This window comes from Lolium perenne, chromosome 3 (genome assembly GCF_019359855.2).
Source record: "Lolium perenne isolate Kyuss_39 chromosome 3, Kyuss_2.0, whole genome shotgun sequence".
Lineage (NCBI taxonomy): Eukaryota > Viridiplantae > Streptophyta > Magnoliopsida > Poales > Poaceae > Lolium > Lolium perenne.
The window spans coordinates 248,786,517-248,856,951 of NC_067246.2; the positions used below are offsets into that span (position 1 = coordinate 248,786,517).

At 46.6% G+C, this 70,435-nt stretch overlaps 5 protein-coding genes and 1 long non-coding RNA gene across 7 annotated transcripts; 2 read left to right on the forward strand and 4 right to left on the reverse strand.

Moving 5' to 3' along the window:
* Positions 1-13,481: 13,481 nt before the first annotated feature.
* LOC127344650 (uncharacterized) lies at positions 13,482-19,025 on the reverse strand. Its single transcript, XM_051370964.1, has 4 exons — positions 18,803-19,025; positions 18,597-18,702; positions 18,190-18,350; positions 13,482-13,613 (listed from the first exon to the last, which is right to left on the reverse strand). Exons 1-3 carry the CDS (start codon positions 18,842-18,844, stop codon positions 18,220-18,222), a joined length of 279 nt encoding a protein of 92 aa, XP_051226924.1. The 5' UTR covers positions 18,845-19,025; the 3' UTR covers positions 13,482-13,613; positions 18,190-18,219.
* Positions 19,026-26,106: 7,081 nt separating this feature from the next.
* Positions 26,107-31,911, reverse strand: LOC127344651 (ruvB-like protein 1). The gene is made up of 12 exons (XM_051370965.2): positions 31,752-31,911; positions 31,435-31,623; positions 30,801-30,932; positions 30,504-30,653; positions 29,971-30,126; positions 29,084-29,218; positions 28,928-28,993; positions 28,581-28,687; positions 28,353-28,452; positions 28,182-28,273; positions 26,668-26,737; positions 26,107-26,568 (listed from the first exon to the last, which is right to left on the reverse strand). Exons 1-12 carry the CDS (start codon positions 31,830-31,832, stop codon positions 26,479-26,481), a joined length of 1,368 nt encoding a protein of 455 aa, XP_051226925.1. The 5' UTR covers positions 31,833-31,911; the 3' UTR covers positions 26,107-26,478.
* Positions 31,912-32,306: 395 nt separating this feature from the next.
* On the forward strand, positions 32,307-32,855 carry LOC127340082 (dirigent protein 16-like). The gene has a single exon (XM_051365861.1). It carries the CDS (start codon positions 32,307-32,309, stop codon positions 32,853-32,855), a length of 549 nt encoding a protein of 182 aa, XP_051221821.1.
* Positions 32,856-32,979: 124 nt separating this feature from the next.
* Positions 32,980-36,183, reverse strand: LOC127344652 (UDP-glucuronic acid decarboxylase 1). The gene is made up of 7 exons (XM_051370966.2): positions 35,568-36,183; positions 34,831-34,977; positions 34,666-34,745; positions 34,158-34,241; positions 33,992-34,066; positions 33,529-33,621; positions 32,980-33,451 (listed from the first exon to the last, which is right to left on the reverse strand). Exons 1-7 carry the CDS (start codon positions 36,121-36,123, stop codon positions 33,263-33,265), a joined length of 1,224 nt encoding a protein of 407 aa, XP_051226926.1. The 5' UTR covers positions 36,124-36,183; the 3' UTR covers positions 32,980-33,262.
* A 17,378-nt stretch (positions 36,184-53,561) lies between these two features.
* LOC127344653 (caffeoylshikimate esterase) lies at positions 53,562-56,244 on the reverse strand. 2 transcript variants are annotated; one of them, XM_051370970.2, is made up of 9 exons: positions 56,116-56,244; positions 55,928-56,013; positions 55,803-55,835; positions 55,615-55,708; positions 55,486-55,518; positions 55,226-55,372; positions 54,979-55,109; positions 54,657-54,794; positions 53,566-54,506 (listed from the first exon to the last, which is right to left on the reverse strand). In XM_051370970.2, exons 2-9 carry the CDS (start codon positions 55,928-55,930, stop codon positions 54,174-54,176), a joined length of 912 nt encoding a protein of 303 aa, XP_051226930.1. In that variant the 5' UTR covers positions 55,931-56,013; positions 56,116-56,244; the 3' UTR covers positions 53,566-54,173. The 2 variants fall into 2 exon arrangements, with proteins under 2 accessions (XP_051226929.1, XP_051226930.1); XM_051370969.2 differs by lacking the exon at positions 56,116-56,244 and having other exon boundaries at positions 53,562-54,506; positions 55,928-56,103.
* A 9,916-nt stretch (positions 56,245-66,160) lies between these two features.
* Positions 66,161-67,958, forward strand: LOC127344654 (uncharacterized). Its single transcript, XR_011755911.1, has 2 exons — positions 66,161-66,642; positions 66,762-67,958. It is a non-coding gene; the product is annotated as an uncharacterized lncRNA (long non-coding RNA).
* The last annotated feature ends 2,477 nt before the right edge of the window (positions 67,959-70,435 follow it).

Here is a 70,435-nt window from a genome sequence, read left to right on the forward strand (position 1 = left end):
CATTATGCTTACATGACTTGTTTATTTACAAGATTCCTTTTCATAGGAAGCGGGTTAGGCTTAAATTTGTTTTGAATTTGCTTTTTGATGCGCTTTTTTGCTTCAACTCTTATTTCTTGCGAGTGCATCATAAAATTGCTGAGCCCATCTTAATGGCTATAAAGAAAGCACTTCTTGGAAGATAACCCATGTTTTTATTTTGCTACTATTTTTTTGTGTCTTGGAAGTTGTTACTACTGTAGCAACCTCTCCTTATCTTTACTTTATTGCATTGTTGTGCCAAGTAAAGTCTTTGATAGTAAGGTTGATACTAGATTTGGATTTTTGCGCAGAAATAGATTTCTTGCTGTCACAAATTTGAGTAGATCTCTCTGTAGCAAACTCAGAAAAATCTGCGAAAAATCATGAGTAATCCTCAGATATGTACGCAACTTTCATTCAATTTGAGATTCTTCATCTGATCATGTTAAGTGCCTCTAAAAAATTCGTCTTTACGGACTGTTCTGTTTTGACAGATTCTGCCTTTTATTTCACATTGCCTCTTTTACTGTGTTGAGTGGATTTCTTTGCTCCATTAACTTTCAGTAGCTTTGGGTAATGTCCAGAAGTGTTAGGAATGATTGTGTCCTCTCTGAACATGTGAATTTTTGATTATGCACTAACCCTCTAATGAGATTGTTTTGAGTTTGGTGTGGAGGAAGTTTTCAAGGGTCAAGAGAGGAGGATGATACAATATGATCAAGAAGAGTGAAAAGTCTAAGTTTGGGGATGCCCCCGTGGTTCATCCCTGCATATTTCAAGAAGACTCAAGCATCTAAGCTTGGGGATGCCCAAGGCATCCCCTTCTTCATCAACAACTTATCAGGTCACCTCTAGTGAAACTATATTTTTATTCCGTCACATCTTATGTGCTTTACTTGGAGCGTCTGTGTGCTTTTTATTTTTGTTTGTGTTTGAATAAATTTGGATCCTAGCATTGCTTGTGCGGGAGAGAGACACACTCCGCTTTTTCATATGAACACTGGTGTTCTTCGTTTTACTTTTAATGTTCATGGCGAAAGTTGGAAGCTACTGCATTTATTGTTATTTGGTTGGAAACAGAAAATGCTTCATGTGGTAATTGGTATATTATCTTGAATAATTTGATACTTGGCAATTGTTTTGAGCTCTCAAATAGATCATGTTTAAGCTCTTGCATCATGTAGTTTGAACCTATTAGTGGATAATTACTGTAGAGCTTGTTGAAATTTGGTTTGCATGATTGGTCTCTTTAAAGTCTAGATATTTTCTGGTAAAAGAGTTTGAACAACAAGGAAGAAAGTGTAGAGTCTTATAATGCTTGCAATATGTTCTTATGTAAGTTTTGCTGTACCGGTTCATACTTGTGTTTTCTTCAAACAACCTTGCTAGCCAAAGCCTTGTACTGAGAGGGAATGCTTCTCGTGCATCCAAAACCTTGAGCCAAAACTTATGCCATTTGTGTCCACCATAACTACCTACTATGTGGTATTTCTCTGCCATTCCAAAGTAAATTGCTTGCGTGCTACCTTTAAAATTTCATTCCTTGTCTTTGCAATATATAGCTCATGGGAAAGTAGCTTAAAAACTATTGTGGTAAAGAATATGTCGCTTATGTATCTTATTTCTTATAAGTTGCTTGTTGAGCGGTAACCATGTTTCTGGGGACGCCATAAACTATTACACTTTTGTTGAATATCATGTGAGTTGCTATGCATGTTCGTCTTGTCTGAAGTAAGGGAGATTTGCCATGAGTTAAATGGTTTGAGTGTGCATATTGTTAGAGAAGAACATTGGGCCGCCAACCAAAGCCATGTATCATGGTGGAAGTTTCAGTTTGGACATTAATCCTCAAATCTTTTATGAGAATATTATCTGTTGTTGAATGCTTAAGCATTAAAGAGGAGTCCATTATCTGTTTTCTATGTTGTCCCAGTATGGATGTCCTCAAGTTGAGATTTATCAAAAACGAGAAATCAAATGCGATCTATCTCCTTGGATCTTTGTACAGGTAGTATAGAGGTACCCCTTTGTGACACTTGGTTGAAACATATGTAATGCAATGATAATCCATGGAAATCCAAGCTAATTAGGACAAGGTGCGAGCACTATTGGTATTCGATGCATGATCCAACAAGAGAGTGTTTAAGAGTAGCTTTATTTAATTATGTGATCGTTATTGAGGGTGTCCACTAGTGAAAGTATGATCCCTAGGCCTTATTTCTAAGCATTGAAACACCGTTTCCAACAAGTTCTGCTACATGTTCGATTGCTGCCATCTTTATTTCAGATTGCAATTACTACTTATAATCATCCATATTACTTGTATTTCACTATCTCTTCGCCGAACTAGTGCACCTATACATCTGACAAGTGTATTAGGTGTGTTGGGGACACAAGAGACTTCTTGTATCTTAATTGCAGGGTTGCTTGAGAGGGATATCTTTGACCTCTACCTCCCTGAGTTCGATAAACCTTGGGTGATTCACTTAAGGGAAAATTGCTGTTGTTCTACAAACCTCTGCTCTTGGAGGCCCAACACTGTCTACAGGAATAGAAGCGTGCGTAGACATCAGAGGCCGCGGGGGCAAACGGTTCACAACCAGCCCCCACGCGCCTCTCTCTCCTCTCTCTCCCCTCAAGGTCGCCGGAGCTCCTCCTCCTCGCCAGAGCCGCCCTGTCCGCTCCCTCTCGGAGTTTTTGGGTGGATCGGGTGCCTCTCCTCCCTAGCTATCATCTCCTCCAAGCGGCTTTCCCAATGGATGCGGGTATGACTCATAATCCCTAACCCTAGGTGTTGTGATTTATATGTGTTTTTCTTGGTGGAGATGGTGTCTAGTTGTTCCAAATCGTGTGTAGTATACTCCTCTTGCATGCTATAAGGCCGATTTGGTCGTAGACAAGTTTTTGATTGCGATTTCTATAGATCCGCAGGGCCGGATTATCCGGTCCCCGCGCTAGCCGGATTATCCGGCCGGGCCGGATTATCCGCCCCTCGGGGACACCGGATTATCCGGCCTGGAGCTTCATCGCTGATGTAGTGCTGATTCAATCTATCATGTCTAGACTTCTACCGACTTATAGTATGTTTCTAGAGTACATTACTTTATCATACATGACTTATGAGCATTATCTTCTCTTTGCTATCCGTCTTTGCTTCTCACGGGTAGTGTTTCTCGGGGTTCTCGGAGACGCCCAAGGCATGACCAGTCAAGTGATGAATTTGCACCGGATGCTCCTCGCAAGTCCACCGCTACAAGGCGGAAGAACAAGGAAACTAGGCAGAACTACAAGACAATGGACATTGTCTCTTATGCAGCAATCCAGATGAAGAACTGGTATGAAGATCTTGAGAGGGATGATGAGATAGAGGGCAAGCGCTTCTGGTGCTTGGAGCAGGAGTTCATCTACAAGGATATATATGAGCCCATGAGGAAAGTGTGACCCATGCAAGCAATCAATGTGGATGATCTGGCTGTCAATAATCATTTTGAGGATGCCATCTGGGTGACTGGTAGGATGGGTTTGCAGGATCTGATGAAGATTCAGTGTGACTATAGTTCGGAGTTGATTAAGCAATTCTTTGCCACTCTGGCCTTCAAGAAAGATGAGGCGCGCACTATGGAATGGATGTCTGGCTCCACTCATTGTGAGGCAACCTTGCGCCGGTTTGCTTCTATTCTTGGTCTTCCTGCAAAAGGAGGCCTTCGCCTCCATGGTCCTCAGAAGACGGATACAAATGTGCTTTATGATCTCTATAACTCTTCTGGAGCGGTTGGTACCACCAAGGGGCTGCTTCCCATCTACGGTCAGTTGTTTTGTTTCTTTCGAGCCACCATTGCTCCAAGTGGTGGAAACAATGATGCACTCTGTGGAGCTCTTGTGGATCTTATGCACCTCATCCTTATGTGTGCTCGTGATGGTAATGAGGATCATGACTTCTCTCTTGATGTCATGGACTTCATCTTTAATGAGATTCATGATGCCGTGGTCTCCCGGACCACCATGCCATATGCACCATATATCCAGCTCCTCATCAACAACTATGTGGCTATGGATGAAGACTTGAGCCGGTTCCCAAAGGCGAAGCACACTGTCAAGAAGGCGTACAAGAAGAAGCCGGTTCCCCATTATACACCTGCTCATGACTCCTTTATGGGAGATGCTCACACTAGTGGTTTTGCCCCTGCTTGACATGCTGATCTTCCTGCCATGAAGAAGCAAGTGAGGAAGCTTAGTTGGTTTCAGCGCCACATTCTGTGCATGAATATTGAGATTCATAAGGAGAACTTTGCGGCCAGCCGTGAGCGTTCTGAGATTCAGCATACTCAGGCGGTCATTCTTCATAAGCTCAGTGGTGAGCAAGGTCCTCCACCTCAGCCTCCAGTTCACCCAGGTTACAGTGGGTGGCACTCTTCACATGTTCCGTGGAATGATCTTGAGGACTGCATTCAGAGGGCCAACTACACTCGCAGCTCTCCTCCTGCCCCTGACACTGAAGATGAATAAGAGGAGTTCCAGTCCGAGGGCGAAGAGGGCTCCGAGTAATCTCCATGGGGGCGAGTAGCATCGTGCTTCTTCCTTTTTGGCGTCTCGATGCCAAAGGGGGAGAAGTGTTCTATTAGGTTCTCTCTACGGGATTTGCATGGTGGTTAGGGCACAAGCATATGCGTTTATCTTTCTTCTATTGCTTGTGTCCTCCTTTATGTCGTTTATTTGAATTATGTGGCTTGTTGGTTTGTCCGTTCAAAACTACGTGTTATATGTGGTTGTGAGACATTGTTAAGGTTTTCAGATTTCTATATGTTGAGATCAAGGTTATTATATTGTGTGTGATGCTATATCTCCGTATTATATATCTCCATATGGTATGATTTCTATCACCTTATCTCAACTTCATATATGTCTATGTCTCTTGTTAGAGCTCATGTTGGATACCTCTTATGTTGAGGCACCTCGCACCTATGTGTTGTGTAGTTGTATTCAAATGCAAATTACTTGTATGCACACATGTAGGGGGAGTGCCTCTATGTTTTGCCAACATGCTTGCTCTCTATAGTGATTCTCTTGCAAATCCGTATATTGTCATCAAACACCAAAAAGGGGGAGATTGAAAGAACATCTCTCATAATATGTTTTGCGTGTTTGATGTCAATGTATGTGATACTCTAATGTTTGATGAAATGGTGCAGGGATTATATAGATACATGTATATGTGTGACGGATGTGATAAGACGTGTCAAACAGAAGCTGTAACAGGATCACCAGGCCGGATATTTGCAAAATATCCGGCCCCCATTTTTTGGCTAAGGACTCGATGCAATGAGGCTCAGTACTTCCCTGGACTGGGGCCGGATTATTGGCCGGACTTTTGCCCGGATTTTCCCCAATGCCGGATAATCCGGGCCGGATATTTCCAAAATATCCCCCCCCCCCACCCAATCGGCTAAGGACCAGAGGCGACGCGGCTCAGTAAGGCTCTGGACATGGGCCGGACATTTGGCCGGACATTTGGCCGGATTTTTCCTAGGGCCGGATTTTTGGTGGGGGGCGGATTATCCGGCCCCAACTTAGGCCGGATTATCCGGCCCCCGAAGACTCCAACGGCTGGATTTTTGGAGAGGGTATTTATACCCTCCTTCTTCTACCTTGCTCCTTGCTCAATCATTGACTAAAATTCTGCCAAGCCTCACCTCCATTAGAGCCACCTCAAGAACTCAAGATTTGCAAGATCTCCTTCCTCCCCCAACCAAAGCTCTTGATCTTTGGAGATTCGAAGGAGAAGACACCGATCTACATCCTCACCGAAGCGATTTACATTTCCCCCTCATTTGTTTGAGGGCCCTCTTGCTAGTGTTCCTCTTTGGTTCCCTAGTTTATTGTTGTTGATGTATTATTGTTGATTGTTGTATTATTACAGATTTGGGAGCCTCCAATTCGGTTGTGGATGTGTGCCCCAAGAACCTTGTAAAGGCCCGGTTTCCGCCTCGAGGAAATCCCTTAGTGGAAGTGGGCTAGGCCTTCGTGGCGTTGCTCATAGGAGATCTGAGTGAAGCCTTCGTGGCTGTTGGTTTGGCTTTCGTAGCAACCACACTCCTCCAAACGTAGACGTACCTTCTTGCAAAGGAAGGGAACTACGGGAATCATCTCTGTGTCATCGCGTGCTCCACTCTCGGTTACCTCTATCCTATTCTATCTCCTATATATTGCGTAGCTATATCGTGCTTAGTTGTTAGTCTTGTCATATAGGTAAATTCACTTAGTTGCATATCTAGAGAATTTACCTTTGTGTCAAGCCTAAATTGAAAAAGAACTAAAAATTGGTTAGCACCTATTCACCCCCCCCCCCCCCCCTCTAGGTGCGGCATACGATCCTTTCAACAGGTGGAGGGGACCGCGCCCCGTCCCGAGGCGGGGACAGCGATCGCTGTCGCGGCGACGTGGCAGGCATGGAGTGGGGAGCAGCGGCAGTCGGCGGGGCCCAGGCGGGGGACACGCGGTCGGACGCGCTGTCGCCCAGCAACGTGGTGGGCGATGATTGGCGCGGACGAGGTGAGCCGCGCGGCGACGCGGGAGACGTGGCCGGACTATCCTCCCCTAACAGCGCGTGATCCAAGGAAGATGCGGATGCCAAATCTGCCTCGGGATCGCCATGATCAGCATTTGTCTCTTCAGCATGCAATATGGCATCATTTGATGAGCTGTTTTCAGCATTTTCTTCAGAATTTGACGCTGATTGTGAATCTGAACTTGTTGGTGTCTCCGCGGCAACAACCTGTGGAGAAGAAACAGGAGGAACAATATGCAAATAGTGGTCATTAGTATGCACGCCCCTATCAGTGGATGCCAATAGAGTGTTGTCATGTGGAAGGAGAAGAATTTCTTCGCAAAGACGCCGACCAGCATTAGGATGAAGCTCAGCAAAGGGAAAAACATTCTCATCAAAGACAACATCACGAGAAACATAGACACGCCCGGTGAACACATCAAGACATTTAACTCCTTTATGACGAGAACTATAACCAAGAAAGACACAACGTTTAGAGCGGAAAGAAAGTTTGTGTTTGTTATAGGGACGAAGGTTGGGCCAACACGTACAACCAAAAACACGAAGAGTCTCATAGTTGGGTTTAACTTGGAGAAGTTTTTCGATAGGGGTCTCATAATTAAGAACTTTGGTGGGAAGCATATTGATGAGAAAAACGGCTGTGATGAAAGCATCATCCCAAAACTTGAGAGGCATAGAAGCATTGGCAAGAATAGCAAGGCCAACTTCAACAATGTGACGGTGCTTGCGTTCAGCAGAACCGTTTTGTTGATGAGCATGAGGACATGCGACATGATGAACAATGCCAACACGTTGAAAGAAACTATTCAATTTCTCATATTCACCACCCCAATCAGTTTGCATGGTGAGAATTTTGCGACCAAATTTGCGCTCAACATAGTGTTGAAAATCAAGAAAAACTTGATATACTTCAGAGCGTTTCTTGAGCAAAAAGATCCAAGTAAACTTGCTAAAATCATCAATGAAACTTACATAATATGAATGTTTGCCTACAGATAGAGGAGCAGGACCCCATACATCAGAAAAGATTTGCTCCAAGGGAACAATAGACACACTAGTGGATACAGGGTATGGTAACTGATGACTCTTAGCCTGTTCGTATGGATCACATATGTAAGGACTTATTTATGGGGAATGTAGAATTTTATGCTTCCCAAGAATTTGCTGAACAATAAACGAAGATGGATGGCCTGGTCGACGATGCTACGTGGAGGATGAAGGCTTGACAGTGGCAAGAGCATGCTTGGAGAGGTCTGAAGAAACTGGAACTAGAGGGTATAAGCCACCATGACAAGGACCTCTAAACACGGTGCACTTTGTTGCCTGGTCCTTAATCAAGAAAAAGAAAGGGTGAATTTCCATATAACAATTATTATCGAGACTAAGTTTATGGGCAGAAAGAAGACTCATGGATGCAGCAGGAACATGTAAGATGTTACGAAGTTGTATGGAGCTATCAGGGGTGTACAAAACAGAATGACCAATATGTGCAATGTCCATACATTGTCCACTAGCATTGTTTACTTGATCTCGGCCCTGATATGGTTCGTGAACATTGAGCTTGTTGAGTTGACCAGTGACATGATTTGTGGCACATGTGTCTATGTACCAATTTGTATCAACCCCATCAGCACCTTTAGGTTCTTTCGGTGGCTTGTCATCATCATCATCACCATATCGCCACCAACACTGGATGCCCTTCCTTCTTGCAGATTTGACAGAAAACACCATCCTGCCATGGTGTAGCGCGGCGATCCTTCTTGCCTCCTTTCTTGGGACGGTCCTGGCGAGGGCGCTGCTGCTGCTGCTGGGGAGGACGTGGCGGACGAGGCTGCTGCTGTGGGGGAGGCATGTATGAATGCATGTATGGAGTAGGAGCAAACGGCTGCTGATATGGCGGCATATGGGGACCTGGTTCATATGATGCATACTGGGGAGTCATAGGTATGTAAGGGGATGACTGAAACTGATGCGCCGGAGGCATGTAAGGGGCCGGCTGGTACTGATGTGCACGAGGCATGTAAGGGGCGGGCTGCTGCTGATGCACCGGAGGCATAAAAGTGGCCGGCTGTTGTGACAGGTGTGGAGGCAGGTACGGTGCAGGACCTGAAGGCCGCGGAGGACCGCCTCCATATCCAGGGTTTGGAACACGAGGTGTAGCATTGACGGATGACATAAACCCCGAAGTAGTCTGACCCGTGGTAGAGAGTATAGCATCACGATTTTCATAAGACATCAGTTGAGAGCACATGTCATTGAGAGATGTCGAAGGAACAACTTTAAGAGCAGCAACAAAACCATTGTAAGAGCCATCAAGTCTATTCATAATATAATCCTTGAGTTCATCATCATCAACAGTCTTTCCTGTAGTTGCCAGCTCAGAAGCAAAGCCTTTCATCTTGGTGATATACTGTTGGGCTGTCATGTCCAATTTCTTGGTATTAATGAGTGCACCGCGGTTGTTAGAAACCCTAGATTTGAACTGGGAGGAGAACAGGTCATGGATAGCACTCCAGATTTCAGCAGCATGGACCATACCATAGACATGAGAGAGGATATCCTCAGATAGAGAATTGACGATGTAGCTCACAACTTGCTGATCCCGTGTGATCCAGGCATCATAGGCAGGATTGGGCAGTTGAATCTTTTTCTTGTCAGCATCCTCAGAATCAACAAACTCAGGCGGCGGCAAGTCAGTACCTTCAAGCAAGCGCATAACTCGAGCCCCACGGAGGGTAGGCAAAACCTGAGCTTGCCAGGAGAGAAATTTTTCACGTGTCAGCTTGGTGGCAGGGGGAGCACCAATAGTCGGCACCCCAACAGACGAAGAAGAAGACGCCATCTGAACGGACTGTGGCGCGGCAGAGATTCAGCGGATTTCGTTGTCGCGGCAGGCTGGCGCGGCAGAACTTCAGCGGAAATCGCTGCCGTGGCAGGCTGGCGCGGCAGAACTTCGGTGAATTCTGCTGTCGCGACAGAGGGTTTGGGTAGGGTTTGGAGAAGAAATCTGATTGTTGTCTATCTGTATAGGCTAGGGTTTGTGGTTGTAAGGTTGTTTGGGATGCTCAAGCCGATCTGAGGGAGGGAATTGGCCGGCGGTTGTAGAGATCGAGGGAGGAGCCCGTCGATGATGTCCTGTGGAGCTTGGCGTCGGCGATGGGAAGAGGAGTCCCGAGGGCGGCGGCGCTATACGTCGTAGGAAAAGGAGAGGCCTGATACCATGTCGATTTTGGAAGGAACGGTCGTACCCTCTTTCGAGGGACCGGTTGCATGTTATATAGGTAGGAAAAGCCTCCACAAGACAATTACAGAGTTCGGTACGTATACAATTGGTGTACTACACCATATTATATACGTACCCATATTACATATCTAATACGCCAGACATCGTATGGGGGGTGGCACGAGTGGAGATGCTCTAATGTTTATTTTTTCCAATAATATGCCATATGGATGTAAGAAATTTTAAATGTTGTTTCACATACGCTACCTATATAATACTTCTTCTATTACAAAATATCAATGTACAAAAAAAGAGCAAAGCTCTACAATACTCCTGTGTCGTTGCTTTGCATTCTGTGTTCTTGTTTAAGATTGTTGCATTTTTAGATATGAATTATGATCTCAACATAAGTTTTCTTAATATTGACGTGCTTACACATGTCATGCAAGGGGTGGCTAACTTGGCATGATTTTCTTTTGCAAGGATCACATGGCGTGAAATCAGCATATTGTATGCCAAAGAAGGAGACACAAGAGTGGGTGAAAAGGTAAAGAGGGTCCTTGAGGGTTAAGGGCATCCAGCGGGCGCGACACAAACGGACGCTGAGCGACCGTTTTCGTCCGCCGTGACCGGAAATGCGTCTGGGGCCTGTTCCAGCGGGGCGACGCAAAGTGACCGAGCCGTCCGCGGAGACGCAAACCTGGCCCAAATATGCGCCAGGTTTGCGTCTCGGCGGACTCTCGGCGGACGCGCAAAGTGTCCGCTCGCTTCTCCACCGGGTCCGCCTGGCAGCGAGCCTGCATCGAGGGCATCGCTTCGGCGGTCAGCGCTTCCATGTCTGCGCCGCAGCCTTCGCCATCAATGGCGCGGCTGCCTGTTCTGCACGCGCACTGGCGGGCGTCGGCTGGGCTTCTGTGACGCCTTCAATGGCATCGTATCCCGCGCGCGGCCGCCCTTAAAAGTCCACCGGCCGCGTCGCTCCTTCACCCACACCACGCCTCCACTCGCACCACCACCGCCGCAGCGCCATGGGGAAGAAAAACGACTTCGAGGCCTCCGGCAGCGGCTGCAAGAGGGTGCCGCTCCCCGTCACTGTGGGGAGGCTCATGCATGGCAAATGGATGTCGTGCGACGACGCCTGGTCTGGCGTGCAGCTGCCTGGCGGCTGGCGGCTCAGCTGCCGCCGGGTGCCCATCCCTCCAGTACCTGCGCGTGAGCCTGATCGGACGGCGGAGATCCGGCGCAGGAGGCGGTATCTGCCGGCGGACCTCCGCGGCATTGCGGCGTACGCCATCGACTCGGAGTTTTGGCATACGTACCTCTCCACGGAGACGGACAGGAGACGAAGGGCAGGCTTCATGGGCGACAGGGATTACCCCTTCGGTCCTGCACCGCCGGCTCGTCGTCAGCAGGCGCCGTCCCGTCGTCAGCAGGCGCCGACACGTCGTCAAGAGGCGCGGACGCAACGTCAGCAGATGCAGCACAACAACGCCGACGACCGCGAGGACGACGACGATGAAGCCTACGCCGTGTACGACGACGACGACTACGTCGAGGCGCTCACGTACCATAGCGAGGAGGTGAAGCACGACAGCGACGACTACGTCGCTGTCGTCTTCCACGAATGGCAGCAGGCCTTCGCGGAGGGCCGGAACTTCGAGTTCCCGGAGAACATGACGGACGACGAGATGGCGAAGGTCGCCGTCCTCGTCTCCGAGTACGACGCGCTTGTGCAGCCGCCGCTGCCCCGCTACGCCACCGCCGTCATGCCGCCGGGCCTGTCGGCGGATGAAGCACTTCGAATGGCGCTCCTGGAGTCGGCGGTGCCTCCGCCACCGCCGGCACAGCCGCAGCTGTGGGCGCCTCCACCGCCGCCACAGCCGCAGCACTGGGCGCCTCAACCGCCGCCACGGCCGCGGGCTGGGCGCCTCCACCGCCGCCACAGCCACAGCACTGGGCGCCTCCACCGCCGCCACAGCCACAGCACTGGGCGCCTCCACCGCCGCCACAGTCGCAGCCTCCTCAACCTCGAGCACCGGCGGCGGCGCGCCCGGCGTACGCTCCCCCGGATGGCAACTGGCCTTGGGTCATACCGGAGCTCATCGTGTTCGACAGCGACGAGGAGCAGCACAGCGACGAGGAGCAACACAGCGACGAGGAGCAGTAGGCGTTTAGGTTTATTTTTATGTTTTAAATATGTAAACTATGTTTCATGTTTAAAAAAAAATGATTCGTCCTATAAAAATGCGTCGTGCCGCTGGAGCCACCCCCGACGCAAACGGACGCGCGATCGATTTCAACCAAAAGGATCGACGCAAACGGACGCGCGCGGACGCTAAAATCCGTCGCGCCGCTGGAGATGCCCTAAGAACTTCTGCCGCGTATCAACATGACAATTGTATAAGAAGAGGGGAATAAATGGAGGTGTATAATGTGGACTCTTGTGTATATGGCAGGTGTATAATGTGGGCTATTACGTATAGTGTGCATTATTATTCGAAAATTATAGATGAAACTACAAGTCCAAAAGCAGGAAAAAAAGATTTAGCAGTTCTGAACAGGCCGCCCCACATAGAATGTGCTTGGTCTAATCAACAGCTGCCCGCGCATTAACAGCACAATCTAGCTCCACAGGATCAGACCGGTTCTGAGACAAGATGCCCCACACAGAGTGTGCTTGGGTTGATTAGCTGCCGGGCGGCGGCACTTGGCCTCTTCCACTGCTTGCTCCCACCATTCGAGCTCGGTGATAGCCAGGCATCGGCGTACGTATTTAAGCAGAAAATTGTCTCGTTAATGTACCGAGGTGGGACTAATTAACAGTGTCCGGATCCCCTCGTACTCACACGGGCCGGCGCGGCGCTGTGTTTTGGGCCTTTACGTCCGGCCCACCCATCTGCTCGCTAGCGGCCGGCCGGCTCCACTCAGCCCGAAAAGGGCAACTGCCCGCCGCCGCCATGATCGAGGCGCATGTTGCCCGCCGTGGTCCGGTCGCAAAGTAAAGAGGTCGGCGGCGACGGCGAAGGATCTGAAGAGGCCACACCGTCCTAGGCACGTGAAGCATCACAAAACACGCGGCGCGAACGCCGATAGAAGGAACCACGGCCACACCCCGGGTACGTGGCGAGCAGCGGCCAACGGCACGGGCACGCAAAGAACCGCCATGCGAAAGTTCACCTCACGTGCGTGCGTACCACGTACACGCGCCGGTCGTAATCGTATACGTGTTCGCCGCTCTTACATACGCGTATGTATGTCCCGCTAGCTGTTCCTGTCGCGGCGGCGTCGTATGTACGGAAGGCGACATGCATGTACATCATTGAGCAGGCTACGTTTCGCGCGCGCGAAACGAATAGGTCGTCGCTCGATCGGGCGCGCGGCGTCGTCCATTGCAGGCGGGCTGGGGAAGCCTCGCGCGCGCGTAGCAAGTACCAAGTAGGCTACGTAGAAAAGCCATAGATCGGAACGAGACAAGGGCGGCTTTTCTTCTGACAGCAACCAGCTAGCTAGCTGAGATGTGTACAGATTACAAACTACGGCGAGCACGCACTACTCTAGGTCGTCTCTGGAGTCTGGATGTCCACCCATTCTCCACATGTACAACACCCGAACGACAAGTTCAAAAAAAAAAAAACACCCGAACGACCTTCTCTGGACACTCCGACCGATCGGTGATTCTGAATCTATTCGAATTTCGACCAACCGTCCACCATACGGATCGATCGTCCAGCCGGCGGTACCTGGGCCAGCCGCCATGGGGTACGTGGCTAGCTGCCATTTATTTACAATCGTGCCCCATTGTTCAATATTGTAGGACGGCAAAAGAAGTTTGGGGAAGCCTCTCACGTATAAGCGTGGGGTTCCGGTTGTATTTATATTAGGCCAAGAGACCAATTAGGGTTACAATACAGTTAGGATTACAATACAGCTATGTACACCTAATATACGCTAACACCCCCGCAATGTTAGCGGGAGGCTCTCGGACGCATAGATCGGACCGACAGTCGAGAACGAGCGAAGATGGTAGCCCCGTGGCCATACTATCAGCAACCTGACGTGCGTAAGGACGTGCAACACTCGAACTTCGCCAAGAGAAACTTTCTCCCGGACAAAGTGTATGTCGATCTCAATATGCTTCGTGCGGCGATGCCGCACCGGATTGGTCGACATGTAAATGGCGTAAACGTTGTCACAGAAGACAACGGTGGCAGATCGAAGTGGTCGATGGAGTTCCCGTAGCGGTGACGGATCCAACAACATTCTGCAACCACATGAGCAACAGCGCGATACTCAGCCTCCGCGCTGGAACGAGAGACTGTTGTTTGTCGCTTGGAAGACCAAGAGATCAAACTGTCGCCATAGTAGACACAATATCCCGACGTAGATCGACGTGTATCTGGACAGCCAGCCCAGTCAGCGTCGGAATAAGCCGTCAGGTCGGAAGAAGTAGAGGCACGCAGATGGAGGCCGAAATCCATAGTACCACGAAGATAGCGGAGAACACGCTTGATGAGAGCTAGATGAGGCTGTCTCGGAGCGTGCATGTGAAGGCAGATTTGCTGGACTGCATAGGAAATATCCGGGCGAGTCAAAGTGAGATACTGCAAGGCACCTGCCAAACTCCTATATTCCGTAGCATCAGGAAGGAGAGCACCATCATGGTCAGATAGCTTAGCCTGAGTGTCAACTGGTGTCGGGGAAGAGTGACAGTCAGACATGCCAGCGCGAAGAAGATCGGCAGCATATCGGCGTTGTGAGAGAAACAGTCCGAGAGGATCGACTCACAAAGCAATACCCAAGAAGAAATGGAGGTCCCCAAGATCAGTCATAGCAAACTCGTGTGCAATCGCTCCAATAAGCGCCGAAGGAAGACAAGAGAGGATGCAAGAACTATGATGTCGTCGACATAGAGGAGCAAGTAGGCCGTGTCACCGCGGACCGGAGAACAAACAATGAGGTGTCCGTCTTCGAGGCGGTAAAACCCATGGTAGCAAGGTAGGTGGCAAACCGCCGGTACTGTGCGCGAGGTGCTTGCTTCATCCATATAAAGACTTGTGGAGACGAGACATGATCAGGCCGAGAGGGGTCCACAAATCCAGGTGGCTGCGACGGTAAACCACCTCATCAAGATTGCCATGTAGGAAAGCATTCTTGACGTCGAGCTGACGGATGGGCCAAGAACCGGAGACGGCGATGTGCAGCACCACCGTATAGTAGCAGGTTTGACAACAGGATCGAAGGTTTCGTCGTAGTCAATACCGGGACGCCGAGAAAATCCACGAACAACCCGGCGGGCCTTGTAGCGAGCGAGAGACCCATCGGAGTGGAATTTCTGCCGGAATATCCACTTGCCGATCACGATGTTGGCACGAGGTGGGCGTGGCACAAGGGACCATGTGCCGTTGTCAATGAGTGCTCGATGCTCTTCCGCCATGGCGGTACGCCACCGAGGGTCTTGCATAGCTTGACGGAAGGTGGTTGGTACAGGATCGGCAGGAGCATCGACGGTAGAAAGGTTGAGCCGATCAACGGGACGGACAACACGTCCAGACCGTGACGTGCGCGGAGCCGGAGCAGCGGGCGACGTAGAGGTAGTGGAGCGCTCGCGAGCACCGGGTGCTGTCCCGGTAGGAGAGCGAGCGTCGGCAGGGTGCCGAGGCGCCACGGCAGGCTGCGGAGGTGCCGCGGCAGATCGGCCTGGAGAGGTCGTGGCAGGCTGCCGTGGTGGTGCTGCAGAGGACCCGGTGTTGCTGGCGCGTGAGGTAGCAGCAGGAACAACCGGGGATCATCGAAGAGGAAGTCCGTACGCCGCGACGATGATGGAGACGGCGACGTAGGCCGTGGTGTTGCAAGCTGAAACGGAAAAATAGTCTCGTCGAATACCACATGACGGGAGACAATTAGTTTGCCGTTTGTTGGATTATAGCAGCGATACCCTCGGTGGTTGGAAGGATATCCAAGAAAGATACAAGCAACAGAACGAGCGCTGAGCTTATGTTTCGCCGTTGATGACAAGTTAGGGTAGCAAAGGCAGCCGAAGACCCTAAGGTTGTCATAGCGAGGAGGACGACCATGGAGGCGAGTATAGGGAACCCGAGACGCAATTGCTTTGCAAGGACGCTGTTGAGAAGGTAGGTAGACGTGGCGAGAGCTTCAGCCCAGAACTCCGAGGGAAGATGGGCATGAAACATAATGGTGCGGATAGTGTCGTTGATGGTGCGTATAGCTCTTTCGGCCTTGCCGTTTTGCTGAGACGCATATGGACACGATAAGCGGAGGTGAGTGCCATGCGTGGAGAGTAGAGTATCAACATGAGAGTTGAGGAACTCGGTGCCATTGTCTGTTTGAAGGGAGCGGATGGTGGCGCCAAAGCGTGTGCGTGCATATGCAAAGAAATTCTGGAGTGTGCGGGCAACATCGGATTTTTGTGTGAGCGGAAAAGTCCAATAGAAGTGTGAGTAGTCATCGACAATTACAAGATAATAGCGACAACCAGAAATACTTAATATGGGTGATGTCCACAAATCACAATGTATCAAATCGAAAGCAGCACTAGACACAGAAGTAGATGAACTAAACGGCAACCTAACATGTTTGCCGAGTTGACACGCATTGCACACACTAGAATGGCGACGTTTATTACACTTTATCAAATCTAGACGCTGAAGGGAGGATATGGCGTCGTGACCCGGGTGACCCAAGCGTTGGTGCCATAGCTCTTTATTGGATGACGCAAGTAAGGCGGTGGACTTGGTGGTAGGCCAACGGGTTGAAGTGCCGGGAAAGGTGTAAAGATCTCCGTCACTATTGCATCGAAGAATCACGCGACGGGTCTTCGTGTCCTTCACAGAGAAACCAAAGGCGTCAAACTCGATGGAACAAATATTATCACGTGTGAACTTGCGGATGGAAAGCAAATTACGAATAATATGTGGAACAAGAAGAACATGATTGAGTTTAAACGTGTGGCCCGATGGTGTTTGAAACGAAGTATGACCCGAGGAGGTGATCGGAACAGTGTGACCATTACCGACGGTGACAAAGTGCGGAGACGAGAGGGGTGTAGGAACGGAGATGTTACCATCATCATAGGTCATGTGGGACGAGGCGCCGGAGTCCATGACCCACCCGCCCTGCTGCAGGGCGAGGTTGTTGAGGGCGGCGATCAAGGCAGAGTTGTCCCAGTGGCCGGGGCGTTGGACGACGGTGCAGACGAGAAGAGCGGCGCCGAGGTGGTGTGGTAGGCCTGCGGACGCGGGCCGAGGATGCCAGGGGCGTTGGGGGCACGCCACTGTCCCGTGCCTGGAGAAAAGCAAACCCAAGGTCCCGCGGGTGCAGGGTTCACCGAGCGGGAGGCGGGCTGGCCACCCCCGTTCTTCGGCTTGTTCTTCGGCTTCTTGGTCTTGCCGCTGGTGGAGGACTCGCCGCGGCAAGCGGTACCGGTGCACGTGGCGACGGTGCGAGGAAGCGGGCGCCCGGGCCACGAGAGCCGTCGACGCGGCGTTGGCGGCCGCGTTGGACTGCTGCATCTCTTCCATGAGGAGCATGCTCCGGGCACGGAGGAAGGAAGGCAGCGGGTCCGTCATGGAGATGATGGTGGCGGCGGACGCGAACCGCGGACCCAGACCGCGAAGCGTGTTGAGGACGAGGGCGCGGTCGGAGACGGGCGAGTCGTTGTCGGCGAGGGCGTCGGAGAGCTGCTTCTGACGGCGGCAGTACTCGGTGATGGAGGAGGCGCCTTGAGCTAGCTGACGAAAATCGTTGTCGAGGTAGATCGCTTTGCTAGTTTTGTTGGCGGAGAAGAGCTCGTGGATAGCGAGCCAGAGCTGGCGCGCCGTTTGGTCACGGGCGAGCACCATGTCCGCGACGTCCTCGTCGATGCCAGAGTGGAGGTGATGGAGGACGGTGTAGTCGTTGGACGACCAGGACGCGTCGGTGCGGTTGGCGGCGGTGGTGCCGTCGATGTGGCCGATGAGGCCGGCGCGGCCAAGAGACGCCTTCATGTAGATACTCCACTTGGTGTAGTTGGAGGCATCGAGGGAGAGAACCACGGGCGCATGGCTGCGAGAGGCACCGCCAGGCAGCACAGCGCCGGAGGAGGAGGAGACCAATGCGCCGGAGGTGGCGTCGAGGGCGGCTGGAGAGGACATTGGGGCAGCGGAAGGGTGAGACGGCGGCGGCCTAGGTTAGGGTTTAGGCTGCGGCGGCGGCTAGGGTAGGATCAATCTGATACCATGTAGGACGGCAAAAGAAGTTTGGGGAAGCCTCTCACGTATAAGCGTGGGGTTCCGGTTGTATTTATATTAGGCCAAGAGACCAATTAGGGTTACAATACAGTTAGGATTACAATACAGCTATGTACACCTAATATACGCTAACAAATATACTCCGTATATGCATGGTTCTCGTCCTAGTTATCGTTGTCATCTGAGCTCCTTGAAGCAGACGACTGCTCCGGCGAAGGACCGGTCCTCTGCCCGCCTTGGTCCTTCTTGTACGTCTCGAAGAACTCCTTGTTTTCTTTCTCCAGCTCCTTCCACACTGTCCCACCAAGGCAGCAAATTAAATCAATGCAAAGTTCAGAGCTAGCAAGCAAGAGCTAGCTAGCTTCTCAAGGTGCAAAATCGCAATACTGTATTTCTAGCTAACAATCGCAAGATCCAGAACGTCTCTCTTCCCTTGCATGCAGACAGTAAGCAACGAAAAATGCATGCACAGACTAGCATGAAGATACCCGATGGAAGCAATGCGAAGCTGTAAATGGACGGACGCAGCTATGTATATTACCGGTGGAGGTGACGGCGGGCATGATGTTGGCGTGCTTCTCCAGCGCCTTCACGCATTCCTCCTTGTCCATGTCGTAGCAGATGCACTTCTCGATCAGGTGCTGCACCTGCGCAAATGGATGAACAATGTGAATTCTCACGCCAGAGCTGCGCATGAAGCCAGCCTCCCAATTCGATCACGCTAGCTGTACCACCAACGTTACGTACCAATCGGATGTAAGAAGCTGGGGAGGACGACTCGCCGGCCATGGCAGCGCGCCCAGCAAACACCTACAGCTAGCTACCTAGTTCGCTCGGCAGATTGAGAAATCCAAATCTTAGCTTCCTCCCAGAGAGAGAATCCAAGCGTCGACAACAGAGGTAGAGAGCTGCAGTGCTTGCTAATGGTGGCCGGGATCGCGAGGAGTGAAGTGACGAGAGCTTGCCAGGTAACACCGGCGGGGAGGTAGAAATAGGCCGACGGAGGAGAGGGACATGTCAGTTTGTGGGGGCTGGGCGATCACGTGGGTGCCGCATCCCCATTCGCCGAGAAGCGATCGAGAGGATTTTTTCGGGTCCACCGCGCCATTCACCTTACCCTGTTCTGTCCGGCTCACGCTTTTGTGTGGCTTGATCTGAACCGCGTCCTCTGCCGTCCATCGTGAGAAAATTGGGGCCGTCCGATCGTTGTTCCTTCAACCTATTCCTTTTTTTTTTTTGAACTGGAACACCTCGGGGCGGTGCCTGCCTAGCCCAGATCTGGGCCCTTCGGGCCCCATCTAGGTCCAGACGGGCCGGCTCCCTGCCCGGCGGTGTTCCTCTTGGCGGACGGAGGGGCGGTCGGAGTTGGGGTGGCGATATCCGTGGCGCGTATGATGCAGCACGGAGACCGAAACTTCACGTACCCGCTCGGGCTCGGCCGGGCCAGGTGGGCCTGGTGTGTTCCAGTCGACGCGTCCGGTCGGTGTCCGCATGTGGTGGTTCCCTCCGACATGGCTGCTGACGTACTGCCTCTCACTCCCGGTTGGCCGTCCTATTCGTGTTGACCTCGGTTCGTTGGTCACGGTGAGATGGCGGTGGTGCCTGCAAGACCGTGGTGGCGCGAGGTGGTGGGCGGAGTGTGGTGGAGCACGATGGAGCGTCCGTGGCGGGGTTGCCAGGGTCGGGAGAAATCCTTGTCGGTTTCACCGACACTTGCGCGGTGACGTCCGCAGGCGCCACCCTTCCTTCTTGAAGGTCATTGAGTGAAGCCTTGTTTCCCTATCCTTGCGCCTACCAGGGGAAACCCTAGGATCACTCCGGGCAGCAGCGGCGTCGTCGTCGCATCCCTTCTTGAATGTGTTGCTTCGTACGTGGGGCTTCAGAGTGCTAGGAGTGTGGTGGAAATTCTCCGGCGGTGCAGCGGTTGCGAGGCATTCCCGTTTTCATCGATCCGACCTTTTCGGTAATAGTTTATCTTTTTTTTTCTTTTGTATTTTCTTTTGGGTATGCTTGTGTTGTTTGCGCCAATCATGAACTCTTTGTTGTTTCGATTATGTGATATATTAATATAGCGGGGTAAAAGCCTGTTTCGACGAGGAAAGGAGTAAAGGTAAAAACAAAATTGAAAGAACAAATCGCGTGGGAGTGAACGTTTGTCCAGCCATGGGTTGGGCTGGGCTGTCTCGTGATTCAGTGTCACGTTAAGAGCATCTCCAACAGGCGCGCTATATAGGCCGCGCGGCATAAAAACGTCCGATATAGCGCGCGCGGGACAGAATGTCGCGCTCCAGCAGGAGCGGTAAACGGCGCGGCGCTGTAAATTTTTTAGGGCGCGCGGCGTTTTGCACAATCCGGAGCGGCATATCTGGCGCGTCGGCTACAGCGCGCGGCATCGCTCGTCCAAGCGCGAAAAATCCCCCGCGCTGAAATTTCCTCTTCCGCCTCGCCGCCCGAGCGCCCAATCCGTCGTCTCCGCGCGCCGCCGGTGAAATCCCGACGATGGAGGACCCCTCCGGCACCCCTCCCTACTCCGTCCCACCCTCCGCCGCCGCCACTTCCGCCGCACCCCCGCCAAACCCTAGCGGCGGCGCCGACGGCGGCAACGCAACGGTTGCTGCGCGCACGCTCTTCATCCCGCCGCGCGGGGCACTGCACGCAGGCGCTGCCGCGCGCAGATGGTCGCGCGAGGCGCCGCGCGCGCGGCCCGCGCCGAGGAGGGGAAAGGCGCCGTCGAACAAACGGCCGCACATCGGTCCCGCCACCGTCGCGCCGCCGAAGAAAGCGAAGGCGCCCGTCCCCCGCCGGCCGCAGCCTCCCCCGACGATGACGAACCAGGCGCCTCCTCCGACGACGACGACGACGACGTACCAGGCGCCTCCTCCTCCTCCTCCGCCGGGCGCACATACGGTGCATGATGAAATGCCCGAGGGGTAAAAAAACACTACTTTTTGTCCAAATTCTAGTTTAGATGCATACCTAGCCGGGAAGTGATGAATTTCATTGCATTGTAGAGTCGATGATGCGGCATTCATGGAGACATTGAATGTTGGATCCTCATTCATGCATCATGAAGCCGCCGATGGAGAGGAGGAATATGAGGATGTAGATGAGGAAGGAGAAGGGTTGATTGAAACTCGCCCTCCCGGTCGGTCCGCCAACTACACCATGGCGGAGGACAAGTTGCTTTGCAAGATGTGGTTGACAATTGGAATGGATCCAACAACCGGTACCGATCAAAGAAGAGAAACATATTGGATGAGGATGACGGACTACTTCAACACACACACAAGTGGGAACGAGCGAACCATGCGCTCACTTCGGTCCCGTTGGTCCGGCATCAACACCGATTGCCAAAAATGGGCGGGCGTGCAAGCCAACATCGATGTTCTCAATCCAAGTGGCACTAATGAGAATGATAGGGTAAGTCATTCTACTATGTTCACCATATGGCTCATATGAGAAGAATACGGTTCTACTTCATATAGCTCATCTATTTTCTTTTCCGCATATGTGTAGAACTCCATGGCTCAAGGATTGTTTAGGGATGTGGGAAAGAAGAACAAGAAAGGCAACAAGATTCTTGGCAAGCCATTCACCTTGCATCATTGATATGAAGTGCTAGGGAATGAAGAGAAGTGGAAGACGCGCGGCAAGTTGGACGCGGCAACTATGGCGGCCCATGCTACCGGTGATGCAACAATCATCGATGATGATGATTCAAGTGATGAAGGGAAGAAGAGAAGCTCCACTCCTCACTCCGTCAACAATGGGCGGAGGAATGTGCATGGTAGGAAGACCGCCAAGGAAATGAAGGGAAAGAAGGCCGGAGATGATGACATTGCCATGGCTATGGAAAGCATTGCAAATGCAAGGTTGCAAGCAAATGAAGATAGAAAGATGCAACGAAACTTGGAGAAAGAGTCTATGGATGCTATTGAAGCTAGGAGAGCCGCTTTGGAGGAGAGGATTGCCGCCAATGAGGAGAAGAAGTTGGCTTTGGAGGAGAAGAGGCAAGCCTCCGAGGAGCATGCACGCCTAGCGGAGGAGGAGAGGAAGCTTTTCTTGATGGATACTTCCCATATGGATGAGAGGCAAAAGGAGTACATCAACCTTCTTCGCGATGAAGTGTTGGCCAAAAAGAGATTGTTGGTAGCCAACATGAACACTTCCACTACCGGCATGTTTGGAGGAGGCATGTTTGGAGGAGCCATGCCGACGTTTGGAGGAGGCATGGGAGGCATGGCCGGCATGGGAAGCATGCCCATGCCCACCATGGGAGGCATGGCCGGCATGGGAAGCATGCCCATGGCCGGCATGGGAGGCATGGCCGGCATGGGAGGCTATGGAGGCATGGCCGGCATGGGAGGACCAAGCTATGGAGGAGTCTTTGGAGGAACCATGGGAGGCTCGGTGAGTGGTGTGTATGGGAGTATGGGAGCACCACCGGGAGGCTTCGTGTCTTCCATGAATGCTACTATTCCTCCTTCAACCCAAGATGACGAGGAAGAAGAAGAAGGTGTTGACTTGGAAAATGCGGAAGTGTGATATGCATTTGTGATATGTGTTCCACTTTGTCCATTTGAACCATATGTCGTGTGTCATTGTTGAACTACGTCATTTTGTGTGTCGTTCTTGAACTATGTGATGTATGTTGCACTTTGTGTCCACTTAAATTATGGTACGTTATTTGTTTCATGAATTATGTGTGATTATTTGATCTTTGTGATTGCAAAATAGTATAGAAAACTGTTTTCCGCGCCCGCGCGCGCTGTATTTTGCCGCGCCCGGCGGAGGACGATTTTTTCCGCCCGCGCACGCGCTGCATTTTGCCGCGTCCGGCGGGGGAAAATACGGCCCAGCGCGCGCTAGCTGTTTACAGCGCGCGCTAGCAGAGGTTTAGCGCGATATAGCGGGCCTGTTGGAGATGCTCTTAACACTAGGCTTCGCATCGGGTGTAGTGTTGTAGTCTACACAGTCCAGAGTCCACCACCACAATCCCGGACGAGATGAGGACGGCAAGCCTCGGCCGCCGCCGCCCCCATTCGCCGGCGGCAGGGCCTCTGGAGGACGACGACCTCCTCTGCGAAATCCTCATCCGCCTTCCCCCGCAGCCGTCGTCCCTCCCCCGCGCCTCAGCCGTCTGCAAGCGCTGGCGACGCATTCCACTACTCAGATGGCTCAGCACCTATTCCTTCAACCTATTCCTGCCGCACTTCTCATAAGGTAAATGAGAGCGAGAGAACTTACTTTGGAAAATGCACCTGTGGCCCCTACAATACTCCAAAGGAAAATGTATCATCCAGTGGATCATAGGTAAGGCTAAATCCGTGATGAGTGTTAGAAAAATACAAAGGCAACAAACAAAATTTACCATCAGAAAAGTTATGGTGTAACTTAAAAAAAGGTGATTGTAATTAGGCAAGCGGTGTATAATTACATTGCTACAAAGTACTCCCTCTGTTTGGATTTAATCAATGCGTATGCTGCAAGGAAATAGATTACATACGGGCGTAGCTGGTGTCGATTAAACATGGTCAGCTGACCGTACCTCAGTTGGTTAGACTACTTGTGATGGAACCGGCCTACGCAGATTTGCTAAATTTGGCATGGGTGCTCACATTAATTTAGATTTATTTTCAGATTTCACGAGCCACATGCGATAACTTCGTCAACCTCCATATTTTTCATTTCAATCTCTTGAAGGTGTTTATAGGTTAGTGAGTTGTGTGCATGTGTTTATAGGGAGGGGGTGAGCATCTATATTTGTAAAAAAAAAGTATTATGTAATAAAAAGACGAAGGCCTAGCAGGAACTAGGTACCAATGTACATAGTTAAGCTATATAGCTCGTACCACCAAGCCCACCATGAAGTTCTGGCCATAAATTTGACGGTATGGCATGATCAATAATGTGGGGTGCTCCGCGATTTTGGAGAAATGTGGTGTGAAAACAACAAGCGTAAAAATGGCCTCCTCCAGCGCTAGGGGAGGTGTTGGTGAATGTGGATGCAGCGTTGTTTGCTGATCAAGGCCGGGTGGCGGTGGGGGCGGTGTTTCATGATCATGTCGGTCACTATCTTGCTGCAGCCAGCGAACCTTTTGATGGGTTTCACTTCTCCTGAGCTAGCGGAGGCGCTAGCGCTGCGTCGTGCTTTGTCCATTGCAAGTGACATGGGCTACTGCAAGGAGGTGGTCTTTGCTTATTGATTCGGCGAGTCAAATCTTCGATCCTGGACATCAAACTTTTGGTACTGATGTTTAGCTCGGCTATCTTTCCGCATGTTAATCGCTCTCTTGATAGGGTGGCACACACTCTAGCTAGAAACTGTGATGTAACTCGCATATGTTTTATTTTAGATTTTGCTCTGGATTGCATCTGAAAAATTCTTTATATTGATGTCATGTGATCAATAATGTGTTGTATTCTCTCAAAAAGAAAATGCGGAGTGAAATATGGAGAAATATGGCGGGGCAGGTTAGCTGTGGCTACTCCGGGAATATGGGAGCGCCCCCACCTCACGCTGCCTGCTCGTTTTGATCGCATCGCATCAATCGTCTCCACGCCACGCGGTGGGCGTTCATTGGCCCGCCAAATTGCACCCGTACAAATAATTGATCAGTGCCGGCCGTGCATGCAGGCCCAGTGTACTGTCTACCGGCAACACTGCAAGCGCCCGATTCCTTTCAGACAGCGATCCCCCTTGCTTGATCAGAAGTTCAGAGTGGAAGATGTGGATGGAGCTAGGTTACATGACAAACGGAGTAGTACTACATCCAATGATCGAATCCACCGATGCTCAGCTCCGCATGCAGGAGCCACAAAAAAACGGAGCGAGATGATGAGAGCATGCAAGCAGAAATGGATTTCTAAAGATAAAGAGCAAAAGAACCTGTCAGCTACTGTGCGCTGGCCGCTGGGGAGATATGATATTTGCAGCTCGCTCCCCATCCACAGGAAGGAAGCGATCGATCACGCGTACGTCGATCGACGCTCAAATCTGGAACACAGGTTCTCCCGATCGAGCGGGAAGATGCAGTGTATCGGGGCACCTACCTAGTACGCCGGGCCGGGAATTTCGGCGCGGAGAGGAGAGATGTGTCGTCGTCTACCAACCAGAACTGGAGCTCATGGGAGCGATGAATCTGCTGCTGGGTTGTCGTTTTGGCGGAAGCGGACGACCGCGACGGGGACTGCCGGGCGTCGCGACGAGGGGGAATTGGTGTCAGCGCGTGCGTCATTTGCATGCATGTTGTTGTTGTCGTCGTGATCATACACTACTCCATCGATCGGAGCAACGACGGACGGACGAAGAGGAGGAGACGCGTATGCGTATGTGAGGTGGAGTGCGGTGCCATACATCATACTCCGTACATGGCGGTCTTTTGGCATACACTGCTGGTGCCTGTCGTACCGGGCAGTGCCGAAGCTGCCTATCCTCCAGCTGCAAATGAAAAGACCCAGGCTGCAACCCCTGATGGACACAGGACACGCACGCAATGTACGCACGGTGCCCCATCGATGCCCATTGCATTATCAAGGTGAACTATACTGATTCATTACACGGGTGTAGATACATATGAATTTGACAAATCCGCGACAAGTAATTTGAAAATTGTTTTAGAAGGAAGATTTACTCGTACCATTAATTTGGCACGTCTTCCCATGGACATGGAATTTCGCAGTGCTGAGATAACGGAACGAAAAAATCGCTCTCTGAAAAGATCAAGAAACCGACATTAGAATGTCATTATGAGAAGTAAGGAAAAGACCTCCCACTGTGAGCGCAGATCAGAACCACATAGACGGGAGGCTGCAAATCAAGGTTGATCCGATCCTGTCGCCGCAGGAAATGATTAGACAAATACATGAACGGCAACATTGGAACTATATATCCTCTAGACAACTAATAAGCCCCTACAGTATTTGGTGAAGAAGTTCAGCGAAAGCAAATTTTACAGCAAATCCCCAATACGTTCTGGAGCTCACGCGACAAACAGTACGCCAATGAGGGTGTTTCGCACGTTGAGTTGAATAATCTACCCGAGACGCGGTACAAGAAATTCCAGTTCTTCCAGAAACGAATGACGACATGATACATCTGATGTGACAGGTCGTCAAAGAGGAAAGAGGAAACGGGATCTGGCCGTTAATTGCACGGGCAACTAGGGTACACGATAATTCTGGCACAATCTAATCAACAAACAGTAATGTGAACAAGCAATATGCCGGGATCCAAGTTCTCTAGCGACCAACTGAAGTACAGCGTGCAGCTGCTAGGAAACTAATAACGCCCCCCAAGTGTGCTCACGAAGAAGTCTGTGCGTCTGCCTCCCTACCAAGTCGAGCAGGGGGAGAACAGTCCAATGTCGACCTGAGCGGACAGCTGAGAATTCTTGCAGACATTGTGCTGTGCAGCAGTAGTTTTAGGTGATGTATCTTTCTTGGTGCTCCTGAAGCAAACGGGCGGAAGATTTCGCGTCCAAATACAGAGCACCAACTTCTTCGAGATCAGCCTGCCAGAGGCCATGGATGGATTCAGAATATAGACTTGTATGGATATGATCAAGCTAGAAAGATCTAAATATATAACTTTATTGAAATTCAGCACATACCTTGGAAATCTTATCTCTCCCATTGGCCTTTGCAACTATGCTAGCAGGTGAAAGCAGCTGAATAGCATGTCTGCGAAGAAAATCAAGATTTATTAAGACCATTACTACCAACAATAAAATGGCCAGGTGGTAGCAGACGCTTCGCTCGCTCGCCCCCCCGCGGGCGACGGGCGAATCCCTAGCCCCTCCCTCTCGCAGCTCCCTCCCCCTGCTCTCTCCGCCGCCGCCGTCGGCGTGGGCCGCCGGGCGTTGTCCGCGCGGTGCCGGCGGCGGCGGGGCTGCCATTACCCGTCGCACGGAGGGGGGCGTGGGCGGCTCCTTGATGGCGGCGGTGCGATTCGGCCGGCGGCGGTCGACCTGGCGGCGTGATTTCCGCAGGTTGGCTGGGAGACGACGCGGCGGCGCTGCCGTTGGCAGCGGGGCGGCGGGGTTGGCCGGGCGGCTGGTGGCGCGCGCCCTGCCCAGATCTGGGCCCATCTGGGCCCGATCTGGGTTGGGGCGGGCCTCTGGCCCCTAGCTCGACGCCGGTTCCCCTAGTAGCAGAGAAGGGGTGGTGGCACTGGTTGGCGACGGCGGCGCACAACCGGCCAGTTGCAGCGTGGCGGCGAGAACTTTGTCGGGCCAGTTTGGGCCTGGCTTGGTATTGCTGCTACGTCCGGTCGACTACCGCCAGTTTGGGCGGTGGAGGTTGTTCCCTCCCGCGTGGTTGTGCTGCTGCTATCCCCGACCTTGCGCCCGCCTTGTCTGCTTCTAGGCCTCGTGTTGGCGACTTTTGAGCGACGGCGAGGATGACTTCAAGACCGTGGTGGCGTACGTTGGTTGACGGCAGGTGGGGTGGAGCAGTTCGGATTGTTCGGGGTGGTGGCGGTATGGGTCGGGAGAAATCCCTGTCGGCTTGTCCGACAGCGACGCGGCGACGCCTGTGGGTGCCGCCATTCCTTCCTGAAGGGTGTCGCGTGTATCTTTGCCCCATCACCCCCGCGTACCAGGGGAAATCCTAGGACTTGTCCGGGCAGCAGCGGCGTAGTCGTCGTTTTCCTTGTTGAAGGTGTTGCTTTGTATGCGGCGATTCGGATTGCGAGGAGCGTGGTGGTACTTTTCCGGAGGGCGCAGCGGTTGCGAGTTGTCTTCGTGTTCGTCGTTCAGCCGTAGTCGGCTTTTATTTCTCTTATCTTTCTTTGTGTTTTTTTGTTTGGGCTTGGTTGTGCTGCGGTCCGAGCAAACTTGTTGTATCTTGGTTGCTATATTAATATAGCGGGGCGAAAGCCTATTTCGAGGAGCAGACGCTTTAGTGATATTCGACATCTTAAAATCCACATATTAGGCACCAAAAAGTGGGGTGCCAGACAAGATGTAAGACAGCAGGGACACTGTCCTAACTTCAAACGCTCAACTTCCTCAAAAAAATCCTCTCAAGCCATAGTACAGCCAAATTTTATTTAATTCTGCATACGAAATCTTTGCATAGCACAAGAAGATGTGGAAATAATCCAGAACAAAAACAGGAACCATACCTCAAAGATGTCTGCTGCCCAACCTCTCCTAGAAATGCAAGACTTTCTTCATCAATGTCAATATCCTCCACTTGTGCTCTAATAGCCAATATCTGCAAAGCACAGTGGACAAACATCAAATGCATTTCTAGACAGACAATCCTGGCACATACAAAGGGATGAAATAGGTACCTGAATCATCTCGGTAGGACCATAAGTCTCTGTCCGAACAATCACCAGCCTATCTAGAAGGTCGACTGGGATACCATGTGGACTTGTCATATCAGTTCCCCTGGATACAAGCACAATAGGAGTTATAAATCATGACATGTATAAGGGCGTAGCAGATAAAAGGCAGTATTTGTTTCTGGTATTGAAGTTAAGCGTGGAGCAATTCAACTGGTAGATCGAATTTCTTACCTTACAGTACATATTCCTCTGTTCGTAGCAAGTATTACAATTGGCGACAATGGACTCTCCAGAGCACGATTAAGATAAGAGAAGCATTCAATGTCCAGCATATGGACCTACAATAAAGTTCTTCATTAGTAGATAATTCTACCACTAGTAGAATGAAAGTCATTAAGTTCATCAGAGCACCCGCAGAAAAGAAGTTCATCAGAGCAATGCTTCTCCACAGGGTGAGCACTTCTATGTTTCAACAGAAAAGGTTGAAAAGGAAGACTGCTCATTGAAGTTTTTCGATATTCAAAATAAGCCACTTAAGGACAGTAGAGTTTCAATCATGAGACAAAATAAGATAATACCTCATCAATGAACAACACACCAGGTACAAGCTCTGCGATACCTTCATCAATATATTTGTTAACCACCTATCACCATACAATAGAAATTCCATTAAACCTATCAAAATTGGACCAAATTTTAAAAGAGTAAGCATTTAAGGGAAAGGATTTTAAAACCTTATTAATCTCTTGGCGCAGCTTCTCAGTGATTTCAGTTTTCCGCGGCTTCATCATCTGGCCCATAAGGGACAAAATATCTTGGCCTCCTTGCGGCTGGGCATTTGCGGCATCAAGGTCATGAAGTGTAACGTCCTATGCAGAACGAAAACATATTATTTCCTCTCTTTGGTTGACATATACTGAACTTGGAAACAAGAAGAATATGTATGTAGTATGTTACGAAGGAAATAGGAACTTTCATTCTATTCTAAGATAATCAGCCTCTGAGAGAAAACAGAGAACAATTCAGGCTAATTCAACTGCCTTTTTTTTCTACAAGAATGATTCTAAATTAGGTAGTAACAAGTACTCCCTCCGTCCCATACTATACGATGTTATTACAGCACCACAAGGGAGTATTGGTGTTGTAATAACATCTTATATTAAGGGGCAGAGGGAGTAGATAACTGTTAATAGGGTTTAAGGTCAAGAATTTTGAGCAATCTTGATTGTTGGCCTCTGAATTTTACATTGTTTTCTTTATTGAGGAAGGTGCACTAAGAATGTGGCTTAAGTCTTTGTTATAACCTTGATCCTTGGGTTATAGCTATACTGTTTCTGTTTTCTGGCATTTCACAAGGCCAAGCAACTTGGCAGGGAAACCAAATATTTAAGCATGCTTCAGCAACACTGCAGTATAATAAAATGCTTCATATTATCAAATTTCCTGATGCTTCCACCTTTAATCATTGAGATTAGATAGCTTATATTTACACCATAGCCAAACATACTATGTTATCTCAGTTCTGTTTATCAAGACGTTAATTTATTTGTAGTGTTATAGTGCTTGCGGAATTGGCTGCAGAAGCAAAAAACTTAAGGCTGAACTAGTATCAAATTTGTACCTGCACTATTTCTTTTTTCTTGTGGACTTCTCCCTTTGGAATTGGGACATACTCCTCTGCTTCAAGATCGTATTCTGTAGCAAATGAGTCACATCTACCTACTCTTTTCACTGCACCGCTGTTAGCTTCGATGTATATCACATCGCCCACTGCCACCTGCATCCCATAAACAAACGATGAAATATGAAACAGCTCATGCAGAAGATAGAAGTAGCTGAACATAGGCAAGTCAGCCAGGGAAGTAAATATGAGACATCATACTGCAATGTAAGTAAAGTCTCACAATGGTTTGTTATGACACAATAGAACATTTGGCAATGAACAAGAGAAATATGATCATACATGTGAGTTTCCATGACTAAATACTCCCCATAATTCTGGCACAGGTTAAATATCACACAAAGACAATATTCTGAAATCTGAACACACAGTATGAACAAACCATCCACTGTCATTCAAAGCGTGAATGCAAATGCAACCTAACAGTCTAGCTCCAGAGGCAGAGAGCAGGAGGCAAGGGAGCAGGGAGTAACCTTTTCCTTGATTAAAGCATCATAAATCGTAGGATCTAGCTTCAGTTGTTTAGTCCCCTTCACGGTCTTCAGGCCGATCACTACATGGCTAATGCTTTTGCCATACCCACCAGTTGAACTGTCAGCTTCTTCTGGGGAAAGTTCAGTAACCTAAAAGGAGAGCAAAACAATTTAGTAACAAGCACTAGAATGTTATTTAGAAACGAAAATGATGACAAGATGTTAGCATCAAGTAAAACACCAATTCAAGAACAGTAATTTGGTTGAAACTTGAAAAGGAGTGTACGCCACTCTTACCTCTCCTTCATAAACTTCCTTGTTTTCCTTTATACGCAAGCCTATAGCTCTGCGGAAATTTTCCATTAGCACCTCAGTTTTCTTGACCTCTGAGGAGTACACCTCTGACCCTACCATAGGGCAGAAAGGGACCTGCATTGCAGACAAGAGAGGGAGGCATTAGATGAAAACAACACTGCTACTGAACACTGGACTAGGAAGCATATGCGGGCATTGCATGTAAATCAATATATAGTTCCCTATGAATGAAATTTCATATACATGTGCACATCATGTTCCCGGAAAGGCATAAACTGCAATGACAAGTGTCCAGTATATTAGCAAATGCTAGGAATCCACTCCAGCATCCTAGCGTAAGTATTTTCTAAGGAGTAGCAAGTTCCGCATCGACCGGACCGAATTGATATCCTGAACTAGCGAGTAGGGGAACTAAATTGGTATCCAAAAGGTAGTACAATGATCAAGCCCTGTCCTCCAGCAACCTTACCACCAAATTTACACTAACAATGCAGCCTTACCTCCAAATTTACACTGACATTACAGAAAAACTGTACTCCTATTATTAGTTCATTGCTAACCACCCCCAAAAAAATCTAGTAGTGTGCGGGGGAAAAGAGGAATCAGAGGCAGGGACCTTGCTGCCGAGCTCCTGGGAGATGCCGAGAGCGAGCGCGGTCTTGCCGGTGGCGGGCGGGCCGGCGAGGAGCAGCGCGCGGCCTGCCATCTTCTTCCCGCGGATCATGTCGACCACGAGGCCGGACGCCTCCCGCGCCGCCGCCTGCCCCACGAACCCCGCCGACAGCCCTATCGCCGTCCCACTGGCCTGCGCAAGGAGAGAAAAAGACGAAACCCTGAGAAAAGAAGTGCCGAAACCCTGCCTAGAACCCTAGGAGAGCCCTCCCCCTTGCGGGAGGAGCGGAGAGAGCAGGGCAGATGGGAGAGAGCAGGTACGTCGAGGCCGAGGCCCTTGATGTGGGTGTGGGTGGCGACTCGCTGCTTCTTCGACGTCGACTGCACATCCTCGATCCTCATCGCCGCCGCCGCCGGTTTCTGCGCTGTTTGTCTCTCCCTCCCGCCGGAACAAATTTTGGGAGAGGAGAAGCAGAGCAAGGGTAGAGCGCGACTTGAAGAGGGAATGCTCGGTGACTGACTGTTGGGGCCGGGTTTAAATGCGCGGGTCCCTAAGCTCCCCGTTTCCGCTTTCTGCCTCTCGAAATACGTATATTAGTCTTAAAGGCGTATTATGCTGATCCGTGGCGATGCTTCTGCTACGCCTTGCTGATTTTCGGGGTGGAGTTGCTGCAGAGTCTCCAATGGAGTAGTTTGGCTTTGGCATATGAACCAACTCCATATCGATCACCCGAACCCATATAAACTGCTCTATTTAAGCAACCATACACGCAATTACCCGAAATTAAACTCGCACGCAAGCGAGCCAAGATGCAACCACAAAACTGTACCCACGACCTCACCCGGGCCTGCATTGCACTCACACTCCTCCTAACCATGGCAAACACGGCGGCCGGTCGCCGTCCAGCAAATCACAACCCCCCTCCCCCACCCCACGGCTCCGTCCAAACGATAACACTCTACACCACCGGAGCAGCACCGCCAAACGCCTCGTCCACGAAACACCCCGTCTTCACCAGCCAAGGCCCGATCGGCCACTCCGGCAGCAGCTGGCTGCGCGCCATGACGCGGCCGGCGGCGCTCCGGCCGGGCACGGTGACCGTCGTCGACGAGCAGTTCCACGGCAAGAGGGAGTCCGGGCCGCCCTTGGCTGGGAGGCTGCGGGGCGTTCTTGTCGCCGGCTTGGATGACGGCGGCAGCCATGTGGTGGCGGTGAAGGCCGTGTTCGCTGGCGATGCTGCAGAGGATAGCATCAGGTTCTTCGGGGTACATCGGGATGGCCAGGAGGAGTCTCGTGTCGCGGTGGTCGGAGGGACGGGCAGGTACGATGGCGCCACCGGTTTTGCTGTTGTCGGAGCTGCGGGTGTACCTGAAAGGAATGGAAACGTCAGCAGGGCTCTGAGCTTCAGTGTTCATCTGAAGTGAAAGCTGTGGAGTCTCACGTACCATTATGCAAAAAATCAGCTTCTCTCAGGGTTTTTGACTAGTGAAACTTGTATATTGACAGCTGAACATATGCCATAGTAACAAGACATAACTGAACAGAAAATATGCAAGCTCATCCAATTACATTTCATTCAAACCAAAGTATTCATTTTACAGTTAGGAGTTAACAGAAAGTGTGAAGTTGAACACAGTAGCTCCTGAAATACAACCCTTTTCCCCTATCTTTCACTGCACCTCTAAACTTCCAAATCTGGACAAAACTAGCTGACTACTTCTGTCCACTCTCATCCAACAAGTAAACAAATTTAAACGATTCTACAACTTTTATCGTGTATACAAACATATGTTGCTGCATCGATCCACAGTTGGCGAACACTTTGCTTTGTTTACTCATCCAAGAGCCTTTGACGGAAATCCGTCACCATCAAGGGAAGACCTTCCTTGAGAGGGACCTTGGGCTCCCATCCGAGCAGTTGCTTCGCCTTGGTAATATCTGGTTTTCTCATATGGGGATCATCAGCTGTATTGGGCTTGAATTCAATTGTCGACATTGGGTCGATTGTTTGCTTCACAACCTGGAAAGACAGAATTGTATTTACTACATACCATTTCCCAAATAAAATGTGTTATGTAGAACAAATTTTGTACAGACCTCTGCAAGTTCCAACATGGTGAACTCTCCTGGGTTTCCCAGATTAAATGGACCAATATGATCACTCTCCATCAGAGCCATCAATCCAGCAACCTATAAAGATGAAAAGACCAGGACATTTTTAAGACTTGATAAGAGGAATTCAAATGCCTGCACAGCCATAAAAAAGCATAGCATATTTTCACTCAGAAGGGGGAAAGAGGATGTAACAATACAAAAGCTATTTTCTGTAAAAAAAAAAGCATATCAATACACAATTTCCTTGGCCACTAGAACATTAGCCTGTCATTCAAAAAGTGTTTCTGGTTACTGAGACTGAACACTACTCCCTATTGGACAAAACAATCCATCCAAGTGCATAGAGATATTATAGTAGGGTACAACAGCGAAGATTTATAACTAGTGAGCATATGATAAGAACAAATTACACATCAATTCACAAAAATAACACTGCAGTGCTTACCAGATCAGAAACATACTGAAAACTTCGAGTTTGCTTTCCATCGCCGTAAACTGTCATTGGTTGTCTGCGCAGTGCCTGATATCATTGTGGTTATAAAACTGGGCTTCATCAAATACTCAAATGGCGCAGTTAAAAACTAGTAATCTATGATATCTTGCTAACAAACCTGAGCAACAAAATTGCTAACCACACGTCCATCATCTAAGCACATACGAGGGCCATACGTATTGAAGATGCGAGCAATGCGTACCTGTATTTCTATCAGTTAGCAAAAGATTGTAGACAAGTGACTACAGTTAAAAGATGTGGTCACATAGTGTTGTGTTAAGAAACTGCAAACAAAACATGTCATAATGACATCTTAAACCGTTTCAAAAAAAAATAATGACATCTTAATTATTTCTTGTCTCATAAATAACAATAGTATAACTGAAAAGAAATAATAAACTATGTCCAGAAAGATACATCTGGATCTTTTCAGTACTTAATAACTGAAACAAAACAGATCAAGTATGGTAACTAAAGATGTTTCAACTTTGCTTTCATTACTTTTTCTACATGTGTCAGAAAAGTAAATGAAGGAGGGGAAATTCTGAGGTCCTTAAACAACATATTTTATGAATAACAACATAAACCCAATCACTGACGCTAACTGGATATAACTAGACAATTACCGCAACACCGCCACCACGATGATAGTCCATGGTCAAAGTCTCTGCTGTCCTTTTTCCCTCATCATAACAACTCCTAACACCTGAAAAGGGGCCAGGGTTTAACTCTCTAGAGCTGAATGCGAATGACCATCAGATTCAGGAGGTAATAAACTAATATTGCAGTACCTATAGGATTAACATGCCCCCAGTAAGTCTCCTTCTGTGGATGCTCAAGTGGATCACCATAAACTTCACTTGTGCTAGTCAACAAGAACCTTGCGCCAATCCGCTTTGCCAAACCCAGCATATTCAATGTTCCCATGACATTTGTCTTGTACTAATTGTTAAGTACCAAATTTTCTATTACCAAACACAGCAAGAGAACTCTCATATAATAGTGAAATTAACATGTTACAACAAGGTGTAGCCCTCCCATCAGATTCACACATGACAACCAAAAAAGCCAAAACCATTTCATCAGAAAATAACATTACAAGAATCAATACTTCCATTAGCTTTGCTTCTGAATTGATAAACTACAATGGACTGATCTCCATTTTAAAACAGAAAGATTCAATTTTTCATTCAGTTAATCTGAGCAAACGAAACTTGTACCAAGAAAAATCTTTGTACCTAAGCAAATTAAGGTTGCATTCAATATGACCACAGTTATATGTTAAACCATCATAACTACTACAATGAAACAATTATATGTGTCATAAATAAGAAATCTATAGCATGTCTTCCAGATCCCCCCAATGGTTGTATGCGCTTGATCCAGACCACATCCGTCACTACTGTGACCGATCTGCATCAAGCGTATCTCCCACCAACCGCACAAAAGGATAAGATTCAATTCAAGTCGGCATGAATCTAAAGCAGATCAAAAAAGCTACGTGCAGATCCGGGCCTCAAGAAGGATATGATGGTCTTGATGGGGTTGAACTTGTAGTGCACGGGCGAGGCGGGGCACGCAAGGTGGTAGATCCGGTCGACCTCGAGAAGGATGGGCTCGACGACGTCGTGGCGGAGCAGCTCGAACCTGGGGTTGCGCAGGTGGTGCGCGACGTTCTCCTTCCTGCCCGTGAAGAAGTTGTCGACGACGATCACGCTGTGGCCCTGCTCCAGCAGCCTGTCGACGAGGTGGCTGCCCACGAAGCCCGCCCCGCCGGTGACGACGACGCGGTGGGGCGGCGGGCGGAAGCCCGCGGGGACGCGGGAGGCGGACGAGCGGGCGGCGAAGGAGAAGATGGGGCTGTGGTCGGAGACGGCGGAGGGCGACAGGGAGAAGAGGTAGGGGCGGAGGAGGAAGAAGGAGGTGGCGATGAGCGCGCCGAGGAGGACGAAGAGGAGGCGCTGCTCGCGGAGGAGGTAGCCCACCCAGGTGCGCGGCCCGGGGCGCGCCGGCTTGGAGGCCTTGGACGCCGGCGCGTGCGCCGGCGAGGGCGCGTGGGTGGGGGACTTGTGGAGCTGCTTCATGGCGGGAGAGCGGCGAGGAGGGGGCGGGTGTTTGGTGCGGCGGGGGAAGGTGGGCAGGAGGAGAAGAAAACGAGCTCAAGTGTGCGTGGAGGGGCCCTTCATTTGTTGCGAATTGGTCCTAGTACAATATTTTCTTTTTCTGGTAAGGAACTTTATGAAAAGTTATGTGTGATACACTCAACTGCAAAATCAGGTGTTACTCCACAAACTTATGAAAACATCCTCGTTCTTACTGTAGTACATGCCATTATGACAAGCAGACCTAAATGTCACAATTTTTTAGTACTAGTAACACAAATGCTAAATAATGTTATTGTGGATGTTAAAATATCGGCGCCATCACTAAGCTTAGCACCCATTCTTGCATATACCCAACATAAACTATCGTGACAGTGTTGCCTCGAAGGCGTCGGGCTAAGCTTTCTTGCTATGCTTCTCTCCTCGTGGTCATGCTCCCTGACGATGTCGACTCCTTTCGAGGGTGCAGCGACAAGCGGCTCGGGTGTTTATGTGTTGCTCGAGTCTACAATAGACAATGGTGTGTCTATCTCGTGGAGAGTGTGTCCCAATGGCGTAGCTTTACTCCCATAGGTGAATTTGCACCGTGTGGTTCTATTGTAGCCTCCCAACGTCTATTTCCCTTTGTACACTCTGATGATGAGGTCAAGCTTGAGTTTGCAGATCCTAGTCAGGCCCTCTCTCTTTGCCTTTAGATCTCAGAAGACGACGATAGAGGGTAAAGAGTGCGAGCCAACCGTGGTTTTGAGCTCCACTTTCACCCACTATCGCTACAGAAAGTCACGATTCAACACATTCTTGTGTCAAACTAAGGAAGTGTTCTTTCGGACATTCTAGTGGTCTTGATCCTCTTCCCCAGGACCTCAGATGAGGGTATCGAAAGGTGATGCGAGCTATAGCTCATCTTAGTCCATTAGAAAAAATGAAGAGAAGGCTCGAGCCACTTTATAGCTTTGGCACCACTCCGTTCGACCTATCAGCTCCACAACCCTATACCACATCTGATGGTGGGGTGTAAATTGATCCGAAGAAGACCGCATTAATGGAAAATTGGTCAACACCTACTGAAAATGTAGCTTAGAGGTTTTCTTGGTCTGACCGATTACTAGGGTAATTATTTGCGAAATTATGGTCTAATCGCCCTACCTCTGACTAAATTATTGACAGAGAAGAAAGATTTTGATTTGAATCCTTCAACATAGACAACATTTTTGGACATAAATAAATTTATGGCGAACTAGTTATGGTGTTACCAAATTTCACAACTCTCTTTACCACTCAAACTGATGCATGTGACACCATAGTGGGTGCACTATTTGAGACAAAAGGCCATCCACTAGCATGTATGATCAAAGAACTAAGATTGATAAATATAGTACTCTCCATCAGTGAAAAGGGTTTTTTTGGTAGTGATCATGGAATTACATATATGGAGACAATACTTGGATATGGGCAAATTTACTATTCCTACTAACCGTAAAAGTTTGTGCACTCTAGGTAAGCAACAGAGCAACAATTAAGTTCAAATTTACAAAAAAATAGACCATGTTTAAACTACTGAGATTACTTTTGAATTCAAATACAAAACATGTGAGTCTTTAACCATATATAGTGGGACATCTACCTGTAGTTCAGTTTTTTTCTTTCTATGGCCCTGCTTTGGTTTAGAAAGTGCTTAACTTATATGTCAATGATGTAACTATCATAACTTTGTTGCAAGAATCAACCATTAAATTTCCTAGTGACAAGGCTATGTGATGGATCAAGGTCTCATTAAACTCTAGAGCAGATTGGTTATTGGTGAAACTTTGGATCTATATATACAACCAAAAATACTCTGCACTTCATGGCAATGTTGTTGTGGACATTGAGGGATTAAGCCACTTGAAAAATACTAAATCCATTATATCAATGGCCTAACCACAAGTTAGGAGTAGAAATTTCTATCAAACAATGCACAATAGTCAACAAGTAAAGCATCCACGCACTAAGCCAACTAGATTGCTTCAAACACTACCTCATCTTTTAGCAATTTTGCGTGAAATTGCAATGGAGTTCATTCAAGGTATTTGACTATTAGAAGGACTAATTCACTATCGATTATTGTGGATCGGTTATCGAAGTATGTCCATTTCTTCCCCAGCACCATCTTTCACAACAACATCATTACTTAAGACCTTTGTTGATAACATTGTCAATCTTCATGGTTTTCTGCCATCCACCAGCAACTTTTGGATAAAATGATCAAAGCCATGGGCAGTAAGTTGAATTACATTAGAACTCATCACCCGCAAGCATATGGTCGAAGTGAGAGGGTGAATCAATGTTTCAGCGGTACCTTCGATATGCAACTCAAGATAACCCTTTCCCTTGGTGCCGCTGGATCACCATGGCCGATGTTTTGGTAACTCAAGTTTTCATACAGCTTTGGGATGCTTGCCATTCAAAGCTCTCTAATGTTCTAGAAAAAATTAATACCATGCCCAATCGTAAGTGTAGCTAACACTTCACCAATTCTTGACACTACTTTGGGGCACGAAGGGCAAAGACAGTTGGTGCATGTACATCTAATTTGAACTCAACAATACATAAATACATAAAGAGAAAAAATAGAATAAAGTGACAGATCACAATGGACAATCAAGTGTTTCGCAAACTACAACCTTACACATAACAATAAGTTGTTAACCATCCATAACCCATTTTATAATTCAATTATTTTGACTCATAACATAAGTGAATTGGCTCTCTGGCTTGCAACTAGAGGTACGTAAATCGGTTCAAGTTTGTCTAGTGTTTCATATGTCATAGTTAAAGCCCTTCCTAGAAAACTACAAATCTTTACATTTCTCCAGATTTAACCACAATAGATCACTCTTTACCTATTGAGATTCATTAGTGGCAAATGATTTGCAAAGCTAATTAAACCACACCTCAAGTGGTAATTTCTTGGACTCATGTTACAGATAGTTGCACCTGTTGGGATGGCTACTATGTATTCAAGATGTGCTAATTTTGAGGCTGGAGCTTGCTTACGGGGGCGAGTATCACACACTCACCAATGATGGAGGACCCAACAGTCAGCCATATAGTGATGTGGATGAGTTGTGTGCGTGGGAGGCTCTGTGAGCTGCGTGGTGTGGGTGGGTGGTCCCACTTGTAAGTGTTAGTGGCGCTGGTTAAAAGGACCAAGTCGCGTGCTAGACAAGTATGTTGTTATTGAAACAAAATTTGAAAAACCCGTAGTTTATGCCTCGCACACAACTTCTTCTCCAATTTGTCAACCTGTTTTAACCTTGCATCCTCTAAGTTGTCATTGATTTATGATGAATATCTGGCTCTAGTCAATAGCTATATCACATGTAAATAAAGAAGGAAGGAGTATCATGTTATATACCAACAAAGTTTGGTGGCCACAGAGTGTTTGATGGGGCCTAAGACCACGTGGGTTGCCCGATCTCACGAATTGACTAAGAACAAGAGGGGTTGAGGAACACGGCGAAGAACACGGCGAACGCACGCAACGTACACAACCCGATACAATTCCGGTTTACTCCTGATAGCCCAAACCACTATCCCGATAGAATCTCTCAAGGGAAAGACACGAGATTGAATCCCCGAGAGAAAGATCGGTATACGATCGGTAGAATCACACGAGTAAGAGACCGGTGTTAGAATCACAAGTACGAGAGACTAATCATATAAGGAGTGCCTTGATACAACTCTAAGATTGATGTCTAAGAGAGGAGGGGGTTTCCCTAATCCACTAGGGATGGTGGAGGCATAAGCCTAAGTTGGTTCATCCTAGTCTTATGAAGGGGGAGGTGGGAGCCTATATATAGGGAGCCACTAAAGAAGGGGTAGTTTAGGGAAAAGTAAGATACAAGCACATCCATACAATGGGCGATTAAGGGTTCATATCTGATGTGCTTTTTCGTAGGGGCGACAGTGCCAGCGGAGGCAGGGCGGTAGTGCCGGAGTGGGTCGGGCGGCAGTGCCGACCGTGGTGCAGCGGCAGTGCCGGAGCGAGCGGCAGTGCTGGTCATGGTGCAACGGCAGTGCCGGCCGGAAGCGTCCAGCTCCTCTTCTTCCTTCTTCTCTTCCATGCGTCTGTGACCTCGACCTTGAGTGTAGTTCTTGTCGTTGATGCACATGATAAAACGAAGACCGTAGATCGGGCTGCATCAGTGTTGGACATCGAGAAGTTTGCGAGAGCTCCCTGGCTTTTAATGATCGTGGCTCGAATGGAAAGATCCTACTAGATCTTGGGTGGGTGTCGACAACCCATCCTATGGAAACGATATGAACCTTGTCTATCCCGCGGTCAAAATCACCATAGGAGATGGCCATGAATCTAAATTCTTATATGCGCCATGGTTAAGATGCCTAAAGCCCAAAGACATACCACCCATCTATCTTCTCGACTGCTAAAAGGAAAAGTTGCCTTGTTCATGACCCCTTTCATGAAAATAAATGGGTAGCTCTGATTGACTTCCCTTGTGGCCTCAAAGTGCAGCAACTAATCAAATTCATCACCCTTTGGTCATATCTTCCCGACATACTTCCTGTTGAGGGCGTGTTGGTGCCATATCATGGAAGCTTTTGACGTCGGGAGAATACTCTACCAAGTATCCGTATAAAATACAATTGATCAGCGCGGTCACGACGACCATGAAGCCATAATGCAAGATTGTCACATGGCTCATTTTACAAAACCGAATAATGACATCAGATAGACTTGAGAAGAGGGGTGGCAAAATTGTGCATTATGCTAGCTTTGCAAGCAAGAACACTTGGCAAAGTAAGAGCATCTCCACCGGCGGCCCCCAAATAGATGTTAGCAGGGGCGACGGCACTGCCGTATGGGGGTCGCCGGCAGAGCATCCTCTATTTGGGGAGGTTGCTCCCACACCGGCGCCCCCGTAGTGTAGCCCCAATAGAAATTTAAATTTAAATTGACATTTAAAAACCGAATTTAAACAAAATTCATATAAAATTTATACAAAAGTACGTCGAATTGATACAAAACGAAATTCAAATGACATTTAAAAACTTAAACTTAATCCTAATCTACTGGTCATCGGTTGGGGCGCGTGACCGGCCTGCCTCGTCGTCGTTCTTCGCCTTAACCGTCTGCGTCTGTGCCCGCCTCTCGACCCTTGATTCGCGCATCTAGCGGTGTAGCATGGCGGCTGGCGTCGCAGGAGCTTGCCGGCAGCGCCATCCCCGTGCTTCCAGCCTTTGCTGAGAAGCCTCGTTGTTGGCGCGCCACGCTTGCTCACGGGCGAACGCGTCGTAATGGCGATGAGCGTTGAGGGAGGCGAGCTTCTGTCGCTCCGCCTCCATCAGGAGGCGTCCGGCCTACTGAAGGAGATATGCCCAAGAGGCAATAATAAAAGTGGTTATTATATATCTTTATGTTTATGATAAATGTTTATATACCATGCTATAATTGTATTAACCGAAACATTGATACATGTGTGATATGTAAACAACAAAGAGTCCCTAGTATGCCTCTTAACTAGCTTGTTGATTAATAGATGATTAGTTTTATAATCATGAACATTGGATGTTATTAATAACAAGGTTATATCATTGTATGAATGATGTAATGGACACACCCAATTAAGCGTAGCATAAGATCACGTCATTAAGTTATTTACTATAAGCTTTCGATACATAGTTACCTAGTCCTTATGACCATGAGATCATGTAAATCACTTATACCGGAAAGGTACTTTGATTACATCAAACGCCACTGCGTAAATGGGTGGTTATAAATGTGGGATTAAGTATCCGGAAAGTATGAGTTGAGGCATATGGATCAACAGTGGGATTTGTCCATCCCGATGACGGATAGATATACTCTGGGCCCTCTCGGTGGAATGTCGTCTAATGTCTTGCAAGCATATGAATGAGTTCATAAGAGACCACATACCACGGTACGAGTAAAGAGTACTTGTCAGGAGACGAGGTTGAACAAGGTATAGAATGATATCGATGATCAAACCTCGGACAAGTAAAATATCGCGTGACAAAGGGAATTGGTATCGTATGTGAATGGTTCATTCGATCACTAAAGTCATCGTTGAATATGTGGGAGCCATTATGGATCTCCAGATCCCGCTATTGGTTATTGGTCGGAGAGAGTACTCAACCATGTCCGCATAGTTCACGAACCGTAGGGTGACACACTTAAGGTTTGATGTTGAAATGGTAGAACTTGAATATGGAATGGAGTTCGAATATTTGTTCGAAGTCCCGGATGAGATCCCGGACATAACGAGGAGTTCCGGAATGGTCCGGAGAATAAGATTCATATATAGGAAGTCATTTTATAAGATTTAAAATGATCCGGAAGGTTCTACGGAAGGTTCTAGAAGGTTCTAGAAAAGTCCGGAAGAAACCACTTTGGAAGGCGGAGTCCCAAAGGGACTCCACCACCATGGCCGGCCAACCCTAAGGGGGAGGAGTCCCAAGTGGACTCCCCTAAGGGGGCCGGCCACCCCCTCCCAAGGAAGGGTGAGAATCCCACCTCTAGTGGGAGTCCTAGCTTGGGTAGGTTTCATGTGATATGGAAGGTTTTGGTTTGGGGTCTTATTCGAAGACTTGTAGACCAACTCTTGGGTGTTCCACCTATATAATGAGGGCCAAGGGGAGGGGGCCGGCCACCCGAAGACCACAAGGTGGCCGCACCCCTCAAGTGGCCGGCGCCCCCTCTCCCCAAACCCTAGCCGCCCCACTCCTCCTTCTTCCCCGCACGCTTAGCGAAGCTCCGCCGGGATTCTCCACCACCACCGACACCACGCCATCGTGCTGCCGGATTCAAGAGGAGCTACTACTTCCGCTGCCCGCTGGAACGGGGAGGTGGACGTCGACTTCATCAACACCGAACGTGTGACCGAGTACGGAGGTGCTGCCCGTTCGTGGCGTCGTGATCAAGATCTTCTACGCGCTTTTGCAAGCGGCAAGTGAACGTCTACCGCAGCAACAAGAGCCTCATCTTGTAGACTTTGGAAATCTTCAAGGGTGAGTCTCGATCATCCCCTCGTTGCTACCGTCTTCTAGATTGCATCTTGGCTTGGATTGCGTGTTCGCGGTAGGAAAACTTTTGTTTTCTATGCAACGAATCCCTACAGTGGTATCAGAGCCGTGTCTATGCATAGATGGTTGCACGAGTAGAACACAATGGTTTTGTGGGCGTTGATGCTCTTGTTATCTTTAGTTTGAGTACTTTGCATCTTTGTGGCATAGTGGGATGAAGCGGCTCGGACTAACTTTACATGACCGCGTTCATGAGACTTGTTCCTCGTTCGACATGCAACTTGTATTGCATAAGAGGCTTTGCGGGTGTCTGTCTCTCCTACTATAGTGAAGATTCAATTTACTCTTCTATTGACAACATTAGTATCAACGTTGTGGTTCATGTTCGTAGGTAGATTAGATCTCTCTCGAAAACCCTAAACCACGTAAAATATGCAAACCAAATTAGAGACGTCTAACTTGTTTTTGCAGGGTTTGGTGATGTGATATGGCCATAATGTGATGATGAATATGTATGAGATGATCATTATTGTATTGTGGCAACCGGCAGGAGCCTTATGGTTGTCTTTAAATTTCATGTTGAGTAGTATTTCAAAGTAGTTGTAATAGTTGCTACATGGAGGACAATCATGAAGACGGCGCCATTGACCTTGACGCTATGCCAACGATGATGGAGATCATGCCCGAAGATGATGGAGATCATGTCCGTGCTTTGGAGATGAAGATCAAAGGCGCAAAGACAAAAGGGCCATATCATATCACATATGAACTGCATGTGATGTTAATCCTTTTATGCATCTTATTTTGCTTAGATCGCGACGGTAGCATTATAAGATGATCCCTCACTAAAATCTCAAGATAATAAAGTGTTCATCGTTAGTAGCACCGTTGCCAAGACTTGTCGTTTCGAAGCATCTCGTGATGATCGGGTGTGATAGAATCAACAAGTGCATACAACGGGTGCAAGACAGTTTTGCACATGCGGATACTAAGGTGGCCTTGACGAGCCTAGCATGTACAGACATGGTCTCGGAACACGTGATACCGAAAGGTAGAGCATGAATCATATGGTTGATATGATGAACACTTTGAGTGTTCGCCATTGAAATCACACCTTGTCTCGTGATGATCGGACTTAGGTGTGGTGGATTTGGTTCGTGTGATCACTAAGACAATGCGAGGGATATTGTTTTGAGTGGGAGTTCACCTAGATTTTTAATTATGTTGAATTAAAATTTGAACTCAATTTGTCATAAACTTAGTCTAAACTTTTGCAAATATATGTTGTAGAGATGGCGTCCCCAATCAATTTTAACCAGTTCCTAGAGAAAGAAAAACTTAAGAGCAACGGTAGCAACTTCACCGACTGGTTCCGTCATGTGAGGATCTTCCTCTCTGGCGGAAATATGCAATTTGTGCTTGATGCACCGCTAGGTGACCCTCCTGCAGAAACTGAAACCGATGGAGTAAAAGCTGTTTACGCGACTCGGAAAACTCGGTACTCTCAAGTTCATTGTGCCATCATGTGCAGTCTGGAATCCGATCTTCAAAAACGTTTTGAGCACCATGATCCTCATGAGTTGATGAATGAGCTGAAAGCTATATTTGAGACTCATGCGGCCGTGGAATGCTATGAAGCATCGAAACATTTCTTCAGCTGTATGATGGAAGAAGGCAGCTCCGTTAGTGAGCACATGCTCGCCATGACCGGGCATGCGAAGAAACTCAGTGACTTGGGAATAGTGATTCCTAACAGATCGGGATTAATCGTGTCCTTCAATCACCGCCACCAAGTTACAAGAACTTTGTGATGAACTACAATATGCGTAACATGAACAAGGAGTTACTGAACTCTTTGGCATGCTAAAAGTTGCCGAGATTGAGATCAAGAAAGAGCACCAAGTGTTGATGGTCAACAAGACCACCGGCTTTCAAGAAACAGGGCAAGTCTAAGGGAAAATTCAAGAAGGGTGGCAAGAAAGCTGCCACGCCTCTGTGAAACCTAAGAACGGCCCTAAGCCCGATGCCGAGTGCTATTATCGCAAGGAGAAGGGACACCGGAAGCGTAATTGCTCCAAGTATCCGGCTGATCTCAAGAGCGGCCTTGTCAAGAAAAAGAAAGAAGGTATATCTGATATACATGTTATAGATGTTTATCTCATGGTTCTCGTTCTAGTACACGGGTATTTGATACTGGTTCGGTTGCTCATATTTGTAACTCGAAACAGGAACTAAAGAATAAACGAAGACTACTGAAAGATGAAGTGACGATGCGCGTTGGAAACGGATCCAAAGTCGATGTGATCGCTGTCGGCACACTTCCTCTACATCTACCTTCGGGATTAGTTTTAAGCCTAAATAATTGTTATTTTGTACCCGCGTTGAGCATGAACATTATATCTAGATCTTGTTTAATGCAAGACGGTTATTCATTCAAGTTTGAGAATAATGGTTGTTCTATTTTTATGAATAATATCTTTTATGGTCGAGCACCTGAAAAGAATGGCTTATTTCTGTTATATCTCGATAGTAGTGATACGCATATACATAACATTGATGCTAAGCGAATTAAATTGAATGATAATTCTACTTATATGTGGCACTATCGTCTTGGTCATATTGGAGTGAAACGCATGAAGAAACTCCATACCGATGGATTACTTGAATCACTTGACTTTGAGTCACTTGATAGATGCGAAGCATGTCTAATGGGAAAAATGACTAAGACTCCATTTTCTGGTATGATGGAGCGGGCTACTGACTTATTGGAAATCATACATACCGATGTGTGCGGACCAATGAGTGTAGCATCGCGCGGTGGTTATCGTTATGTTCTAACCTTCACAGATGATCTGAGTACATATGGGTATATCTATTTCATGAAACATAAATCCGAAACTTTCGAGAAGTTTAAGCAATTCCAAAGTGAAGTAGAAAATCAACGTAACAAGAAGATTAAATTTCTACGATCTGATCGTGGAGGTGAATATCTGAGTTATGAGTTTGGCATGCATTTAAAGAAATGCGGAATACTTTCACAATTGACACCGCCGGGAACACCACAACGAAACGGTGTGTCCGAACGTCGTAATCGAACTCTCTTAGATATGGTTCGTTCTATGATGTCTCTTACTGATTTGCCGTTATCATTTTGGAGTTATGCATTAGAGACAATCGCATTCACTTTAAATAGAGCACCATCAAAATCCGTAGAAACGACACCGTATGAATTATGGTTTAATAAGAAACCTAAGCTGTCGTTCCTTAAAGTTTGGGGTTGCGAAGCCTATGTAAAGAAGTTACAACCGGACAAGCTAGAATCCAAAGCGGAGAAATGCGTCTTCATAGGATACCTTAAGGAAACTATATGGTACACTTTCTATCACAGATCCGAAGGCAAAATCTTTGTTGCTAAGAACGGAACCTTTCTTGAGAAAGAATTTCTCACTAAAGAAGTGACTGGAAGAAAAGTAGAACTCGATGAGATTGATGAATCTATACTCGTTGATCAGAGTAGCGCAAAGATGAAGTTGTACCTGTACCGCCTACACCGGCAACAGAGGAAGCTAATGATAATGATCATGAAACTTTGAATGAGGAAACTACTGAACCTCGCAGATCGACAAGGGAACGTGCCACTCCTGATTGGTATGATCCTTGTCTAAATGTCATGATTGTGGACAACAATGATGAGGACCCTGCGACGTATGAAGAAGCAATGATGAGCCCAGATTTCAACAAATGGCAAGAAGCCATGAAATCCGAAATGGGATCCATGTATGATAACAAAGTGTGGACTTTGGTAGACTTACCTGATAGCCGCAAGGCTGTCGAGAATAAATGGATCTTCAAGAGAAAAACAGATGCTGATGGTAATATTACTGTCTACAAAGCTCGACTTGTCGCAAAGGGTTTCCGACAAATTCAAGGAGTTGACTACGATGAGACTTTCTCACCTGTAGCGAAGCTAAAATCTGTGAGGATTTTGTTAGCAATAGCTGCATTTTTCGATTATGAGATTTGGCAGATGGATGTCAAAACGGTGTTCCTTAATGGAGACATTGAGGAAGAGTTGTATATGGTACAACCCAAAGGTTTTGTCGATCCTAAAAATGCTGACAAAGTATGTAAACTTCAGCGTTCAATTTATGGACTGAAGCAAGCATCAAGAAGTTGGAACCGACGATTTGATAAGGTGATCAAAGACTTCGGGTTTATACAGTGTCATGGAGAGGCCTGTATTTACAAGAAAGTGAGTGGGAGCTTCACGTAGCATTCCTGATATTATATGTAGATGACATATTATTGATTGGGAATGATATAGAACTATTAAGCAGTGTAAAAGGTTATTTGAATAATAGTTTTTCAATGAAAGACCTTGGTGAAGCATCGTATATATTAGGCATCAAGATTTATAGAGATAGATCAAGATGCCTAATAGGGCTATCACAGAGTACATACCTGGACAAGATTCTAAAGAAGTTTAGAATGGACGAAAGCAAGAAAGGGTTCTTACCTATGTTACCAGGCAAGGTCTTGAGTAAGACTCAAGGACCGGCTACGGTAGAAGAAAGAGAAAGGATGAGTAATATCCCCTATGCCTCGGCAGTAGGATCTATCATGTATGCCATGCTATGTACTAGACCGGATATAGCACATGCTGTTAGTTTGACTAGCAGATATCAAAGTGATCCAGGAATGGAACACTGGACAGCGGTCAAGAATATCCTGAAGTACTTGAAAAGAACTAAGGATATGTTTCTTTGTTATGGAGGTGACCAAGAGCTCGTTGTAAGCGGTTACACCGATGCAAGTTGGAACACTGATCCTGATGACTCTAAGTCACACCGGGTACGTGTTTATATTGAATGGTGCTGCAGTAAGCTGGGCAAGCTCGAAGCAGTGCACGGTGGCGAAGTCTTCAATAGAATCAGAGTACATAGCGGCTTCAGAGGCTTCATCAGAAGCGGTATGGATGAAGAGGTTCATTGTAGAGCTCGGTGTGGTTCCTAGTGCATTGGACCCACTAGTCATTTACTGTGACAACATGGGTGCCATCGCCAATGCACAAGAACCAAGGTCACACAAGAGGCTGAAGCATATCAAGCTGCGTTACCACTCGATTCGCGAGTACATCGAAGATGGAGAAGTACAGATTTGCAAAGTACACACTGATCTGAATGTAGCAGATCCGTTGACTAAAGCTCTCCCTAGGGCAAAGCATGACCAACACCAGAATGCCATGGGTGTTAGGTACCTTACAATGTAATCTAGATTATTGACTCTAGTGCAAGTGGGAGACTGAAGGAGATATGCCCAAGAGGCAATAATAAAAGTGGTTATTATATATCTTTATGTTTATGATAAATGTTTATATACCATGCTATAATTGTATTAACCGAAACATTGATACATGTGTGATATGTAAACAACAAAGAGTCCCTAGTATGCCTCTTAACTAGCATGTTGATTAATAGATGATTAGTTTTATAATCATGAACATTGGATGTTATTAATAACAAGGTTATATCATTGTATGAATGATGTAATGGACACACCCAATTAAGCGTAGCATAAGATCACGTCATTAAGTTATTTACTATAAGCTTTCGATACATAGTTACCTAGTCCTTATGACCATGAGATCATGTAAATCACTTATACCGGAAAGGTACTTTGATTACATCAAACGCCACTGCGTAAATGGGTGGTTATAAATGTGGGATTAAGTATCCGGAAAGTATGAGTTGAGGCATATGGATCAACAGTGGGATTTGTCCATCCCGATGACGGATAGATATACTCTGGGCCCTCTCGGTGGAATGTCGTCTAATGTCTTGCAAGCATATGAATGAGTTCATAAGAGACCACATACCACGGTACGAGTAAAGAGTACTTGTCAGGAGACGAGGTTGAACAAGGTATAGAGTGATACCGATGATCAAACCTCGGACAAGTAAAATATCGCGTGACAAAGGGAATTGGTATCGTATGTGAATGGTTCATTCGATCACTAAAGTCATCGTTGAATATGTGGGAGCCATTATGGATCTCCAGATCCCGCTATTGGTTATTGGTCGGAGAGAGTACTCAACCATGTCCGCATAGTTCACGAACCGTAGGGTGACACACTTAAGGTTTGATGTTGAAATGGTAGAACTTGAATATGGAATGGAGTTCGAATATTTGTTCGAAGTCCCGGATGAGATCCCGGACATCACGGGAGTTCCGGAATGGTCCGGAGAATAAGATTCATATATAGGAAGTCATTTTATAAGATTTCAAATGATCCGGAAGGTTCTACAGAAGGTTCTAGAAGGTTCTAGAAAAGTCCGGAAGAAACCACTTTGGAAGGCGGAGTCCCAAAGGGACTCCACCACCATGGCCGGCCAACCCTAAGGGGGAGGAGTCCCAAGTGGACTCCCCTAAGGGGGCCGGCCACCCCCTCCCAAGGAAGGGTGGGAATCCCACCTCTAGTGGGAGTCCTAGCTTGGGTAGGTTTCATGTGATATGGAAGGTTTTGGTTTGGGGTCTTATTCGAAGACTTGTAGACCAACTCTTGGGTGTTCCACCTATATAATGAGGGCCAAGGGGAGGGGGCCGGCCACCCGAAGACCACAAGGTGGCCGCACCCCTCAAGTGGCCGGCGCCCCCCTCTCCCCAAACCCTAGCCGTCCCACTCCTCCTTCTTCCCCGCACGCTTAGCGAAGCTCCGCCGGGATTCTCCACCACCACCGACACCACGCCGTCGTGCTGCCGGATTCAAGAGGAGCTACTACTTCTGCTGCCCGCTGGAACGGGGAGGTGGACGTCGACTTCATCAACACCAAACGTGTGACCGAGTACGGAGGTGCTGCCCGTTCGTGGCGCCGTGATCAAGATCTTCTACGCGCTTTTGCAAGCGGCAAGTGAATGTCTACCGCAGCAACAAGAGCCTCATCTTGTAGGCTTTGGAAATCTTCAAGGGTGAGTCTCGATCATCCCCTCGTTGCTACCGTCTTCTAGATTGCATCTTGGCTTGGATTGCGTGTTCGCGGTAGGAAAATTTTTGTTTTCTATGCAACGAATCCCTACACCTACCTCCGTGGCCGCTCGCTGGCGCGAGATCTCGAGGGGCGTGCTCGAGATTAGCATCATTGATGAACTCCTGCTCCTCCTCCTTCAACGTCCGGAACTGCTGCGCGTTCAACGACGTCAGGATCGCCGCCTGCTCCGGGTCGGGGGGTGCCTGCGGCTGCTCACCCCACTGTGCCACCTCCTCCGCCGCATCAGCTTTCGCATCGGCGAAGTAGGGCTCGCGCCACACTGCGAACCTTGGGTCTACGTCGTCGTCGGAGCTGTTGTCCGCGTCGGGCTCCGGCTGCGGTGGTGGTGGTGGTGGTGGCAGCGCACGGCCGTTGAGCCCCAGCATTGAGTACGTCGTCTTCAGACAACGCGACATTTTGAGGTGGAGAGGAGATAATGGCGCGGCGGCGGTGGTGGAGATGAGAGGATAGCACCGCGGTGGCGGACGGCGTACGTACTATATAGCGGCGACAACTGCCCGCATTAACGGCGACGTACGCGACTGGACGCCGTGTGGCCAGTCGCTGCCCTCGTGGCCGCTTCGGTTTGCGCGTGAGAGACCATTAAACACCGACGACCAACCTTCCCGCGTCGCGGCCGATGCGAACCGTCGCGTCCGCCGCTGACAAGGCGCCCCCACCCGCGAAATCCGTCATTCCGCGAGGCGCCGGCGCGCCCGATTCGCGCCCTTGGTCAAGGGGCCGGCACGGGGTTATCGGCGATTCTATTGGGCTCGAAAATTGGCCGGCGCAGTTTGGGGTGTGTTGGTGCGAGCCTATTTTCTCTCCCGGCCCCCAAATTACTATCGGGGCCGCTATCGGGATCGCTGGTGGAGATGCTCTAACCCCTCGGTCCACACATGGTGGCAATCCTTTTCTCTTAGAGCCAGCAACCGTTGCAAAGCCATTGCCTCCCTTGCTCTGTTAGTTATTTGGGAGATTTTTGAAGAGAAAAATACGTGTGTGTTCTGTCAAACATGTACAACGATAATCGTCACCGCAAAGATCAAGGAAGAGGCAAGGAATTGGGTACCCGCGGGAGCTAATCGATGAGAATTTGAGATAAGGCCATACTTTCTCCTTCGAAAAAAAAAAGGTGCCATCAAGCATTTACGGTCAAAACGTAGCTACGCAACCATAATTTTTTTTTTAACAAAGATTGCCTCAAGAGGCCTGGAAGATTCGGTGGGTAAATAAATTACATTGTTGCCCTTTTTCATCTACTGCTCTGAAAAACCTAGAATTTGAAGTACATACCACGAAATTTGCACAAAGGCCCCTAGCAACTAAAATAGAAAAGCAATCCAGTGCTTGGGAACCATCTCCACCGTGCGCCGATGACCTCCAAGCGCAGAGCGCCGAGATCGGAGAGAAGATAGCTCGATGTGCTCCCCATTCCGACGAGAAGTTAACCGCGCCGGCCATCTCAACTTCTCCGGGGACAAACCACTTGGAGAAGAGGCCATGGCGAGCTCCAGCGCGAGATTGAAGAGGGCCTCCTGAGGAGGTTGAACTCCTGTAGGAGGGTCGCCTGTCGACCATGGAATTTGGGGGCAGGGCATCGAAGCCGGCTTTGGTCCCCCAATGAAGAGCTCGCCAGAGAGAAGACTGCATCTTCCAGCAGCACCACCGCGACCACATCTCCGTCGATCTGCAAAAGATGACGCTATCGAGGATCTTGCCCTCTTCTCCACCGCCATGGTGGCCAGGAGGGAAGAGATCCAGGCCGGTAGCACCCAGATCGAGAGAGAAGCCGAGCTTTATTGAAGGGGTCGTAGGAGCTCTGCCGCCCTCCGCCTCCGGCTCCGACCATCGAAGCACCGCGGCGAGCAGCCCAGCTACCACCAGCCACCGGAAGCAGCTCCATCTCCACCGTGGCCCAACCCCCATGGGCATATCGCCATACTCCACATGGGTAAAGCAGAAAAACAGGCCAGATCTAGACCTATAGCTAGTCCTATCTACTCCAGCACCCTTCTCCGACCAGCTATTCCGGCGGAGAGGGCCATGGAGCGGCCCGGCCTACTGAGAGCGGCCCGGCCTACTGAGATCGACCCTTAACTACTGTAGCTTGAGGAGAGCGAGGGAGGGAAAAAATGAGAGCCTCATGTATGCCCAACCATAAATTTTTGAGCTTCCAAAGCCGGGATGATACAGGATGCGAAATGCAAAACACCTGGGCGCGATATATAGGACGGGTTCGTTGAGGACACTTTGGCTTGAGGATGCGGAACCTTCAGATCGGGACTGGCCAGGCGGCTGCATTATTCAAATCGGTCTCCAACCTGTATGCACGGAATGTCGGTATGTGATCTTGAGATCTGGATCTACGTACACAAACATTCATGTGCTAAGCTTAATCGAGGCCACAACAGATCTGGTCCGGGACGTAGACGTCGCTCTCCTGACCGGTCTAGCAAACTGCTTTTCGTCAGACTGAAGCAATCTGAACTGCCGTCCCTTAATTAAGCTCTTTTCAAGACACGACAGCAACTCCACTCAGTAGGCTGTTCGTTGGTAATGCAATCACCCACGCGCACAACGCGTACTTCCGGTTTAGGTAACTAGCACCAGCAATTCCAATCCCGACAAGCTTAAAATTTTATTATCTTCTCAACTACAACTAGTCCCTCTCGTGAATGTGCAAGGCTCAAAATTCGTGAAAAACAAATACTCCCTCTGTCCCATGAAATTTATCTTTGATCCCGTCTAAATTTAGATATATATACACATCAGGTAATGTTTAAATACATTCAAATTTTAATAAATCTAAGATAATTTTCGTGGGACGGAGGGAGTAGCACTCTAAAATAGAATAAATTGCTTATCGTTTCATCACACGAAAATCAAACCCAATATAACATTAACACATGATCTCCTCATTTTCTACACATGCTTAGCTCATTAGAGGTGAGGGAATGAAAGATAAGATGGATGGTGACTGACACTTCTCAATACACTTTCTACCCCACTTCATAATTCGTCCTAAAAATATTATGCGTCCATTTATTTGTCGATGTAGTAACAACATTATAGTGGAGGGGTCATATATAGTATCATACATTAAAAAACTAATGTGTCACTACAATTAATAATGAGAAAGATCATAGTGATATCATATAGGGGCAGATCTACTAGGATGACATGGGTGCCATGGGACCCCTAGAAAAATATAAGAACTTTTTTTTATCTAGTAGTGTTTGGGTTGATTCTATGTGTATATTATGTGCAAACAAGATGAATTGATAAATATTTGTAGTCAAATTCGAACTAATGAAACAACTAATATAATTTAGTCCAAATGCGAAGTGCAATAGAGAATATTTTAAGCTTGTCATCTGTTATGTTAGAGCAAGAACAATAGCGTAGCCGGCAGCCGGCTATAACAATTTGCCACGTCATCTATAGTCAACTTATAACTAGCATGTACAATAGTAAGCTATAAAAGTGTAGTACTTTTACAATATATGGCCCACCTTTTAGTCTCACATAGTGCCTAGGAGCACGTGCTAGAGTTGGCTATTAGATAAGAGCCCACTTCCCTTCTCTCTCCTAATCTCTCTCCTCCAACTAAGCAAACTTATAATATTTAATCTCTTATAGCCAGCTGACTGTACCTTATTGTACTTGCTCTTAGTTCTGCAACTAGATTGTAGGTAGACACCGTATTATAGCACGTAAAATTAGAAAAATTAATGATTTTTTAATTGAAATTCTACAAATCAATAAATATAATAAAAAAATCTACTAATACATTATACCATACATTGTTGAGTAATACACTAATAGTGGCATTGATTTCATATACCTGATGCATTGATTTAACTTGATCGATCAGCGTGTACCTACATTTCTCTCTGCATCTTGCAATACAGCTCAGTCCACGCCGTGTCGGCACGTCGCCGGCCCACTCAACACACGCAGTCACTTGGCGACGCTCGCCGTGGCCGTGCCGCTCCTCTCCTCGAGCCACGACGTCACGTCGGCGTAGATCCGCTCGACGTCGGCCGGCGGCTCGGCCATGAGCATGTGCCACATCCCGGGGTACATCTTCAGGGTCTTGTCCCTGCTGGACGCCCGCTCGTGGAGCAGCCTGCTCCCCTCAGGGTCGACGACCACGTCTTCCTCGCCGTGCAGCACCAGGAACGGCATGGTCACCTCCTCCAGGTTCTTCTCGATGTCCAGGCTCACCGCCAGGAGCTCGTTGCCTGTCTGCAGCGCGAGCTTTCCCTTGTACATGTACGGGTTGGAACGGAACTGCGCGCGAATGGATTCAGGCAGAGACGCGGAAATTAGAGCACTTAATTTTCTCTCGGTGAAATCTTAGAAACGAGCAGCAGATGTCACATATATATTTATGTCTTTCTAGCCTGATAGAAAAGTGAGTAGTTTTGGCACTGGTGCTACCTCTTTCTTGAACTGGGGATCTTTACAGACTTTGTCGAGGTTGTCTGGGGAAGGGATGACTCTCCAGCTAGGCGCAACTGTGCAGATCATCTTCAGGGCGCCCACCACCAGCGGATGAGGTCGCGTGTCCTCACCAAGCTGATATCCAGTCAGAATCGAAAAAATGTCAGCGATCTTCAGAGAACATAACTGAGCCATCGGGCGTCATTTTCATCGTGAGAATTTTAATTTTTAAGGTCATCTCTTCTTGAAATAGCAATAGCATGAAAAATTTACAGGGACATGTTTATTCACATACAAAGATCTAAGTCAATGTGAGGACCTTGCACATGGGAGCCAGCAAGACGGCCCCGTCCCAGTAGGTAGGATCCTTCCTGTGGAGCTGGATCACCACGGTCCCTCCCATGGAGAAGCCGTAGAGGAACCTCTTCTTCATCTTATTCTCCGACTTCTCTGACATTGCCAAAATCAAAACTCCATCGAGCTTTAGCACGAAACACGAGCGCAAAATTGTGCTCCGAAACCTGCTTATATAGTGGAGTTGTGAATTAAGAGCAACTAATTCTTACCGCACACGCTCTTGAAATAGTCGGCGCGGTCCTTGACGATGTTGCTGAAGCTTGATATGTAACCTTTCAAGCCTGAAGATTTCCCATGGCCCTCTTGATCTACCCCGTAGACAGCGTAGCCGGCGTGCACCAAACGCGCGGCGGTGTCTAAGTGACAGGGAAGTGTCACTTCGTCCGTTTTGGATCGCTGAATCGTTCCAAATCTTTTTCTCGGGCCATTATAACTTTCTGAATCGATGAACAAAAACTGTAGCACTTACCTGCCATCGATATGCTGCACTCTCCTCCGTAGCCTACATGTTTTAAGACGAAACATGATGAGTTTTCTTTCCTTATTTTTGCAAGATTGACGAACTACAGGATGGAAATTAAGGAGGACGAACAGGTACCATGGCAGATAAAGATCAAAGCCTTGATCTGTAGTTTCATGGGCGTCCATTTGCAGGTGAAGAGCCTGCTGCCTCGTGAATTCACAGTGAAGCCCTGCCCAAAGTATGCATCTACGCTTTAGCAAACACATGTTCATATAAAAGATCCCTGGTTTCAAAGTTTTCTGGCAAACATTCATAGAACAAACCTCTTCATACTTGATACCATCTCTGTAGTGAGCCTGCAGAGATCACAAAATCTCAGGAGCTGAGATTCACAGGAGACAAAAGCAACGTGAATGAAGAAAGAAGAGCAGGTTACTTCTGAATTTACCATGGGAAAGCTTTTCGAAATGCCGCGTATGGATATGCCAAACGATCCAAGTCTCCAAGCAATCTCAGAACATAGAAGCAAGGAACCTATGAAGATTAAAAAGTAAGTGCTGAATATACCTTTTTGAAAAAAGAAAAAACTGATTGAGACGAGGAATTGTTTTCGTGGTTCAGAGAAGAAACACGCACATCATGCTTGAGCAGTAAGGGACTGCATCTTTTCTAGTCTTGCTGGGAAGATAGTGTGCCTGGTCTAGCACGATTCGCAGTTGACCAACGTGCTTTTTTAATCAACGGCGGCACTGTCGCCAGTGCTTATGCATGGGATACATCGTGCTGGGAAGACTTCGGAAAGTCAAAGCATATTCGCAAATAGTAAGGGCTTATGGATAGAAAAAACGTAAGAACATGAAAAATGTAGGATTGCAATGGCGCTCACTACAATCCTACAAAAATTCGTATAAACCTAAGTTTGTTTGATTCTGTCGCATGAAAAGCAAAAGATTTGCAAATAGAAGTATGAGTGGATGTTAGATTTCCTATAAAAGCTAGTGCAAAAGATTGCTTTAAAAAACTCCTATGAAAATCCATCCGACAAATCAAACAACCATCGTAGTAAAAATTTCTATACGATTTAATCCTACAAATTTCTTATACAAATTGTTTGATCGGATCAAACAAGCCCTAAGGCTATAAGAAGTTACTAAGTACGATTCCATAATTCTTGTCTTACTTTTAATTTAAATTTAATCTACAATAACGTCAAGATTTTTTCTCCAAAGGGGGACATAGCCCCGGCCATTGATGCATGCGCATTTTTATTGACTTATTATAGTTCAAGTCTTACAAAGGATTATATCATGGGTTACATATAGTCGATACATGAATTAACCATCTAAAAAAGAGAGAAAACATAAAGTGACTCTGCACTAAATGTTAACCTAAGATCAAAACACCAGTCGTGTTCTATACATTTCGTGCAACATTCTCTAGCCGGTTGCACCCAGTAGGCAAATCCTCATGCTTCTCCGTTGGTTATAGGAAGGACCACATATGAATCAAATCCGTAGTCAACGGAATTACCTGCATAAATTTTTGAATTTGCATTGTTAAAAATATTATCATTCCGAGTATTCCTTATGTCACAATGTGAAGCACAAACTCCAACTCGGATTTGCAGTTTATCTTGCTTTGCAGCCCCCGCTAGACCATTCCCGAATAAATTTGTGATATTTGTGGGAGCAATAATATTGCAATCCATATAAACAATGCGCAACATTTTTTGCTAAAGTACATGGTATAAATAGATGTTGTATTGATTCATCTTCAGCACAAATGACAATATATTTTATTCCCTTACCAATTTCTCTTAGCTAGATTATCTTTTGGGAGCGATAATATTGCAATCCATATAAAAAATGCTTGACATTTTTTTTGCTAAAGGACATGGTATAAATACTTGTGTATTGATTCATCTTGAGCACAAATGACAACATCTTTTATTCCCTTACAATTTTTTCTTAGCTAGATTATCTTTTGTGAGCGATACCGTATAGTGCAAGAACCACATAAAGGTTCTTGTCTTGAGTGGTACTTCCATTTTCTAAATATTGTTGCGAAATAACCTTGTATGATCATTCATGCAATCAAGATGCAATGATTTAACCGTTAAAGAACTGGACGTTATTAGCTTCCAAACAAAAGCATCTGGTTGCGTGGACAGTTGGATATCCATGAAAAGGCTACATAGATGGAGCCATCTTTCTCCTCTATTACCTGTCAGAGGTTGCCTAAAACCTATATTCAATGGCACTTGAGACGTAACATTTGCAATCAAAACTTGTTTTCTATGTACTATTTTATAGACATGTATTGTTGAGAAAGAGGTGTGTTCCCTAGCCACGTATCTTCCAGAAAAGGGTTCCCTCGGCATTACCTACCGTGAAGGAGCCTCGCTCAAAAAACTCATCTTTTTATTTTCATTAGACCTTTCCCAAAAGGGGAATCTGATGACTTTGGCTTAACTTGAGACAAAGACTTGAAGCGAAGATATTTATTATGTATTAGCTCTTGCCATAAACATTTTTCTTTTAAGAGTTTAAATAGCCACATGCTAATCCCCCCCCCCCCACACATCCTTGGGTCTACAAATGATGTTTCATAGAGTAATTAAGTCTATACTTTTTTTATGGCATCACTTTGTCAAACAAAATCTTAATCTAAACAATCCAATCTTTTCCATGCCCCTTTAGGTATTTCAAAAAAATATAGCATAATCTTTGAGAGGCTAGTTAAAACTGAATTAATTAGCACGAACCAATCGTTGTAGGATAGTAGTTTTACTACCCAACTTGGAGACTTCTCCTCAAAATGATCCTCTATCGGTTACCATTTCCCATTCTCGTGTTTCGGTAGTGAATATGGATTCCCAGTTATCTAAAAATGAAAGATCCAGTTTCACACCCAAAAAAGTTAATGTATTGATCCTCTGCATATTTTGTCTTACCGAAACAGAATACCTCACACTTATGAAAGTTAAATTTTAATCCTGATAACTGTTCAAAGATACATAAAATCAGTTTTATATTGAGCTACTTTTCTAAATTGCGCTCCATAAAAATGACCATATCATCCATGTAGTGCAAACTAGATGTATCCCCATCCACGGGGTACTAAACCATCAACTTGGCCATCCACTTTTACTATTGAAATTAAAATTGCTATAATACAATAAGATTAAACAATAGCGAATCACCTTGCCTCAATCCATTATGGGTATGAAACTAGTGACATAAGTCATCATTTACGTGAACACCAAAACTCTCCAACTAATAAAATTATTTATTCATTGGCACCATTTAGGATCAAAACCCTCCATACACCTCTTAACCTTATCATACACTTTCTCAAATCTATTTTTAGTAAAATTCCATGCATATTCTTCCTATAAAGTTCATGGATTGTCTCATGAAGGATTAACACAGCCCTCCCCCGAAAATGTGCCTCCCCGGCATGAAAGTCGTTTGTATTGGTACAATTATTATATGTGCCACCTTAGTAATAACACGATTATTGCTAATCTTTGTGAAGACTTTAAATCTTACATTCAGCTAACAAATTGGTATGTATTGCTCAATTTGAATGATGTTCTCTTTATTTGGAAGCAAAATAATAGTGCCATAGCTGAAGCAATAGTAATTCTCCTCGCTGGAAGATTTCCAACATATCCATCAAATCTTGCTTATAATTTCTCAAAAGTTTTGGTAAAATTTTGCTTGGAACCCGTCTGGTCTGGTCTGGAGCTTTATTTATTTTCATTCTCATTTTCATAATAGCCTCGTACACCTCATTTTCTACAAAATCGAATGTAACAATGTTATTTTTCTCTTGAAAAATATGAGGTATATTTTAGGTTTCTAATTCGACCAAGGAGAAGTGGTTTTAGGCCGGTGCCCCAAACAACCTTTTGTAGAATTTCGTGATGTAGTTTTTAATATTTTATTGTCCTACAATTGTTCCCCTCATCTTGATCGAGTTGAAAAATCTTCTTCCTTCTATGCTTACCATTTGCAACCAATTAAGTGAAAATATTTTGTATTGTTACGACCCTCTTGGATATGTTTCACTTTGCCCACTGGGCCCATTTAGACTCTTAACCTCGATGTAGATTAGCAACTTTTTCATTAGCATCCCTCATCACTTTAGGCTTAGAGGCATTCAGAGATGTACTTTTTTGCCTTAATATATAAACTACCTATGATATCAAGCAAAAGCATTGTTTATTTTACTTTTTATATGCACTACTAACGTTTCTAGCCCAACCTCGTAGAAAATTACGAAGGTGGAAGGTCTTATAATGTCATAATTTCATAGGAATATTTCCGTGTGACAAGAAAGCCCACTATTTAGCCACCATATCATGGCGCAGCCAAGATAGCTCGAAGGAAAATAAGGTTATTACTTGAGGGCGGGTGATGGCCAAATTTTGATCTCTTGTGCCCACCTAGGGATGGCACCCGCAGGGTATGGGTACGGGTAGAGCCATCCCATACCCGTACCCGTCACATTTATTCTTACTCGTCACCCGTACCCATACCCGTCAACGGGTACAAGTTTTTCCCATACCCGTCACCCGACAGGGTAAATGGGTACCCGCGGGTAAAAATACCCGCACTTACAACACATTAAATTGATTAAAACAATATGACAAGAGGTGAAGCGATCCTAAATAGGGATCTAATCCTCACTAACCTACCAACGATTGTGAGACTGGGAAGCGTGAGGTTCAACCTAGCAACATGAAGGCATGATTAGGGAAAAATTAAGTAGTTTAGAATATTGCAGTGGCCTACTTGTTAATTTTAGATGGGTATATGGGTACGCGGGTATGGGTTCTATGATCCCATACCCGTAGCCACTCTACCCGATGGGTATGATATTTTCCCATTTACAAACCCATGGGTAATATTTTGTCCCAAACCCGTACTCCTGTTGGGTTTTTACCCGGCGGGTACGCGGGTCATGGGTACCCATTGCCATCCCTATGCCCACCACCTGCACCTTGAATAAAGAGGGGAGCTGGGGTGGGAGGCGTGCAAGGGCCTCCTATATATGACATGGTGGGGCAAGGTAAATTGCATGTTTTAGATGCTATTATATACCCTATATGTGGAGATTACCTGACATAGGTATACCCTTCGGGTACCCATTATTAGTATTCCTGGCTTGGCTCGGTCCAATATGGAGAAGGCCAAACAAGGCAACCCGAAGAAGTAATCGACTAGGACTCTTGTAAAACCCTAGGCTGGTTGCATATATAAAGCCAGCTAGGGCACCCGACAGGAGGGACAACAGATAGACAGCATAGCTCCGCCTACGGCGGCACCCTGTAAACATACATATGATCATATAGTGGATTGCTAGCATCACGTAGGGATCCTCCATCGAGGGGACCCGAAGCTAGGTACGTTGTGTGTCTAATCTTGTCCCCGGAATCTCCATCGTCGCTCTCTCCCGAAACCCAAATCTACAATACGTAGGCATTGGCGAGGTGATCCCTCGTCAATTGGCGCCGACCGTGGGGACTGCGATGACTGGATTTTGTTATCTGGGCGGGATCCGTCAAGTTCGTCATCAACAACATCCAAATCGCATCCGAGCGAACAGTCTACTTTGACTTCACGGAAATCACCATCAACAATGGCAGCTAGATCGCATCAAGCCAAAGGCACGGCAATCTGGTTACATGCAAGCTTCACTTTGCCGTGAGGTGCGATCAAGTCGTCTCCAAATCAATTTTGTGGACATCAAAAGAAAAGAAAAATCGTCTAGATCGGATCAGGGGAGACTGCGTATTTTACGTCGGCTACGTCCGCCCGGATATCTGTGGTGCCTAGCAGCGCAGCCGCGACCGCGTCTCGCGCTGGAGAGTGTCAGCCAACTATTGTGATGACCGCTGCCATAGATGACGTCCAAGAAGATCAGAAGTAAAGATTGATGCTCAGGGAAAAGAGGGCAATGAAAATTGGTTCACTTCACCCCGTGAGCAAACAAAATCAGATAGAACATAAGTCAAGGATGGAAGGAGAGGCTAGCAGGCTGCTGCGGCGTGTTCACGTGGCTAGTCAAAGAAATAAAAAAGGAGAAAAACAGCATAGATCAAGCTTTGCAAGGAGCAGCGAAAAAAGACTACGGATCAGCAGTTCCCGGCAAGTTATCACGCTGCACGGATAATTTGAGAAATACTTTCGCCGTTGCCATCCTCGTATTCGCCTCGGCTGTCAACGACTTCAACTACCGACAACTTTCGTCGCCATCAAGTGCAAAATACTACAACATCATCGGCTTCGGAGGAGCCGGCATCGCCGGCGCGCATCGTCATGTCGCGAATTCGCCATCTGATACAAAAACCAGGTGCTATATTTTCAACTACGCAAAATTTATTCCGCCAAATATTTTTCGGCTCGTACTATTTGCGCGCACTTTTTGCTCCGTAATATAACTGCAGATCGGAATAAGGTCCGACTACTCGCCTATCGTGGACTTGACATAGCGTACTCGCCTCGCTCGGGGGCTCGCCCTCCGCGAACTCAACGATTCACTCCTCTAGGCCGATTACTTCATCCATCGGATGACCCGCTCCACTTCATCGGTTGCGTCCGCTTTGTCGACTCCATCCGTTCAGACGACCTGCTCCTATGTCGGCTCCATCGCACTCGATAAAAAGCTAAGTTTTCATCTTCCAACAAGATTCAATCGTTTATTTACTTTTGCTATACCCGAATACTCGGGGGCCGTGCCATTACAATATTACAAAAAATACACCCGACACTCGGGATGCGCCATTACATCGTTACTGCAAATACAATCGATTACTCGGTGAATTTATTTTCTTCGGCTTAGTGGCTTCTTCGGTTCTGGATATATATTTCCCGGCTTAGTGGATTTATTTTCTTCGGCTTAGTGGATTTATCTTCTTCGGATCAGTGGATTCATTTTCTTCGGCTTAGTGGATTTATCTTCTTCGGTTATAGATACATTTTCCTCGGCTCAATGGATTTATCTTCTTTGGTTTACTGGATTTGTCTTCTTCGGTACCCGGTGCACTTTCTGTGAATTTATTTTATATGGATTCATCTATATGAATATTATTGGTTTACTCTTATATAATATTACCCGATGCGTTTCCGAGTCAATGGATTCATCTTCTATGGTTATTACTGGATTTATTTTCTTCGGGTCAATGGATTCATCTTCTATGATATCAGCAGATTCATCTTCAATATATGCTTCATATTTAATGGCATAATCTTCAATATGAATTCATCTTAAATATTTCATCTTGGATTCATCTTCAGTGATTTTATCTCTCATAGCGTAATCTTCAATGGCTTAAATATTCAAATGGCTTTAGCTTCATTGGGGTCGACAATTTCATCGAATTATGTAGCGGAAGTCAAAAACAGGTTACATATCCATGGAGAAAACACTCGGGGGCTCGACAACAACTTCACCCTCGAGCATAGTTACAACATAATATTCTAGGCGGCCACTACTTCGGCACAACGTTTTCAGCAACGCTCGGGGGCTCGACAACGACTTTGCCCCGGGTCACAACTACGACATGGTGTCTAAGCAACAATCATGATGTCACCACAACAACGCTCGGGGGCTCGGTCGGGGGCTCGGCTATTTCTTCATCAACAATTTGGCGGCATCTATTTTCACAATTGGGTGGTTTCTACTTCGGCTCGACTTCTTTTCTGCACTTTGAAGACTTCACGCGCGTCGATTCCATCGTGTTCAATAAGCTAAGTGTTTCTGTATTTTACATAAAGTTGATTATCATTTACTTTCACCGCAACCGACACCGGGGGGCTGCGCGGCATATATTAATTTACATATCATCCGAGCATCTGACACCACATGTGAAAAAGAGAGTCAGTGAAAAGATAGAAAAAGTTTGTTTGTGCAGGAGGAAGCATATTTCAAAGAATATAAGTTGTTGAGCCTATGCCCCGACCATAGACTCGGGGGCTACTGTAGTGACCCGGCATACCACTGCATGGTGTAGTATGCAAGTTTGATATAACACCAATGAACCACTAGTATTATATCGCTCAGAGTGGTACAACAGAAACATATGCGGATCCAAGACATGTCTATAGAATTACAACATTGACTCTGTTACATAAGATCATCACATCCTCCTACTTTACAATGAGGTAAAACTGCTAATAAACTCCAGAAGAACGACTCGTAGTCTAGACTTATCACGAACTCTATTTGTAGAGTATTTAACTAGCTATAGAGGCTAAAAATAGATTCTAGCTAAGTAGGAGCTAGGTTTAGGAAGCTAGTTCCCTTCTATGGCTAAACTAGGTTTTCTCCTTGTTGAATGTGGTATCTGACTCCTCTGACAGAGTCCTGTCTCTTGAAGTAGTTGTTGACTCCTCGGCCTTCGAGCTGCACTGTAGATCCTCCTTCGATGCCTTAGTATCTAAGCAGGGGATTTAAGAGTGGGATGAGTACGAGCGTACTCAACAAGTTCGTTATAGGAAAGAGGTGTTTAATGCACTAGCTACAGCATTAGACCAGAAAGTCTAATACCAATGCAGGTTTTCATAACCATTTCTTCAAAAGGTTGCTTTTATTCAGAAGAACTATGTCCGTCAGCCTTCACCGGTTTACTAGAACTTCACGGAGCTCCTTTCCGGCAGCGTTCGCAGTTCCATATCCCGGAACAGGGAGTGACAGGTCACGATTCATTACACTCTGCAGAGGTGTGTTGCTTTACCCATAAGAGATCTTAACCTTGGTGCCAACCGAGTCTAGTTCTCGTCCACACTTCCTTTGGTGTGAGGCCCGGTATAAGGTCATAGCCAATCATATTCCTCTGCTACCTCGCACACCCACCCTTTGTTGCATGCCCCGACCCTGGGTCCTTGATACGCGTACAGCACGCGTCCGTTGGGAACCCCAAGAGGAAGGTGTGATGCGTATAGCAGCAAGTTTTTCCTCAGTAAGAAACCAAGGTTTATCGAACCAGTAGGAGCCAAGAAGCACGTTGAAGGTTGATGGCGGCGGAGTGTACTGCGGCGCAACACCAGGGATTCCGGCGCCAACGTGGAACCTGCACAACACAACCAAATTACTTTGCCCCAACGTGACAGTGAGGTTGTCAATCTCACCGGCTTGTTGTAACAAATGATTAGATGTATAGTGTGGATGATGATTGTTTGCAGAGAACAGTAGAACAAGTATTGCAGTAGATTGTATTCGATGTAAAAGAATGGACCGGGGTCCACAGTTCACTAGTGGTGTCTCTCCCATAAGATAAATAGCATGTTGGGTGAAAAAATTACAGTTGAGCAATTGACAAATAAAGAGGACATGACCATGCACATACATGTTATGATGAGTATTGTGAGATTTAATTGGGCATTACGACAAAGTACATAGACCGCTATCCAGCATGCATCTATGCCTAAAAAGTCCACCTTCAGGTTATCATCCGAAACCCCTCCAGTATTAAGTTGCAAACAACAGACAATTGCATTAAGTATGGTGCGTAATGTAATCAACAAATACATCCTTAGACATAGCATTGATGTTTTATCCCTAGTGGCAACAGCACATCCACAACCTTAGAACTTTCTGTCATTGTCCCAGATTTAATGGAGGCATGAACCCACTATCGAGCATAAATACTCCCTCTTGGAGTTACAAGTAACGACTTGGCCAGAGCCTCTACTAATAACGGAGAGCATGCAAGATCATAAACAACACATAGATAATATATTGATAATCAACATAGCATAGTATTCCATATTCATCGGATCCCAACAAACGCAACATGTAGCATTACAAATAGATGATCTTGATCATATTAGGCAGCTCACAAGATCCAACAATGATAGCACAATTAGGAGAAGACGACCATCTAGCTACTGCTATGGACCCATAGTCCAGGGGTGAACTACTCACACATCACTCCGGAGGCGACCATGGCGGTGAAGAGTCCTCCGGGAGATGATTCCCCTCTCCGGCAGGGTGCCGGAGGCGATCTCCTGAATCCTCCGAGATGGGATTGGCGGCGGCGGCGTCTCTGGAAGGTTTTCCGTATCGTGGCTGTCGGTACTAGGGTCGGAGTCCGGAGTCGGAGGGCTGACGGGGGCCCCATACGCTAGGGCCGCGCGGGCCCCCCTGGGCCGCGCCGCCCTAGTGTGGCGGCGCCTCGTCGCCCCACTTCGGTTCCCTTTCGGTGTTCTGGAAGCTTCGTGGAAAAATAGGCCCCTGGGCGTTGATTTCGTCCAATTCCGAGAATATTTCCTTACTAAGATTTCGAAACCAAAAACAGCAGAAAACAGCAACTGGATCTTCGGCATTTCGTTAATAGGTTAGTGCCGGAAAATGCATAAATATGACATAAAGTATCTTTACTATTATATTCGAGTTGGTTGTAGGTCGTACAACGCGTTTGGTGAAGGAGATTCAGAACATCTGAACCATTCAATCTAATCTTACGTCTCCGCTTAACATCCTACCGTCCATGTAATTTAACGGCAAGAGCCCCTCCTTCCAGTGTTTTTTTTTTTTTTTGAAGGCCCCCTCCTTCCAGTGTTGGCACCATGTACTATCAGTAATCAATCACACTAATCAATTGCGTATCAATCACAAAGATTGCCAAAGAAAAGAAAATATGAGCCCAGCCCATTAAGCACGGTTCCTTTGCTTTAACTCCACGCGGCCACGCCCACGAACGCACGCCCGCACCTGCCCTCTCATCGCCTTCCCCAAACCTAGCCGCCTCGCTTCTCTTCCCTATGGCGTTTCTCGGCCGTTCCCAAGCAGGGCCTCCCTCGCCGACTACTAGGGTTATCAGGGATGCAGCTCACCTCCTACCATGAGATCCCCTAACTCTAGGAGACAGCCGTGCATCCAAGATGGATTTGCGCTACCGCATCACGTGGAGGTTTGTTGAAGATCCGCGGCGGCGAGTCGGACCACAGAGGCGTGGTGGCGCAAGTGCACGACAGAGGTTCAAGTCTAAGGTGCAGTTTCTCTTTCCCCTATCAGATTCCCCTATTTTTTTACCTTGGCTTGATCCGTGGATCCTTGAGCCTTGTCAAGTCTGATGGCCCAGAGGCAAAGCCGGACAAGCAGAGCGCATGATCAGAATCAACAACCTGTTACACACACCCGAACAACCTGCAGGTACTAATTCTCCCCTTCTCTCGATTTATATCACATTTAAATTATTTAATATTGCTCCATCTCACGTGATGTTTCAAATTAAACTTTTGCTTGCACTGATCGATTTGCTTTTTCTGCAGACATGATAAAGGTGCTAAGGATAGTTACGTACTGAATGAGGATGAGTTGAATTCAGGTCGTGCATCTCAAGGAATGCCTACTTTACAGTGCTTGTCTTGGTTTTAACCTTTAAAAGAAAAAAATGCAAATCGGTATACTGGTCCTCGTATCTGATCCAAGGGAACCAAAGTGGAAATGTTGGATGCATGTACATTTCACTGTTAATTCATTATTGCTCCCTAGCTTCTGTTATCTCTAGAACATATCAGTATATGTTTCCTTTCTTGTGCTAGATCTTCATGGCTTTGGTCTTATATATTTTTATGGCTTCCAACAGTTTCCTTAATATTACTTTTTCCTGGCTGGAGAATCTGACAGAACAAAAGAGAGAATTGAGAAAGTTCTTAAGGCTGCTGCTAACCTGTTATTTACAACAGGGAATGGATTATATCATACTGAAGGTGATCTTTCATTATTCAAGCAGAATTTTCGCTACCTATTTAAACTTTTATTTTGGATATATTTTAGAGTACCCCAGTACAGACTATTTATGTCTTAGTTTAACTGCTCCATGTTGGTACTGAAATATTATGCTTAGGTGGTGTTAGTTTTTGTGCGTGCTGCATAATATACCCCTAGCATAATTTACTCTAACTAGAACTTGTAGTTAGTTTCTTATCATGACCAGCAGGTATTAGTCTTCCCTCGTGATACTTGTACATTATAATCTATTTAAGCATTTTGATCTTTTGTTTTGTTGATTTGTTCAGATCTTGCCGTGGTGGTTATTTCATATCCAAATTTTGTTCAGTATTTCCATCTATGTGGTAACCAGTGTGACTTGTGGGTCTGATGAGCTATTTCAAATGCACATAGTAAAAAAAAATTGCCACTTCGATACTTGGAAGATTTCAATATGCCCTACAACGTCTTTTGCCACTTCGATATGGGTATTTTTTTTTTGTATTTGCAGGTCCGATACATCAGCTTGGCTTGCTATTGCTGGATATCATCTATGGAGATTTTACGCAAATATTAGAACGGATAAATAGGACTTGTAGATTATCATGTTTTGATGCAAGATTGTAATTGTCTACTCCCTACATAGCACTAGGTAGAATGTCATATTTTGATGATAGATTGTAAATTGTCTTTTCTTCAGATAATTTTCTTTTATGAGGTGATGATTCCAATATAAATATTGATTTTTTTTCTCATAGTGCGATCATAATCTAAGATTTGTGGGATGTGGTATTTCACGTCTGAACTATGTTCTCTCTGAGAAAATTTACTATCTTTAGAACGGTCAAAATATCTTGCCATGCAAATAGTATCATTTGAGATAGAATTGTAAATCCATGTATTACTAGGCAACAGGACTGCAAGTGCAGGATTCAGAGAGTTGCCCATGTATGAACTATGAAGTAAGTAGTCCTACTGAATCAAATGTGCTTAAATACAAACACTTCACTGTGTTTATTATTTGGCCATATTATATGAATAATTCATATATTATTTTTACTAGTTGAATGCCCGTGCGTTGCTACGGATTCTCAAGATCTTCTTATAAACTACATAAAAGATGCACTCCTTTTTGAACCAACATTAATAAAAACAAATATAGTGATTAGCCAAGAAAAATACCCAACCATATTAAATTTATAATTGATCAGATGTGTTTTTTAAGGTATACAGTAGGGGAAACCCCTACAATGATTTTGTTTTTAAATAATATAAGAACCTAAATTCGTGGTGGCTGGATTGTACATCCACTTCCCTAACCAAATAAGCTAGATTGATTTCTTTGATTACATGTGTGTTTCTATGGAAAAATAAATATATTGCAATACTAATCAGAATTCAATCTATTTTGCACAAAAATATTGAATATCACTATCATCTCTAGAAATATTTATACATACTCCTCCTTGCAAACTTACAGAGATGCCTCTTTTTGGCCTCCATAACTGAATCCAATTTTTTCTACGTGATTTACAGTTGTAACTTGCTCATTTAGTAGATCCAATATTTCAAATAGACGGACGAAAAAAACATGGCATCTCATATTCTTTTTGAGAGTCTTGTCTCCTCAAAATGAACATCTAAGGAAGCCTAAACGAAATAATTACTTTACAAACCAAATGCTTAACAGAATTTCCAAAATGATTTCCAAACAAGATAAAAATTTAAAGAATATCGAGCTAAAATATAATCTGCCAATCTACCCATATTTTCTTTGTATTGAACTTTTCCATACCGAAGTACAAGTTGCTAGCGCCTTAATTTCAATGACAATATTGTGGAAAAGTATTTAGTCCAAATGTACCCGCTTTCTTTGAAAAACTCAAGACACAATTTTATTATTTCATAGACACGGAAGCAGTCGAGGAAATAGTATACTAAAATGGTAGAAAGATGACAATCATATTGCTGGATGCTGACAGCAATATAGTGATTAGCCAAGAAAAATACCCAACCATCTCAAATTTATAATTGGAGGTTGGCCTCTTCTGCATCTAATATTAGTTATTAGCAGATGATAAAGAAGTTAGAGATCCTATTTTTAGCCACAGTAATACTTTCAGTTGATCATCTTAATAGGGGCTGCATAAACTATATTTGAATTTAGTGAGGTGGTAATTGCCACGGTAGATCTTGAACCAAAGTATGTAGAACGCCTTAAACTTGACGGTGTTCACCATCACATGCCCTTCACCAGAGATGCCGCCGCACAACCTGCCATTTAACATAACTTATAGAGCATAGAAAAAAATATATCGATGGTGTGTTTCGCGAGGAGGAACAGTCGGGTGGCTGGGACACAATTGCAAAATATTCAGCTGGCGAGCCTGTTTTTGTTGCAACAGGAAGAGTTAATGTGACGGCAAAAGCCAGGGCATGGGTCAAGTTATCCTCTCGAATGATTGTTTATAATCCTCAAGCGGGCTTTGGAGACGAATTCTCATGGCCGAGCAAGACTGGGACCTTTGTTTCTTGATGCTAAGTTCCTAATAAGGCCTTGTTTTCTCAGTTTTATCTTGAGTACATCACCGGAACTTATAAAGGAGCCAGGCCAGAGGGCATTTATACAAAATCAGTGACCAGAGAGCACAATAATGTAGCTAAATTGATGGATACAATCTGATGCTATCACCCTCTTCTTGTATTGTTGATCTTTAACAAACTATACATCCATCTGTAATGGAAATCATCAGTAACTAAAGTTTGGTCAATCAATATATCAGATAATCAAGCTGCACATAATTGTCACTGAAATCAATAATCATGCTACTGCCACTACAGGTCAACAAAAATCAAGGATCAAATTGCTTGAATATTATGCCTCATTGCAGCCTATTATGGAGTCCAAAGTTAGCTTGTAACTGTGAAAAGAGTGACCTATCTCAAGTCATACAGTGGGTAAATATAAGGTAACAAACGGATTGTGCATCATAATCAAATAAGGCTAAAAAAATGTTTCTGCCAGGGAAAAGAATGAAAACTGTAATTATCTATTTACTTCTTGGTTACAATCTTATGGATAGATTCCTAGATGTACAAAAATTTGGGTGTCCAATGTAATTTTTTGGACCAAGATAAACGTTGAAAGTGTAAAATACCTTTGCGTGTGGTCCAAAATTTCATCTCCAAAATAGAAAACAAACTAAACAAAGGGAAGGATAGTTGTCAAACA

Excerpts from the sequence above, each read along its gene's own strand:
- LOC127340082 (XM_051365861.1), top strand. The coding sequence starts at position 32,307 with ATGGCAAACACGGCGGCCGGTCGCCGTCCAGCAAATCACAACCCCCCT.
- LOC127344650 (XM_051370964.1), bottom strand. The coding sequence starts at position 18,844 with ATGGCCGGCGAGTCGTCCTCCCCAGCTTCTTACATCCGATTG. Across the intron at positions 18,703-18,802 it reads CAGCTTCTTACATCCGATTG|GTGCAGCACCTGATCGAGAA; the intron begins GTACGTAACGTT and ends CCATTTGCGCAG. Across the intron at positions 18,351-18,596 it reads GCCCGCCGTCACCTCCACCG|TGTGGAAGGAGCTGGAGAAA; the intron begins GTAATATACATA and ends TTGGTGGGACAG.
- LOC127344653 (XM_051370969.2), bottom strand. Across the intron at positions 55,110-55,225 it reads CTATTTCAAGAGCGTGTGCG|AGAAGTCGGAGAATAAGATG; the intron begins GTAAGAATTAGT and ends TGGCAATGTCAG. Across the intron at positions 54,507-54,656 it reads ATCCCCAGTTCAAGAAAGAG|TTCCGTTCCAACCCGTACAT; the intron begins GTAGCACCAGTG and ends ATTCGCGCGCAG.
- LOC127344652 (XM_051370966.2), bottom strand. The coding sequence starts at position 36,123 with ATGAAGCAGCTCCACAAGTCCCCCACCCACGCGCCCTCGCCGGCGCAC. Across the intron at positions 34,978-35,567 it reads CAACCCCATCAAGACCATCA|AGACAAATGTCATGGGAACA; the intron begins TATCCTTCTTGA and ends ACAATTAGTACA. Across the intron at positions 34,746-34,830 it reads GGGGCATGTTAATCCTATAG|GTGTTAGGAGTTGTTATGAT; the intron begins GTACTGCAATAT and ends GCCCCTTTTCAG.
- LOC127344651 (XM_051370965.2), bottom strand. The coding sequence starts at position 31,832 with ATGAGGATCGAGGATGTGCAGTCGACGTCGAAGAAGCAGCGAGTCGCC. Across the intron at positions 28,688-28,927 it reads GTGTGTTGTTCATTGATGAG|GTCCATATGCTGGACATTGA; the intron begins GTATTATCTTAT and ends ACTTTATTGTAG. Across the intron at positions 26,738-28,181 it reads GGGCAGCAGACATCTTTGAG|ACATGCTATTCAGCTGCTTT; the intron begins GTATGGTTCCTG and ends TTTTCTTCGCAG.